Genomic DNA, 50,948 nt, shown 5'->3' with positions numbered 1-50,948 from the left:
AAAAAGGATTTTAAGAATTTCCTTTTTTACTACCTCTTTCATGTGTGTAATAGGAAGTGTGTTAATTCCTTTTATGTCTGCCAAAGACCAACCTATAGCTCTCTTAAATTTTTTTAAAACAGTCAGCAACTGTTCTTCCTCTAACACAGTGAGCAGGTTGGACACTATAACAGGCAATGTGTCTTGTTCTCCTAAGTAAGCATACCTAAGGTGATTAGGCAGAGGCTTGAGCTCTAACACAGGGGGCTCTTCAATTGAGGGTTTGGGAATTTTTAACCCTCTCTTGGCCAATTCTAAGGACTCAAAATTTTTATTTTTCCAAACCACACAAGATCTGGAATTTAACCATTTAACCACTTCCTCTGAATCAGTTTGACTGATTTCAAGACCCTCAAAACCAGAAATTTGTAAAGAGTCCAATGCAGATTCATGCATAAATTTATCTTTGACTACACAGTCAATGATATCTAGCCTAAAACACTCCTCTATGTCTCTTGGGTATTTCATGGCTTTCAAAATATTAAATTTTACTTGCTCACCATTCACATTCATAGCCAACTCACCCTCCTTAACATCTATCACAGCCCCACCAGTGGCTAAGAAAGCCCTTCCTAAAATTATAGGCACCTCTCGGTCTTCCTCATAGTCCAAAATAATAAAGTCAGCAGGTAGAATGAATTTATCTACCTTCACCAAGACATTCTCTACTTTCCCTTCCGGATAAACTAAGGACCTATCAGCCAACTGTAAAGTGACAGTGGTGAGATTAGGCTCTCCTACTTTCAGCTTTTTGTACACACTCAAAGGTATTAAGTTGATACTAGCACCTAAATCACACAATGCTCTGCCTATGTAGTGGTCTCCTATGGTACATGGGATTGTAAAACTTCCTGGGTCTCCTAATTTAGGAGGTATCTTACTAAGCAGATATTGACTGCTCTCTTGTGTAAGAGCAACAGTCTTAAACTCTTCTAGCCTCCTTTTTCTTGAAAGAATTTCTTTCATGAATTTCACATAAGTGGGCATTTGTTCTAATGCATCCACAAATGGAATGTTGACATGCAAATGTTTTAGGAGGTCTAGAAATTTCCTAAATTGAGTGTCTTGCTTCTGTTTTTGTAACCGTTGAGGGAAGGGTGGTGGAGGTCTTTTTGAGGCAGCAGGTGTCTCACTATTTGGCTTAGGGGTCGAACCCCTTGGAGTGGATTTTTCCATGGAATTATTCCGTAAAGGCTCATCTATAGGGGGCTGATTGTCTGGTTCAACTAGAATGAGCAAGGGGACACTATGCGCAGCCCCTTGGGGGCTGTCATGAACAACAGAATTCTGAACAGGTTTAGAATTTGCATCTTTTTCTTTCTGCATGTTCTCCTCTTCTCTTTTTTTTAATGTGGAAGGTCTAACCACAGCTTCTGGCTGATTTACAGATCTGCCATTTCTAAGCTCTATCATATTGCATTGCTCTTTATTTCTCCTAGGCTCTTTAGTGTTACTAGGCAGGTACCAGGGGGTCTGGTATTCATAGTGTTTGCTAAATGGCCTAGTTGGGATTCTATGTTCCTCAAGGATGCTGGAATACTTTGCACAACAGCTTCCAAGCTATTTTGCTTGGTCTCATTTTTAGCCAAATATTCCCTCAACAAAGCTTCTAAGGAAGATGGTGGAGCAATAGGCAGCTCACTAGGCTGAGCAAAAGGTTGCTGCCTTGAAGGTTGTTGGTAATTTTGGGAGGGAAAATGTGGTTTGGTTTGGGCATTTGAAGGGCCAGCTTGCTGCCCTTGCCCTTGGAAAAATTGGGGCTGTTGATTCTGCCTCCATCCTTGATTAAAATTAGTGGAAAAATTATTTTGGTTTCCCACATAAAACACAGATTCTGGGTTGGATGGGCAACTATCATACAAATGGGGCCCACCACAGCAAACACAAGTTACACTTGTGTTTATTGCGTTAACTTGAGGTTGGGTCACAGGTATTTAAGGTGTAGGTACAAGAACTTGGGGTTGGGACAATCTTGCCTCAATGGTTTGTCCTTGGGTTCTCACTAAATTGGACAATGCATCAAACTTGGCTGAAAGGGCTGTTACAGGGTCTATCTCATGTAAATCAGCCACTCTCCTTGGCTGATTTCTCTCTTCAGGCCATTGGGCATAATTTTGAGTCATTTGTTCTAACAACTCATGGGCTTGGTTAAAGGACATAGTCATAAACATGCCATTAGCAGCAGAATCTGCTAAGGCCCTGTTTTAAGTATTCATGCCATTGTAAAGGGTTTATAACACTGCCCAAGAGGGAAAACCATGGTTGGGGCATTGCTTAAGAAGGTTCTTGTACCTGTCCCACACATCCACTAATGTCTCACCATCCCTCTGCATGAAGTTAGCAATATCACCTCTAGTTTGCACTATTGGAGGGGAAAAATTTCATGATGAATTTCTCAGCAAGGGTGTGCCAATTGGTTATGGAGTTGGATGGAAGGGAGTTCAACCACTCTTTGGCTTTGTCAGCCAGTGAATGAGGGAAAAACTTCAATCTTAGCACATCATCCGAGATGTTGGGATTCTTAAAAGTGTTGGCCACTTCTATGAAATTTCTAAGGTGCTTATGTGGGTCTTCCATCAACAACCCATGGAACTGCCCCATGTTTTGGAGCATGTGAACATCACCGGTTCTAGCTTAAAAGGCACTCCATTCACAGGTTGAGCTATGCTTGGATCTAACTCATCCAACACAGGTATGATGAAGTCCATCATGGACCTATCATTGTCATTTATTACAAGCGGGTTTTCTATCCTTGGTATTTCTTCCTCATTCCCATTTCCATTCCCATTTCCATTTCCTACATTCTCCATCTCTTCAAAATTTGGGATTGGGATTTGCCTTTGGGCTCTTCTCCTAACTCTAAAGGTCCTCTCAGGTTCTGGGTCAAATGATTCTATGAACGGGTGTGGAGTTGCACTCATGCACCCTTTTTAACTAAAACAAGTAAACCTGACTTAGCTAAAACACCTAGATTACTAACCAATTTTTATGCAAAACAAGCAAAAAATAAACAAACAAGAACCTGCAAACAGAAAAGTCCCAAGACAGTTCACAGCTTTACAACTTTATAAGGCAGACTCACTAACAGAGTGAGACTGATAATTAAAATAAAACTGTAACTACAAAATTATGAAATAAAATAACAATTATGAACTATTAGACTAAAAAAAATTTAAATGACATAAAAAAAACAGAATATGAACAGAACAAAGTTTTAAGCTATTAATATTCACGAACTACAGTAACACACCTGAAACAGAATTCAAATTAAGCTAAACTAAAAACAGCAAAAATAAGCAATTCAGAAATAGCAATCACACAAAGAAATCTGATCATGTACGCCTCGATCCCAAAAACTTGTTGCCTTGCTAACAGTTATGCAAGTAATGCGCGCAATATACGCGACCACAAGTAATATAGGGCTTTTGTGAGTCCCAGTTATCGTTCCCACAAGGATCTTTGCGTTTTAACTTGAAATAAATGGTAATTGCTAAAAGAACTAAAAATAAAAACAAATAAAATTAAATGCTACTACTATTCTTAAATAATGAACTGAAAATGTTTTTGTGTGGAGATTTTCTCTTTTTAAAACAGTGAACTTAGTTGATGAAAGGATCTTTTGAACTGTTGCCTAGAAAAATGACTAAACTAAAAGACTTGTAAAATATTTTTTTTAATGATTTTCTTTTAAGATTTAAAAGAGAAAAATAATTTTGAAGTTGAACAAAAATAACAAGCGACAAAGATTGGTTTTAAAATCAGTATTTGGAAATGAGTTGGGTTTTCAATTTCCCCTTCACTCAAATGTCATTAGGATGCTTTAATAGAAAACAGAAATTGCTTTCAGCTTAACGAAAATACTAGAGTAATTGTTGTTTCGCAACATCAATTTTCTTCCACTGACAACAGTTGGCATATCCCTATCTCACTGTTGTCTTAGGACTTTGAGACACCATTTTCACAAGTTACATGGGGGTAACTCCATCCCTGAAGCCATACCCATTGAGAGAGATTTTTCTCTCAACTTTCCATGTGCTCACAGTGGGATCTAGTGTGAGTTATTTCCCAATACTCTCACACCACTAAGAGCTGACTATGTGTGATCATCACATAACAAACTCAGAAATAAGCATGCACAGTAAACTAGCTGAAAAACAACCCTGTAAACATTAAACCATCATCTACTAAAAGTGAGTTCTGGGTACTTTATCCAACCCAACTCTCAGAAAAATTAGCTCATCACCACAAGTTGATGAGCTAAAATACAGCAAGTGTTCATAATAAAAATAGAAACTTTAAAAGGTACTGGAAATAAAAAAACTCAGGAACTATCAACAACCGATAGTCCTGACCACAGTGCTCATAAAATTTACAAACCGATTACTAAAATAAAGACAGAAAACAGTAGCATGAAAATAACCTAAAGAGCAAAATAAAAATTATCAACAAAGAGAAGAGAGGTAGGGAGAGATAGCTGCCTACAAAAAGCCCTTCGTCCCTCCTTTATAGCTGCTCCAAAATCATCCCCTCCAACGTACGCTCCTTGCTCCTTTTGATCGTGGGAGTCTCCTTGTACGATTCAGCAACGCACCCCAAAAAGCAGCCCTTTCCACTAACGACCTCCAGCTCATCAACTCTTTTGGATTTTTCTGGATTGAACCAAGAATCGGTTAGGGTTTGTGTGGGATTGGTTCGATTCGAGAAATGAACCGTGATGGAGTCTAAGGTTCTGTGTCTAGGATGAAAATCAAAAGGGGTTTTCGGTTTATTTGTCCGATTCAATGACAAACCGTGATGGAAGGTGAGGGATTGAGATGGCTTTACTCAATGGTGATCTGTGTTAGGGTTTTTTTTTCCTTTTCTCTTTCTCACGATCTGATCTGTTTCTTCTTTCCTTTCTTTTCTTTCTTTTTTGTTTATTTGCTTTGGGCTGCTGCATTTTTTCTATTTCCTCTGGCCCAAGTCTTTTCTTTTCTTCCTTCTTCTAATCTTCATTTAGGTTGCTGCTTGATTTAATTATCTGGCCCATCCTCTTTTTTTTTTATTTTTTTTCTTTCTTTTGCCATTTCGGGCTGATGAACATCAAATGAGTGGCCCAATTTTCTTCATTCTTTTTGCAAGGAAGGATAACACTGTTTGGGCCTGAAACACAATAAAAATCAACCCATTAACTTTTTCAACCAACAAAAGACAATTCACACAAAGTTGGGGTATTTAATTCACAAAATCTATTCATTTCCCTTCATTTGCAATATAAAGCATTTGTTTTAAGTCTTAATTCAGAGACTTATCACCAGCCAAGTGGTATTCAATGCATTCAAAATTATTTTAATAAATAGACATCTAATATTTTCTTAAAATATTCCATACAAAATGTTGATTTTTCATAATTTAATATTTTAATGAAAGAATGTTTGCACACAAATGCCCAAGTGAAATGTAGGCAAAATTTCAATGATTTTCCTTATAATCCTTGAATCTTGACCAGCTGGTTCAATATAAAAAACAATGAATTGTATCCTGCAATAATGATATTTATTATTCAATAATACTTATAATGAAGACTTTTATTATTCAGTAATATTTTCAGTATAGGTGAAATATTTATCGATTTCTTTTTTCATTAAAACTTAGTTAAACAAGACTTTGTATGGTCTCCTATCTACTTTTTTGTTGCAACAAATCAAGTAATGCTGAAATTTCAAATAACTTTTCATAGTTTAATTTTTTTCTATTTTTTTATACTTCTAACTTTTTTAAAAGTATAAAGGGATTAGGTATCTTCATAACTATATAAGATATTATGTATTACTATTATAGATTTTAAGAATTTAGTTATAATTTTATAATTAGTAAATATCTAATTGAAAACATCCTATTTAAATTTAAATTATATGAAACTATTTATAATTTAATTAAATTATAAAAATATAAAAGGGATAAGATATTGTGACACACAAATAATGTTACGCACAATGTTACGACCACATTTTAACCGTTGATTTCCGCCAATCAACGGTTATCATTTATTGCGAATTAATAATTAATTAATAAGTTTGATTTGAAAAATGATAACCGTTGATTGGCGAAAATCAACGGTTAAGATGTGGTCGTAACATTGTGTGTAACATTATTTGTGTGTCAGAATATCCTATCCCAAATATAAAATATAAATTACCTAGTTAATTACAGTTTTAAAAACAAATGTCGAGAGTTTATTGTTTGTTATTTGGCATTTTGACAATATTAATGCATTTAGTAAAAAAAATATTAATGCATTTTTCAAATTATTTTCTCATATAATGCACTTAGCTCGTAAGAAAGAGACGCAAGACTTAATCAGCACAAGAAAGATGCGAGACTCGATTTAGATGGTATTTCCACATAAGTCCCACACGGAAGAGTAGCGGGACTCACTGATTAAAATCAATTTAATTACACACTTGTCTCTTGTTGGTGAAGATTTGGGTAGAGTTCCTAGGTTCAAGTGTTGAATGTCTTCCAATATATTGGGTAAAAAAGAATATAATTTGGTCATTTCCAACTCAAATGGTTGCATGTTATTAAACTCGGCCTAGTTATTGATCCGTTCGACGTATCGAGTCATTGGTTTAACCACATAACTCGGTAAGTATATGTAAATCTATAATTTATATTAAAAAGACTATAATCATACTCAAATGTAAAAAAAATAATACCAATTCTAAATATTTTAATATGAAAAATAATAAATCATACATTATTATCCAATAAATGATCAAATTAACAAACATGTAATGTTTGTGATATTGTGTTTTAGGTTCAGCAGAAGACATCTCTAGCTATAAATTAAATCAAAATTCTTTGCATAGTGCACAATCAAGATAATATTAGTGTTGTACGGACACAATTTATGTAAGTCATAAACAAAAAATCACTCAAATATTTCAAAAGAAAACAAATCATTTGTGAATTTAAAAAATGATATCCTTTATGATTTTTTTTAAACAAATTTTTTTTTAAGAACCAAGTCGGTCAGAGGTAATGAGATAAAGGATCTCTCACCCCCAATACAACTCACTATCATATACTTAGTGGTGGGCTACCTCACTCACAACATAAGGTAATGGGCAAAGCAGTTATTGCTCATAATCTCTCATCATTAGGGAATATTTTTCATTTATATATACTTATCTTTACTTATTGAAGAGGTATCTTACATCCACATTGCATTTATGAGCTGTTACTCTACCAAAATATATAATCATCGTGCCCTCTACATAATCCCTCTCTCTTAGTCATCTATAAGATATTAACATCGAGACTCCTCCAAGAGCACCTCTATAGCAACATACTTCACCCTATAAGTAGTGGCGGAGCCAGGATTGGAGGGGAGGGGGGCGAAAATTAATTATTGTCTTGCATAATATTAGTATTTATTTTACCTATTGACCTCGTAGGAACTCATTTAGATAATTTCCTACCAAAATATTAACATTTAACAACATTTGAAAGATTGAACAAAATGTACTATTGGTCGGGTTCAACAGACATAAAAAATAGTTTAAAGCAATAATAAAAAAAAAGTTCCTTAACTAAAACAATGCTTTTAACTACATTTTTAAAAAAATAAAAAATAAAAGACTGCAACCAAGTTGCCTCCAAAAGTGAACCTTTTAAGTTAGAACAAACACATTTTCTCTATATGAAACCACTACACAAAGAGAAACACAATGCAAATGAAAAGAGAGCAAAAGGTGGCAAAAAGACCAAAGCTTTCATTAACCAAAACATAGGATATGAAAATTAAAAAGAAAATGCAGAAAAAATTACACATAACACACACATTAGGTGAAGTCAAGTGGAGGTAGATTTCAACTTGGATCTCAAATCAAAACTTCCAAAAGAAGAAAATCTAACAATAATAACAGTATTATATTTGGCCTTCAACTGTATTAATTTTTTTTTAATTTTTTTTCGGTAGGGGGAGGGGGGCAACCACCCACCCTAGCCTCCCCTGTCTCCGCCCTTGCCTATAAGGATAGATAGCTAAGCTCTCCAACACTACCAGTTGACTTAGTTTTTTCTTTTTATACAAATAGAAACTTATTACAAATGTTAACAATATCTATGTATGGATGCACTATGTTAGTTGAGCCATCGATTATGTTGAGAAATGCGTTAATCGCCGATATCATGACTTGTAACCCATTCAGTGAGTTAATGAATGTAGTTATTACTTACAATTTACAAACTTGGTCCTCAAAAAAGCAAAAATTGTTTTTGAATCTGCAAAAAAAAAAAATTCCTTAGTTTTCTCTTGTAATTTTTTGGTAAGCTAGTTTCTCTTGTTCTTATTCTCAACAAATTGTCATTACCATTGACTCACAAACGCACTTTTTGGGAAATTATTTCCTTGGTCACTCTCTCTCCCCCCCTCTTCCCCTCTCTCTCTCCTCTTTCCTCTCTCCTCTCTCCTCCCCTCTCTCTCTCACAAAGGGTGCATTGAGCCGGGACCTCTACATGTTTGCTCCACTTTTTGATTCGTTTGATTCCTTCTCGGAGGATTTACCTCGTCCAGACCTTTGTGCGGCCAACTTTCTAGGAAGATTTCATCATCATTGGGGAAGCAGAACCTAGCATTTGTGGACTTGTCTCCAAACAAGGTCAAGGGTGATGCATCAATGCTATTTGTGTCCAAGAAAAGAAAATTCTTTTCAGGAACTTACTAGCTTTTGAAACGAGAAAAGTATAAGGCTTTGTTTTGGAAGTTGGTTTTAGGAGGGGAATGAAAGGAAAATGAGAGTTTTAGTAAGTCTTTCTCTTGTTCGTGAGTTTAAAAAAATGAAGGGAAGAGTTTGAGGATTTTTACTAAACCCTCAAAAACCCTCCTTCTCAAAAGAATTTTGACGGAAAAAATATTCTGTCAAAATTCTTTACATAATCTAAATTTCGTCGAAAGTTTCGAATCAAATATTTCTTTCAAAATTTCTAACAAAACAATTTATGTCGAAATTTTCGTCAGAACACGTTTCCATTGAAATTTTGAATGGAAAACGTTCCGTCAAAATTTTTGACAGAATTCTTTTTCGTTTAAAACATTTGACGGAAACTAAATTTCGTCGAAAATTTCGATAGAAAATTTATTTTTGTAAAAATTTTCATCGGTTGAAAAATTCCGTCGCTTTTTGACGAAAAGTATTTCGACGAAAAAATATTTTTTTTGAAGAAATTTTCATCGTTTACAGCGTAAAAATTTCATCGAAAATATGATCTTTTTTGGTGTTGTGAAAAGTACATACATAATTTTGTTAGAAATTTTAAATTTAATTTAATTTGTAAAATATAATAATTATATTAATTTTAAATAAAGGTTAAAATGGTAAAACTATCTCATTAATCCTCAATTTTCCTCCTTTACTATTTTTTTAACTCCCAAATAAGGGAAGAGAATACCCTTCAATTTCCTTCCCCTCCCTCCCCCTGATCCCATTTCTTCCTCTCCCCTCCAAACTCCCGAACAAAGCCTAAAGAGTATAATGAATTCCATGAGGAATTAGTTGGTGCGAAGAAGTGTAAAAAATGAAGATGTGCGATCATCAAAGAAGGTTCATAGCACAAGATTAAAGCAGAAGTCAATAGACCTTAGAACCATTAAGTGATTTGATTAGTTTGTCTCAGGGTCTTAAATATCTGTCAAGTATCAAACTTTTTAATTCAAAAGATCCAAGTCTTTGCGCGTGATTTTTCAATTGCAAGGACGGTCTAAATTCCTGGTAATTAAATTGAAGCGAACCATTTACAAAAAAAATAAAAAATTGAAGCGAACTATATGACTTAAAGATAGAAAAAAAAAAAGTTTTAAAACGGTTTTAAACCCTACTCATTCCTTAAAATTCTCTTTTGAGGTAAATTCATTGTTCAAAAGTTTGACAAATTTATATTTTGCATAAATTTATTTAAGTGCATTTTGGAGCTTTGAGTATAGACTTGGGAATTTTATCTAACTTCCTCACTTCACATTACTAGTTTATTCTTAAACAATCTTAAAAAATTTCCAGAAAAAAGTCACAAGGAGTTAACTAGTATCATTATCACATTGCATAATATTATATGTTGAAACTTGACACGAGCTGTCAAATTCGGACAAATTAATTAAATAAGATTTATTAAAATTTTGTAGTAAAGTGTCAACCTGAGTGGTCTTTCAAGGAGTTTGCAAAGAACCTAATCGCTCAGTTATAAAAATAAAAATAAAAATAAAATGAAAACGAAATGAAACTGAAAACTAAATAAAAACAAGAATAAAATAAAAATGAAAATCAAATAAAAACGAGAACTAAATAAAAAGAGAAACTAAGGAGAAACATAAACTAAAGAAAAATGGAAACTATAATGGGGTTTTTAATATGATTATAAATTTAAACGAAAATAAAATTTAAATAAAACGAGAATAATCAAATTAAAAGCAACAAACTAAAGAATTATAATCTGAAGGACATCCATCGTTAGTCAAATAATTACCAAATCATGGTTGACCCTAAAATTGAAGGTAAGAAAAGGAAGGGGATTCAAGGGGAAGGGAGGGGAAAGAAGGGAAGGAAATTGAAGGTTATTCTCTTCCCTTATTTGGGAGTTAAAAAAATGGTAAGAAAGAAATTGGAGGGTTAATGAAATATTTTTACAATTTTACCCTTTTTTTAAAAATTAATATAATTATTATATTTTACCAATAAAATTAAATTTAAAATTTTAAACAAAATTATTTATGTATTTTTCATACTACTAAAAAAGATCATATTTTCAACAAAATTTCTACGTTGCAAACAACGAAAATTCTGCCAAAAAAATATTTTTCCGTCTGAATACTTTTTGTCGAAAGGTGACGAAATTTTTATAAGATGAAATTTTGTACAAAAATAAATTTTCTGATGAAATTTTTGGCGAAATCTGTGCCGATGGAAATTTTTTTGTAAAATTTTTTTAGGAAAATGTTTCTGTTGAAACTATCGACAGAATTTAGATTCCATAAAGAATTTTGACGAAATATTTTTTCCGTCAAAATTTTTTACAGAAATGTTTTTCTTCAAAAAATGTTACGAAAATATTTATCGTCAAAAAATTTTGACATAAATATTTTTCGTCAAAAATTTTCAATGAAAATGTATTTCGTTTAAAATTTCGACAGAAATTTTTTTCGTTAAAAAGTGTAACGAAATATTTTTGTCGAAAACTTTTTGCAGAATTTAGATTCTATAAAGAATTTTGACAATTTTTTTCTGTCAAAATTTTTCTCAATGAAAATGTGTTCCGTTGAAAATTTTGAGGGAAATATTCCTCGTCGAAAATTTTGACAAACATGTTTTTTTGTCAAATATTTTGAAGAAATTTAGATTGTATAAATAATTTTGGCAAAAAAAAAATTCGTCAGAATTTTTTACAAAAATATTTTTTTTCACCAATTTTTACGGAAATATTTTTCGTTGAGAATTATCGCTGTAAATGTGTTTCGTTGAAAATTTTGATGGAAATATTTTTCGTAAAAAAATTTGATCGAAATGTTTGTCGACAAAAACATTTTGAAGTAAGTGTTTTCCTTTGAAAATTTTCGATGAAAATATGTTTTGTTAAAATTTTAGTTGAAAATATTTTTCCTTGAAAAGTTTGACGGAAACATTTTCGTTGAAAGTTTCGACGAAATTTAGATTCTATCAAAAATTTTGGTTAAATTTTTTCCCAAAAGAAATTTTTGTCAATGATTATGACCAAATCTTGTTCGGTCTCTAATTTCGTCTTTAGTTTCGACCAAAATGCTTTTTTGTCTCTATTTTTGACGTAATATAATTTTCGTCAAAAATTTCGTCATCATTTTTGATGAAATATTTTTCATTGATAAATTATGTCGATATTTGAGTCTTTTGTAATAGGGTTTAATAAGAGTTATGTTGTAGGAAAAGTGATTGTGTTATGTTATAGAGATTCGTTTTGCGTGCCAGAGTTTTTTTTTTTTTTTTGGTTTCAAAAATTGTGGGTCCCACAAAATATTGTGTGTGTAGGAAAGTTGTTGTGGTCATGTTAAATTATAGATACAAAACCCTTTGTAATAATGTCACATTTAAAAATGATTCATATTTATGTAATTTTCACATTTTAATGTTAAGGGTATAAAAGTAATTTTTAATATTTCCCCCCTTAAATCCTCTAAATTAGGAGAACTTTAATTTTAAGGGTGAGAAGGGTTTTGGAGGATTTTGCAAAAAACCCCCAATTTCCTTCCTTTATTTTTTTAAACTCACAAACAAGGGAAGTAATTAATAAAATCCTCTCCTCCCTTTCTTTTTTCTCCTAAAACTAACTCCCAAACAAAGCCTAAGCAAATCGGAATCCTTGCATTCGCTTAGGAACCCCTCTCAAGAGGATCATCTAGTGTTTGGTTAAATACGACGCATCTACTCCCGGAATCGCAGAATATTAACTCGTTCGACTTGAGTTCATTAGGTTAATTAATCTAACCATTAAATCTAATGATTAATCTCTTTCCCAAGAACGCAATCGCGTATCTGAGATTAAACACTCACAATCGCGCGATGTCAAATCGAGTTGGAAAGAAAAATGAATTGGATTCAAAATGATATGCAGGTCCTTAGGATTCAACCAATGAATCCTCAACCCTTGGGTTGATTAAAGAAAAAAAGAAAGAGAAAAAGGACAAAAATTATATTAATTTCAAAACTATAAAATGCAAATTCAAACGAAAGATAATTCACAAGGTCCCTACACTCACATTTTTAACCCCTAATCAAGCTGGTTTCAGACTCTACAAATCCAACTCAAAATAAAAGAAAACAAAACAGAAATAATAGCTCTAGGCCTCATGTACATTGAGTTCAAAATTATAACTTAAGACCACTTAATTAACTTAAATTCCAAAATCACGTTTCTAACTTGGACTCCAACTTCTACCATCTTCTTGTCAGAATTGGGCTTCCATGTCTTCATAACATTTGTAGCCCTCTGAATTATCTACAAAACAAGACAAGAATGAGATTAATCTGACACTTATAGCAAGAGTTATAATCAAAATACTGCAATAACGTAAATCTAAAAATTTATGATAAAAATGAATTAAATTAAATTAAGAGCCCAACTAATTAATTTAGTCAAAAAGTCCTTTATTCTCACAATAAACAAACCTAAAACTATTAATTAAGAGCACAAATAAGTGTAATAAATATTTATTATTAAAACCTCAGTTAGTGTATTGAAAAAAAAAAAAATTGCCAAAGTATTCGGTGTTTAGATTTGCTGGATAGTACCTCGTTTGGGAATTGTTCAATGTGATTTAGTTTACTCTATATGAGTGTGCGTGGAAAGCTATAGTGATGAAATATTTTATTATTTTTGTATATATAATTTTATCGTAACATTATTATTTAACAGCTTAAATATCATAGGAACAAGGCTTGTATAGAGCATTGTGGAAGGCTCCATGCAACAGGTATTATGGAATAACACTACATCCCGAAACCAATAAAACCAACGCAGCAAAACCAATCAAGCGGCACCACACTAGAACCGCAGTTCAGGAAAAAGTTTCCCTGCACAAATCTGTTTTACAAGATATCTTTTTAGTGATAAAAACTATGAATTTTTATAATAATTTTTCATAAACGCTCATATGATCATACGTTGCTAACTCCATTATACGGATCCTATCGGCTATCATCAACAGAACAAGTTAAAGCACAGCGGAAGTTTTCTTTACTCTTCTGCAGCACTAGCAGCACTTAGATCCACGCTGAGGTCAAGAACCTGATCAAAATCACACCGTTAAGAATATATTAGAATAAGAGATTTGTCCAATTACCCTAAAAGCTATCAAGAGAAACATGACAATCATTTTTCGAGCTTATCTCCGCATGCAGCCATGCCCGTGAGCAGGGATTAAAAAATAGGTTACGAGGAATCTGGATCCTCTCTCTCACGTGAAAATTCACATGACCATGTGAGAAATCATAACCATACAAAGATGGATCAAAGGTAATAAAAGAGGAGAGAGAAAAAATGTTAAAATAAATAATTATGAAATCATAATCGTTGATTTACTTTTGTATGGTTGTTGTAATCTTCCCACATGATCATATCATGTTTTTTTTTTTCACATGAGAAGACTCATTTCCAGTTACCAGTCCCTCTAAACAATAAAAATATTTTCATATTGACAAATCAGAGCGCAAATGCTATTGCAACAATAAAAATCAACTAGAATCTTCAAATATATATAAAAAAATCCGCTAACATTCTCGAGCAAATTATTCATTTATGCATAAGTCAATAATTTAATAAATCATTTAAAATTTACAATAAAAGATAGACAAGAATGACCGTAAAAGATATACATGATTTGGAAAGACAAATTCTATACATAAAGAAAAAGATTGAACAAAAAGCAACAAAGATTTTACAAATAAAACACAAAATAAGTGAAACTGAAAACCATCAAATTTCCCGCCGGATGGCCAGGGTATGAGAAATAAAGAGGATGGAATTTAAAAAACAAATGCAAATGTGGGACTTCCGCTAGATAGGGCTCATGAGGAGTTTCAGTTGGATTTTGCCATGGGGTCGTCTCATCCATGGGAGAGGCACCAGGAAGATTCCGGGAGTTATATGACGGGGTCCTTGAACGGAATCCTGATGTGGATGTTCTTGGATTTGTGCCTAGTTGTTGTGATTTTGTATGTTATGCATTTTACATGATGTTATTGTTGCACATTGAGTGAGCCATGGGGTGGATGATCCTCTAGTACCTTGGTTTACTGAGATATATTTGTATATCTCACCCCGCGTTTGGGGACATCATTTCAGGTGAGGTTGAGCATGGAGGAGTTGAGCACAAGGTGCATTTGGAGGGCATGACATATTGAAGAATTCCATTTGATGCACATAACATAGTGTTTAGTATTTGGACTTAGGTTTTGACATATTACCATGCTTTGTATGTCATGACCATATTTAAGTCTTGAAATTGACGTATATATATTTATATATATATATATATGCCTCTTGTTTATTGTGTATTTTAGTGAGCATGAGACTTGTCCAAGGCCACGTATATGTGTTTGAGGCATTTTGGAGTCTTGTAATGTAAATTGAGCAAATGGTGGATTAGTACATTTGAACCTTGTATAATATTAATGCATGGATATGATGAAAGGGCATTACGCCTATATTAGGATTATGATTATATGTATGTTGAAAATTGCATGCATATGGACCTTGATGATTGAAATGTGTCAAGTATTAATTAAGGAAGCAATATGATGCAAATGGTGTAATTACTATAAACTGAGATGGGTTGTAAGAGCCCCAAGGCACTATTGGACCTTGTGTGTGCCACCCATTGATTATTAGGTACATTTTGAGGTCATAGAACATAAAGCAACTTGGGATTTATTGGAAAAACAAAGGAGGTTCTGCCGAAATTTCTCAAATGTACCTAGGTTGTTGCTAAAATTTCACTCCCTAAATAATAAAATTGGACCCCTTGACCTTCATGGAAGTTGTAGGCCTTCCTATTATCTTTCCAACAAGACCAAGATTGTGTAAATTGAATTAGTATAACTCAAGTTATGGACAAAATACAAAAGTAGGTCAGATTGTCCTGTTTTGGTGCTTCCTCCAGAACTGCGGCGCTCTTAGCGTCAAGTTGACGCTATGAGCGCCAACCATCTGGGGGAGGCCGTAGGTTTGACGCTATGGGCGCCAGTCTCACGCTATGGGCGTCAACCTCCCTGTATTCTCACGCTATGAGTGTGGGGTCTTGGGGTTTTTAGCATCCATTTTCTTAAATTTCATAACTTGGGCTACGGTGCTCTGAATTGAGCGCGGTTTGAAACCACGTGAAGCTAAAGAGAAAATCTAGAACATACTAAGAAATGAGAGTCAAAAGATAAGTTTTAAATTGTTGGAGTAAATAAAATGGTTAAGACATTTAGTGTTAAAAATGAATAGAACGCGTCTTAGCTTTGTTGGTTTATGGGAATCACTTAGCAATCTTAAAACGAAAGAATTGTATGGTATTAGGCTTTGGCATTGATAATTCCGCATAAAGTTTTGAGTTATGATTACATTTAATTCAAAAGTACAAACAATATTAAAAAGGAAAAAAGTTTTCCCGTAATTACAAATAAACGCTGTGATTGTAACTGCGCTTAATATCATATTTGATGATAACACACCGGTCCGGTAACAGGGTGTTACATACAGGAGGCTTGTCACTTCCCCTGAATCTCTTCCAAAGCTGAAGGTATATTATTAAGTTTAAATTACAAAGATAGATCTCAATATACACCGGATTAAAGTTAAAAGAAATATACCTGAACAAGATTGAGTGATGTGGATTCTCCTCCGTAATATTCATTCCTGTCCATATGAAGAACCTGAACAAAGACATATTGAATATTATTTCCTAACTGAAATAAGCAATTACGCCAGAACATCTAATTTGCTACCAATTATATAGTATGCAAATGATACTCCAGTTTAGACTATAGATAATTGAAGAAGGAAAGGACAGAGTAGAAAGAAAGACTGATAACAGTTTACACTAGTGAATGCGGGGAATAGCTTGTATCCTGATTTTTGCGTGATAACCACAAACTTAAAGAGCTCAAAACTATGAAGAAATATAAAAACAAAGGAAATCGCATGTGTCAATTTCGGTCTTAAGCAGATTTAAATATATATCAAGGCATCGCACTGATTTAACACAAATCTGTAAAACAAAGCCCAGGCTTCGGTTAGAAGACCTTAAGGTCATCGACGGAGAAAAGACCACTGAGAATACATTCCTTGAGACCCGTGCCCAATACTATAACATCATACTCTTCATCCATCGTTGAATCAGACACGGATTTGAAGTTATGCTCGAAGGCCAACCGAGAGATATAGAAAGCCAGAGGGAAGTTACCGAGAGAAACAATTAGGGTTCCTGACTCTCCAGTTAATGATTAGATTTAGATATATATATTTATATTTGCAGCTGAACACACTTTGTAATTGATTGCTGACGGAAGAAGAAATGGATCTTCAATTAATTAACAAGTAATTAAGAATATCCGGTGTTCAAGCGTTTAAGACACTCCTTCTTCGGCTGCACAATACTTGCGATTTTTCTCAGCAGTTTATTATTAATTAAAAGGAAATAACATGTGTCATTTTAAATGATATAGACTTATATCATTTTATATCCTAACTGATGATTTCTGTCCATCAACGGTTATAATTTATTAAATTAAAATTATTAATTAATTAATAATAAATTTGGCCAACTAAGTTTGACCCAATAAATTATAACCGTTGATGGAACGAAAATCAACGGGTAGGATCTAAAATGATATAAGTTTCTATCCTTTAAAAGGATAGATGTTTTTTCCTAATTAAAATAAGGAAAAGCTTCAAAAATACTTATAAAACTATATGAGAATCACTTATCCCTCTTTCAAAATTTTAAATTATTTATTCTCTAACTTAAAATTTCTCTATCACTTGTCCCTACATGTTAGAAAAACTTTAAGTTAGGAAATATGTGATAAAAAAATTTAAAATTAAGATATAAATGATTCAAAATTTTAAAGATGAATTAAATAATTATAAAAGAAACTTTCTGAACTTTTTTCTTGTTGATAGTAGGGTAAAAATCTGCGTTGTTAGTTATGGTGATATAAGTAAAAACACAAAATTGCAGGCAATCACGGGAAATCAGAGTGCAATATACAAGCATAAAAAATTACATAAAATCAAACCCAAGCTCTATATTGAATATTGTATTCTTAAGATAATTTTGTTCCCTCGACGGTGCTTAACATGGGTGGACAAATTTCTTCCGGGATATAACAAATTATCTTTGTTTCGACGGTGGCATAACCTGAAGAAACAACACTGACAGACACAACAAATATTGATCAATCGTACAAAATGAAAGTAAATGAATGCAAAAGATTTCAAAAATCATTTTGATAGAATTTCGATACAAAAGAGAAATCAGAAAAGTCTCTGAATTTTTTCTAGTTTGCTTTCATATTTATAAATCATGACTGGTCACGATGAATAGTGTCTATTGACGGTAAAAAATCGTGCATATTTGGCAGTAAAAAATCATGTTTATTCACCCATAAAAAGTCATGTTTATTCGACGGTAAAAAAACATATGTCTTCATACCCAACTTTTTATTCATAAAATTTAAATTCTATAAGAATTACAACAATTTTCTCCTAAAATAATGAAAAAAAGCATTAGTGGTTGGGTTCGCTTTTTCTTCAGTTACTGCAGATAAGTTATCTCCAGTAAGCTCAATATGACGTCGTTTTGGGGCGGAAATCATGATATTTTTGTAATTTTAATTTATTTCAGGGTTATAATAATCTTCATATTTATAATTTTTTAAGATTTCTTTATCAAAATAACGTCGTTTTGAAAATAAATGCAGATAATTTATTTGCATTAATTGCAAAAATATTTTTCCCTTATTCATTTTAAAATATAAAACTTTATATTCACCACACACACACGTTTGACGGCTCACACTTCCCGTGGCTCCCTATCAGCCTATATTAGACACAATGCTACACATTGGAAGGTATATTGACCTTTTTTTTTACTCTGTCAAATTGGTCTCAGATACTCTCACTTGTTACTTACTCTATGTAGGTGTTGCGTGTGAATATAATCTATTATTTTTACGCAAGTGCATTGTCAACCAATAATTTAAGATTGTGATTTCATATCTCGTTTTCGCGAATATGATTTATGCAGTGCAAATTCAAATAAAGTAATAAGAACAACAATTATTTTTGTGGTTTATAATGAAAGATAAAAGGCAACTCAACTAAAATGAACTAACTAAACTAATTAAACAGAAAGCTAAACTCTTGAAAGTATGAATGTGAAACATAGGTTATGATTAATTTCTCCTATTCTGCAATGATGTAACAATGTTATTGTAAAGACTTATCAATTTTTAATTGATAACCAAACGCATGATTTTATGTAGGAAATATCGCAAACCTTACATATATAACTCAACACTTAATCACCATATCTCTATACTATAATTAACTATTGAATTCATTGAAAAACAAGTTCAGTCACTATGTGGTATGAATCATAACTTAATTAAGTTATTTAATCTAATTAATCCACATTATTTAACAAGAGTCTTGATTCGAAAACCTCTCAACCTTAGTCTCTTCCATTCAAGTATATCTATTGGTATGCATATAAAAATAAAATTAAACAAATTCATTAAGTAAATAATTAAAAATTAATAAAAATAATATTTAGGCATCCGTAAAAACATTATAATTTCACATTCAGATTTTACCCAATAATCTAGAGATAGTAGAGTGGTTCAAGTATAAGAAAGAGAATTATAGCAAAAGATTCAAGGAAGCTTGAAGACAAAAAACAAAGTAGTGGCATAGAGTGCTGGAGCAAAGCTTGTGCGCAGAGCCTAGACCAGATTATTGATGAAGCATTGTTTTTCTTGTTTTTAATTTTGTTTATATGGATTATTTCTTCCTAATTTTTTATGTAGCCTTATCTCGATACAACCTGTTTTGGCTGCTGATCCATTTGAGATAAGAGTTTATCCTCCTTAAATATGGGCTTGGAAAGCTATTTTATCTTTGTAATACCTTTATATTGTGACTTTTGGGGGGCGTTTGGTAGATGAGGTATTTTTTTTCATCGGGAAAAAAATTTGTTGGGAACATGATAGAAAAAATTTATTGCTGGGTAAGATAAGAAAAAGTGTTTGATATGCCAAAATTTATTGCCAGGTAAAATAAGAAAATGTGTGTTGGCTGTAGGCAAATTTTTTTACCACATTGGATGGTAATATTTTATAATGAGATCATGTGTAAAACATGTTTCTCAGCCAAAAAATTTTGCTACCCATTTTTTTTTTACTCTTACCAAACATGGCTAAACTATTTTTCTCATCCCACTTTTCTGGGCAATTTTTTTTTCCTCCTACCAAACATCCTCTTGGTGTGTTATCCTAGAAGATTTACCTTCACTCTGAATTCAAGTCGTATCCTTATATTCTTCTATTACGCGCTCTCATCGTCCAAAAATTGCATTCTGTTACTGTGATTGCTATAGAACTCGTGTGACATTTTTCACATGTTGAGATCGGTTAAGTGCTATAACTAGGGGTGTAAATGGGTCAGACAGCCTACAGCTCGATCTACATTGAGCCTGGCCTAGCCCGACCTTTCAGAGAAAGTAGAGTAGACTTAGGCTTATAAGAAAGCTTTTTTAACAAATAGGCCATAGGCCAATTTTGTTAAGCTTGGCTTAAAGCCTTGTAGGCTGGCCTATTTAATTTATTAAAATAAAATAAAATAGTAATATTTATTTTATGTGGCAAAGTACCAATATCAACCCTAATTTTTATGTGCATCACCGCTTCTCGGCTTCGTCTTTTCTTTCCCTTGTCTTGATGGTGGTTTAAAGATTTTTAGATGAATGACATTCTCTTGTAGACTTTATTTCAGCACCCAATAATTGTATTTTTCTTATTTTTCCCATTTCTTTGACTCTGTTTCTCTATGATATACATTCTAAAGCTGAGGTATTATGTTGACTCTTTTTTGTTTGTCATTTTTTTCTTATGAGAAGTACTAGTGCATACATTAATAGAACTTTCTTTGCTCTCTACAATTATTTTCTTTGCTTAGTATCTGCAGTGGGAGGCCTACAAGGCCTGTAGGCCATGACAGACTTTCTTATTTTTAAAAATAGGCCGGACTTGGCCTACAAATATAGCCTTTAATAGGCTAGTAGGCCAGATAGGCTGAATTTTTTTACGTAGGCTTGGACCAGGAAGGCCAAAGCCCAGCTCATTTACATTCTTAACTATAACACTCGTATATTATCTTAGAAATAAACACTCAACCAATTATCTGCTCTAGCTTCAAAATAAAAGATATTTTCTATGTTTTCCATATTTTATTTTTTCATGCATATGAGATGGAGTTTATGCAAATAATTCATCATTATATACCCTAAATTAACTCTCTTTTAGAGAGTTAACAACGCATCACACACCATCCAATTTTTTCCTCCTTCACACCACATATATCATCACATAACACCCACTCCCGACACATATAGAAAAGGGATCCCACGTATATCAACTCCTCTAATTCGCGTAGACATCAGCAGCCTATCCTCTTACTAAGAGCCTTCAAATTTAGTAGATATTAAAAATGATGATCCTTCGTCTTTAAATAATCAGATAATAATGGAACATGTGTTCCTATCCAATTTCATTTAATTATAAATTGTTCCGTTTCATTTTAACACTCGGAAACATACACCTTAGGCTCAGGCGGCCAGTATGATGGGCCGGTGTGTTTTGGGGCCCGCGTCCATGTTCGTCAATCAAAAGTCATCAATCCATCTATGAGACTATAAATAATCCACTGTGGCACCCCGTGAAAAATTGAGAGTTGTTCTCCGCTCGACACCGATTTTAGGGGTGAATATCAATTAACGAATTCCCCTCCTCACTGATAGAAGTTTCTAAACTCGCTACTTCCCAAGTGATCTAAATAGCAGCGGCAGCTGGATCGTCGAACAAGAAACCAGAACGAAAAAACTAAAAGAAAAAAAAACCCCTTCATATCCCGTTGAAAATGGCTCAAGAGTCACTCTCAGAAACCCCAGATGTCTCGCCGTCTTCGTCTACTGCTCAATCGCAGCCAGATCCATCTCTTTCAAGGAACGGTTCTTTTAGCCGGCTCAACGCTCAGGCACCAGAATTTGTACCCACTCGAGCCACCCCGCGGACCGATTTGCAACAACCTAGGCTCGTAGTACCTCCTCCTCCTCCTCCTCCTCCTCCGGCTTCAGGTACGGTGCATGTTTACTCACCGCCCCCAACTTCGCCGTTCCATATACCGATTCAAGGTCATGTCCCGGTCGCTAGTCAAGTCGTCCCGGTCCAGAATCACCATCATCATCTTGCCCACAGGCATCACGTTCCAGTTCACTACCGGTCTCATCATCTCCCGCATCAGTATTATGTTAGCTCTGATTCCGGTGTGCAGCAAGTTCAGCAGTCTCAAGTTGAGCCAGATCATTCTCCTTCTTCTAAAAGCAAGCTGTCCGATGAAGCTAGTCAGAAAATTTTGAATCAGGTGATCCTCACTTCCAAATGAATATGCCAATTTCAGTGCTTATCTTGTGATTCATGTTTCACAGACAGAATGGATGGTTCATAGTTTCAGTTGCTTTTTTCTAAAGTTCTATGGATGAATTATCTAGGTCGACGGAAGTATTCCTTGCTTCCGATTGCCCATCCATAATTTTTCTTAAACCTCAGATGTATCCCCACTCAACCACCTCCGGCCTCTTTGCGCTCATAGTAGGGACCTGGAGCTAACTCCTCATTGGAACAGATGCTGTATTAAACTGCAGGTAGGATGAGACTAACCCCATCGAGACTTCGAACGTGAAGGTTTTGCCATTAGCCCCAAAGAATCTTTCCATGTATTGAACGTGCAACCCTTGAGCCACACTCTGCTAGTGTGCCACTCCCTTGGGTTACCCATCGACAATTTTTAACCAACTTAAATATCAATATCAATCAAATATTTTGGTTAGCCTTGCCATATATACATTTGAGTCTCAGATTTTAGCTTTGTTCCATTCCTATTTCGATGTGGATCACCCAGGATTATGCACTGGCTAAGCCAGGCTTTCTTGCAGAATTGACTCCGTTGATCTAGTTAGGTAATGTTTGGATGGAGGAGTTTGGTGGGGGAGGGGAGGGGTAATTTTTTACTCCTAAATTGAGAGATTTATATCATATATATAAATATGAATAATGGATGATTGGAAGGTTACTTGATAATCTCTCATTTTAAAAAATTCTCAAGTAAGGATTATGGTCAATTATTTATTTAAAATGGAAAGTTATCTCTCCCATCCTTTCCTTCCAAACTCCTCCATCCAAGCCTACCCTTAGGGATCTGTCTGAAAGAGGACTAACTCAGAATGGGGTACATTGATCATCATATAGCCCCCTATTTATAGACATAGGAGAGATCCCCCAGGGTTTATTGGGCTTCTGGTATCTGTATAGTAGTGTAGATTTCAAGTAGCGGATTACACTTACATTTCTTTTTCTTTTTATCTTGGGTCATTGCTGTTGATGTCGAGATTCTTTATTGCTTATGATGGTGAGGTGTGTTGATATATTTTATGGCTTAGAGTAGTGCTATATTGTTCTCCTCACTTTTTTGGATATTGATTGAATGTCCTTTCTATAGTTGCATTCTTTCACAATTAAATTGTGCAAGAAGCTGGAACTTTGAGAGGAGAAGGCTTCTAATACAGTGTCCATATATTACTGTTTTCTTTTCATGGTTGAGGTTCATGATTTGGTTTGCAATTTTCTTTATGTCTTGTTCGACATTGCGGCTTCTGCTGTATGTGATATTGGGGATGGTAAAGTGAAAGAGGCAATGGGAAAATTTGTGAAGATACCCTTAGTTGCATTATAATAATTTAGAAAATGAATAACTCAATGTGAGCTGTTACTGTACTTTTCAGGTGTAGCATAACATTATGTATTTTTAAGATGGATTCCGGAGGCATTTCAGAACATTGATGCTTTTACATATTAATCAAGCGGATTTTATATTTTTGTGACATACATCTATTTATGTTTATCATAACATATTTCTCTAAGTTGCATCTTTTACCCTTTTTTTTCCTTTACTTCACGCATCACAACTTGACTAGGGTTTTGGTTGGGATTGTTTATATAATAATTTGTAGGTGGAATATTATTTCAGTGATTTAAACTTAGCTACTACCGATCATTTGATGAGGTTCATCAACAAAGATCCTGAAGGTTTTGGTAAGATAATATTTTCAGCTTCCTTCTTTTTTACTACTGAATTGCTATGGGACAAGCATTTCATTCTACTTCCTGTTTCACCTTACCCCTTTCCTCCTTTTTAAGGGAGGAACAGGATGATGGGATTTTTATTCAAAGATTATCGTATTAAACAATGCGATGCATTGATTCTTGTTTTTGTAAGATGGTAGATGGTTTCAGATTTGACATGAGTATGACCTACTTTTCTATATTCTTTCTGATGCTTTTCTATAATTATATAGTGCCAATATCTGTTGTTGCATCTTTCAAGAAGATTAAGGCCCTCATAACTAGTCACTCTCAACTTGCAACTGTTTTGAGGAACTCATCAAAGCTTGTAAGTTTGTTCACTTTTTTTCTTCATGAACTAATGTTATTCTTGACCTTATCCTTTGCTCTTTGTCTTGATCTTTTCATAATTTTATTCTTTGTTGCTTTTGAATAAACATAATTGCTGAATTCTCCAGGTAGTTAGTGAAGATGGAAAGAAAATCAAGCGTCAGTATCCCCTGACCGAGTCTGATATAGAAGAGCTACAAGTAATTTTTACTGCAATCTTGTGACTGACTTTAGGTTGTGTGAGAAAGTTTATTGATGCTGCATGTGGTTTCTTCAACAAGCAATACTTTTGATGGGTTGTATTTTGGTTACCTGCATGTCATGTATTCTTTTCCAAAATTTTTATTCATGATGTATTATTGTTAATAGTGGCAGCTCTCAATTCTGCTTCTTTCCTCTCTCTCTCTCTCTCTCTCTCTCTCATAACTAGCAATTTTTATTTTTTATTTTGGTAGTCTCGCATTGTTGTAGCTGAAAACCTACCTGAGGATCATTGCCATCAGAATCTTATGAAGGTTTTCTCTGCTGTTGGGAGGTACTATTGTAGCTTCCAATGAATGTTGTTTGTCTTGGAATCTTTTCCTTTATCTTTTTAACTTAATTACTGGCAGTAAAACTTGAATTGTAGTTATATTTTATGTGGCAGTGTGAAGACTATCCGTACATGTCCACCTCAAACCTCCAATAGCGGGGCTTCTTCTGCTTCTAGATTGGGAAAAGTTGATGGCATGTCTTTATCTAACAAGGTAAACATACTGGATGCATGAATTCGTCTGCTATAAGTCCATCATCGTCCTTTGCTTTTGTCTTCATCAATTTTTTTAGCATGCAGGTAGTAGTTTATCAAATATATATAAATGAATTTCAGTTCTGGTGATGAAATTGACCATTTACTTGAACTCTATATGATCATGGTATCCAAATTTTTCTTGATATTGTTTGAGGTCTTCCAGAGAACAGATCTATTTAAATTTGGTTAGTAGTTTTTGTTTGAGTCATTTAGAGGAAATGTAGTTCCTGCCTGCTGCAATCCCAGTCACTGCCATTGCTGATATAAGATAGGGTTATGTAGCATTTGACTCAATATTCACCTGAGGGATGTTAATTGTATGTTCAGTTTTGGTCCCATGAGCTTGGCTGCACATCAATAATTAGTTTTCAGACCTTTTTTGCTGCTTTGACCTTCCCAGTGTAAATATTTGTTTTTCACAAATTTTTAATGATGTAAAAACTCTTTATTTCAACTGGTAGTCTTATGATGTGAAGTATAGACATGCCCCACCTGTGTTGCATGCTACCATTTTGGGTTGCTGGCAGATTTAATTTCAGGACATGAACTTATGCTAGTCAAACATGCAAGTGATGAGATTCCTGTCTCTATTTTCTTTTAGTATTAATGGAGAGAAGGTAATTTAATGAATCTAATATAACTTTTTGTTCCAGTTGCATGCATTTGTTGAATACGAATCTGTTGAGCTGGCTGAGAGAGCAGTAAGTACCAATGCCTTCCCTGAATTGGCATGGAATTATTTCAGGTTACTTTTCAATTGAGATGACATTTTAGGCCATATAATGATAAGATCGAGAACTATTGGCAGGTTGTTGAGCTGAATGACGAGGGAAACTGGAGGAGTGGCCTCCGGGTTCGTCTAATGCTTAGACGCATGGTATACATTAAAAATTTCTTTTACTCCATCTCATGTATGCATGTGTTTCCCTATTTTTTTGTTCATATAACTGGTTCCTTATTTGAAGAAGGGTTCTTTTTTAAATATTTTTTTTTTAAAACAATCATATCTCTTTTGGCTTCATCAAAAGGTACATATCCTGATTTTTTCGAAACTTACTTGAATGAAATAAGAAAAAACCCTCACTAGTCTGGCATGATGGTCTCTTGAGTCGTTCATGTTTTGAGGGGAATTCCACAAGCTGTTAAGCCTGCTTTTTTGTGTGTGTGTGGGTGTGTTTGGAGAACCAAAAATATTAGGTAGGTATTGATTTTTGTGGTTTAGATATAGATATATTATGTTATTATTTTATTTCCAGTCGAAACCTGCTCAAGGAAGGGGGAAGAAAGGACTTGATGTTGAAATTAGCTGTGAGGAGGATTATACTTTCGTGCCTGAGCCGCAGCCAAATGAGAAACAATTAGAAGATGCTTCCTTTCCAGATATTCAGCTGCATGAACATGTGGTAAGTGCTTGCTTATTTTTATTGACTGATTGTAGCAAATAATTATAAGAATCATATTTCAATCTCAAGTTAATTGGAATGGTTTAACTAAAGGATAATACTTTTGTAGCACGGTCTTTTTGGGTAAATAGTATGCAATTTTTAGCATTCTTTGCTCCCTTTGTTATCCCTTTTAAATCCTCGAGAAAAATCATACAGGTTCTAGTACATGTCTTTGGGATTGTGTTCTTGGGAACTGTTCCCCCATATGTTCAGGAGTCCTTCCAAACGTGTTTGGGCTTTTAAAAGAAAAGTATACTTTGGCTCATTTTGGCAATTTAGCTTTGTTGAATGAATTCCGATATGCTGTGATAATGGGGTTTCATTGCATCATTCACGGCATATGTCAATGTCCTCTTCAGTTGTCATGTTAATATTTCTGAAGAGTAGTTTGAGGACAGCATAGCACATACGCTGTCTATATCCTTTTTAATTTAGGCCGTAATTCTTTTTATTTTTACTTGGCAGGGAGAAGAATATGGTTATGACAAAGAGAGTGGGCAGAGGAAAGGCCGTAGCCGGGGCCGGGGTAAGGGACGTGGCCGGGCTCACTGTCATCAAAATAATCGGGTGAATCACTTGGGAATACCCTCCTCCAATAATTCAATTTTAACTGAGCAAGTCGTTGCCAAGCAACCTCCCGGGCCCCGTATGCCAGATGGAACAAGAGGATTTTCTATGGGTCGGGGAAAGCAGGTCGCTGTTAATATAGCATAATATTGTTTAATCAATAGATTAACCAAGTTTGTTGTTGTGCTTGTAGTGAGTATATGTTGGTGCTGGGACAGAAAGATTGTAGCAGTGCTTGTATGTGGACTGTATTGCTGTCGCATATTTAAAGGGTAGACCAGAGTGGGTAGTCAGCACATGAGATAAAAAATCGTGTTAAAATGTAGACGTGATGATATTAGGCTTCTTTGTGTTTTTTAAGAAAAAATGCTTAATTTTCGCAAAGTACATTGAAGCTCATTCTACCTTTTTTCTTTTAGAGAGAATAAGCTACCAACCATTCTCTCCAAGAATGAAATTCCGTATCCAACTAAAAGCTTCTAAGAAGAAAGATAAGCAATTAAATATTATAATTTAAAAACCAAAAATAAGCAATCCTCTCTTCCAACTCCCGCTGATGCAAAGAAATAATGTATGGACAGGCATGAAAGTGTCTCAGTCGAGGTAGAAGAGAGTCACTATCTTCCGCAAATTTTTAGCTTCTTGACAAGTTTCCATGAGCAACCTACTATCATGGAAAGCAAAGCAGATGATTTGCTGTACGTGTGAAATGATGTCCATGTTACATAACCTGCATTCAAAACATTCGAAAAAAAATAAAATAATATCCTAATATTACATCTATGAAAGCATAGCTTGCTAAAATAATTTAAACAAGCTACCAATAGTTGGAAAAGACACCAAGCTCATTCATCAAATTCACATTAGACTACAAGCTCAACCTGTCATGTCAGTGCAACTGTACTTAGCATGAAAAATAAAATTTGCAATATAAGATCCCAAAATCAAAAAGTCTATTTTTTTTTATTTCACCAATTTCTTGATTATCCGACTAATCTGGTTGGATCACAAAAGCAACAGAATTTTCCCTACAAAGTTTATTCAAAAACGTAAAATATGGATAGGCTTACAGATTATAACATTTGAACTCATTAAGAGGGGTGAGAAAGTAGTTTCCCTTAGAGGATGAAGTAAATCAATGTAACAGTGACAAATGAGGCAGCAATATGAATCACAGCTCAAAGAGGGTCACCGTTGAAGTCTCAGGCAAGTTGAGGATCAAGGAGGAGGCGTTTGGGCTCGGTTATAGCTGGTGGATGGTGATTTCAGTAGAGTTTCAAAATAGAGATTCCCCTAGCATGGGAAGTGTGATGCCAAAACCGTTTTCTAGCCTTGTGGCCTCCACTTAGGTGTGAGACTGCGTGACTCCTCACGTGTAAAAATCATTCATGTATGAAAGTGAGGAATAATCAAGTGTAAATTGAGTGAGGTGGCCTTGCCGGATGATCCAAGGGAAAGCTTGGATACTTGGATAGGCCATCTAGCTACTCCATAATATTATTCAACCATACGTGATGCCATAAAATCTTTTAAGTGCTGCTATACCCATATAAGAAAAGCAAGACACACTTAAAACATGGGATAAAGATAATTAGATACTCGTTCATTCCTTCTATGTAAATTATTTTAAAGAATAAATTGTGAAAGACAATAAGAAAAAGCATGTAGTATAAACCTGCTGGCTTCTATTAAGGGTAGATGATCGTTGTGGGGCTTCTCTATCACATTTTTTACCTGCACATTCCATAATCATTGAAATCACAACCAATGATTGAAAAATAATACAAAGCCAGCCAGTCAAACCTGAAAAACTAGGAAGCAGTTCAACAGCCAGTGTGTTCAACACCTAAAAACTATTTTCTGCCAAAACCAGTTAAAAAAAATTCAAAACACTAAGAATCGGTTGAACTGCTCAAATCAGTCACGGATTTCACTGTTGTGGCTTGTCAAACTTCAAACTGGTTTACTTTTGGCCATTTTCTAAAACTTCTTTGCCTAAAATGAGTTCTTTAGAAGGGAGAAAAGAAGGAAATTATAATGCGGGGAAAGTAAGATATCTGCCAAAGCATTAATAACAAAAAACACAAAGGAACAAGAAGTAAACTAAGAAAGTATCAAAGCTACCCAATCTCTCAGTAGATATGACACCTCCCTTGAAAAAGCCATGGGAAGAATACCAAAGATAAGCTACAAACATAATTCTATTTCTTACCAATCTGATAATACGGCATTGAATAACTTTTGAAAGGATCAATATTTCAAACCCGTTCATGGGATTGAAATTTGAAAATAATCATGACGTGTAACTCTGTTTCATGCTCACAAGATTTCACTTTTATCCAAATTTGTTTTCTACTCCATCAATTTATGTTAAAATTAACATATAGTATGCCAAATAAATAAAATTATTAACCAATTGACCACATACTTGTAATTATTTAAATTGTGAAATTTACTGTGCAAGATCAACATGATAATTGATAACTAGGTACAATTAAACAGTTAGATTAATTAAAATAATTTTCGACAAACAATTATTAGATGGTTTACGTGTAGCATGTTAACATATCCAAATCCAATATAAATAAAAGAAATGCCATATATTTTCTTTCTGAAGGACAAAAGAATCAGACAAACCGTGATACAATCACACACAAAGAAACATAAACAGAGGAACAGATGTTCCGTAAACAAACTTATTGTTGGAATTAATGAATGAATTAATGTACAATGATCCATTGGTTATGAATAAGAAGTGGGTTAATAAAGAAAAGAGAAAAGGGAAGATGAAGAGGTGTGTGGGTTTCAACAAGTCCCACATTGGACAATTAGTAAGAAGTGGGAGAGTATATAAGCTCCCACTTCCCTCTCTTAGATTGGCCCTTGGGTCACTACATGTTTTATGTAGGGGGAGGAGCTAGGTGAGCATTGGTTCACCGCGCGCGCCGCCGTCGCCGTCCGTCCGGCCGGCTCAGTTCATAGTGTGTAATAAAAAATAATTTTTTATTAAATTATTTTTTAATATTTTGTCCAAAAACCGTCAGACACGGCGGTTCGCCGCCGGCGACTGTTCATCGTGACCGGTCAGTGTCTATAAATAGACACTGACACCTTCAGAAATTCATCCAGTTTTTCCTGCACTTAAACTCTGCCGGAATTTTTCTCCTTCCGGTTTTGCATACTGTTGTTCATCCTCCGGTGTGATTTCTTCTGGCAATTGTTGTGTTCGTTTGGGCTGTTGATTGGTAGTGCCATCATTCTTCAGACGTAATCCGTTCTATCCTGGGAGACAAGTGTCCATCAACCTTAGGCATCAGTGAGGGGGCAAATTGTCTTAAGGAGACACGTTCTGTGGGCTCAGATTTAATTCCTCTACTTCTGACATATCATTCTATCTGATTTCATCATTCTGCTTGCATCATCATCTGATTTCAAGTAAGTCAGTTCTTTAATTTTAATATTTATAATTGCACAGTGATAATTCTGATCATCTACCTCCTCTGGTTCTATACATGGGTTCAATCTTTTAGTGATATAATATCACCCACTGTCTTCAACAACACTTACTACCAGGTTAAAGAACAATCATAAGGAAAGGGCAAACCCTAGTACACAAAGCTCCCTGATTTTGCAAGGGTAGGGGTAAGGGTTGATTATATGTAGCCTTACCTTTGCTTTTTTGCAAAGAGACATTTATTTAGACTCGAACCATGACTTTCTGGTCACAAAGGAACAATTGTGAATTGTATAAACACTGTCCTTAAACCTTACTTTTGATAATAACTCTTGACTCTCAGGCAACTGTTTTTTTAAACTTTGAGGCAATATCACGGTGAGCAACTCTGGTTTCTCTGCCCTTAAAGCACCTCGAATAACAGCAACATTAGTCCCAGATGCTCCAGATGTATATTTGTGGTTTTTCTACAAAAAAAATAAAAAAATGTCATTAACAAATGGAGGTGAAGTAAGAGACAGATGTGGGAATTTGACAACAAATAATTGAAAGAACTTGTACTTATCACCATATTATATGCTCTACAAGCATGAATAAAAAAACAAAAAACCACTCCCTATTTAACCCCGACTAGCAATGGTAGGGGTGGGGGCAATCCTTATACACAAGCTTACTCTAGCATATTTTTGCAAAGAGACTGTTTCCCGGATTCGAAACCATGACTTTTCAGTCACAAAGAAGCATCTCTACAACTGCTTCTGACTCGCCCTCTTTAGCATGCATGTGATCATATTTTAAGATATGTTGGATTGAAGTCACAACATCTTACAGTTATAACCATAGCATAGCTAAGAATCTCAATTAGTTCCTGGTGCATAAATCCCATGTTTCGTGTCCCAAAAAAGCCAATAGCTCTAGGTCCTTGTTGTTGAATGGCCAATATAATGACCCTAACTGGTAAATCTTAGTTAGAGATTTAATTTAAGGATTTAAATGCCATAATTAGATTCAGTGAGTGATTTCGAGTATTTTGACTGTAATCATGACTAGGTTATGAACAGTGCGTTCTGTCGGAGAATTCGCAGTCTTGTGAATAAACCGGTAGAGCTTAAATAAGCAAAATGATTTTAGAGACATAATTTGACAATTCTGACTCCATATATGAGTTCAGAATGAAAAATTGTATAGTCTGGCACTTTCCGTGAAAATCTCGTGAATAGTGTTTCTACCGGATATTTAGTACTGCTGTTTAAGCAACCGGTAGAGTCCAGAAACAAATAATTGATGAAATAATAATAAGAAAGTCCAATATATGCCAAGCAAGTCAATATAGGCCCAAGAAAATGATGAGTTGATAAGTTTCAAATTTCATAAATAAACAAAGTACAGTTAGTGGTTTCCAGTGCATTTCGTCAAAAACGGTGCAGAAACCACACTGCGAATTTTGAATATTGTTCCTTAGGAAATAAAAATTAATGTAAATGATTTTAGAAAAATAAAAATATGTTCGTAGCTTGAAGTGGGTTCCGGGTCAATTTAAGTAAAATACGCGTTAAAGAAACAACCGGTAAAAAGAGTCACTTATACAAATAGGTCCCCTCCACTTAAAATTACACTATTCACATTAGCTTCATCTTCTTCTCTCTGTTCAAGGCCGACTTGCTCTCATGGGAAGGGGTTAGGGTTTGGCTTTGTTCCTTTTGATTTTCTCCTTCATTATTCAACCAAAACACAAAGATTATAACATGAAATTGATTGGAAACTATCCAACAAATCCATTCCACCTATCAATTTGAGTTTTCGTTGAGAGTTTGGTGAGTTCTTCCTTCCCCCAAATTCGTGTTACTATTCATCACAAGGGAAAAATGGAGCTTTTCATGGAGTTTTGCTTGGAGGATGTCCACTAGGCTTTGGGTAGTTGATTAGAGGTAACAAAACTCTAACCCTATGATTTTAGTCTTGTGATTTGTGTTGTGAAAAATTGTGAGCATATTTTGAGTGAGAAATAAATTAGTTCCCCACTTGAATTGATGGTAGATTATGAATGTGTTGTATATAGGAATGTAAGTAAGTATTTGTATATGTGAAAAATGGAAAAAAATCCATGGTGTGGACTCCCTTATGTTTCGGCTTTCATAGTGTAATGAAGGAAGGATGTGCAAAATTTTAATTTGGGTATTTGGAAGGTGTGAGATGTTGTCATATTTTATTTTAATAAAATATGTGTATTTCAAAGTATGAAAATGATAAGTCATGAAGTGAAATGGTTTGAAAAGAAATCATGGAAAAATATCTTGATTTCCTAAGTGTAGGCCCACGGTCTTTAAAAGTAAAATGGCATGATTTATGTTGGAAATTCTTAAGGGAATACTTGGTTAAATTAAAGAACACCAACGATTATAAAGAGGTCTAGACTTGTGTATTGGCATAGCATTGGCAAAAACATAAAGAAACGAAAAAAAAAGCGATAAAATGTATGCCTTATGTGAAAGCTAGGCATGATGGCATTTTATTAATTGGTATTTGTGGATTCTTGCTCTAGGTGTAGCTAGGGACTAAAAAGGAATCGGAATCTCTTGAAGATATATAAGTAACTTGAGCCACAAGTAAGCATATTGATAAAGCTTCAAGAGGTAAGCTCTACGTTTAAGGAGTCTTTTCCTACTTGAGTGCTCCACCATGGTTAGTGAACTGTGGTTGGATTGTATGACTGTTTTTGGATGCTTTGTATAGATGCATTCATATAGAGTTATTTGATGATATGATATGTTTTGTTCTGATATGACTTCGATAATATGATTTCTGTAATAATCTCTGGCCATTGATTGTATAGTACCCTGATGTCCGCTTTGGGGTCCTCCCTCGGGACTAATGGTGTACGCCTCTGATATGTCTGGTTCCGCTTTGGGGTCCTCCCTCGGGAACACGTGCGTTGATTTCCGCTTGGGGTCATCCTTTGGGAATGACAGCGCACGCCTCTGTTATGATATGAATATATGCTTTGTTCTGTTATAATATCTGTTATATGTGCATTGTATACTCTGTATCTAACTTTCATGCAGGAGTGAGCCAAGGGTATGGAGAATTCTCTATAAACCTGGAGCTTATTGAGATTTGTAATCTCACCCCTCGTTGGGGCCATATTTTCAGGTGCCCAGATCCCCGGTGAGACCTCTCTAGTCAGGGACGCGACCCGTGGCTGAGGATTTTAGACGGATTGGATTTTGAGTAGCTATTTTGGAGTATAGTGCTTTTATTTAGTATTTCAGTATTTTTGTGGATCATGATGTTAGATCCTTTATTTTGTATATGGCCTGTATATGTTTTGTACATGTCTGTCAGTTTGATGCATGTACATTTGAGTATTCAGACACGTTATATGATGATGTAGTATTCAGTTATGATTATGTTGGATTGCATGCTTTTAGATTAGCGGCACTGAGCCAAGTTATGCATGTGCCCATGGATGGGTATCTGATTATATTTGCATGACTGGTACTTCTGAATTGATGTGCTGTATAAACTGTTATCAGGAAATGCTTTTGAGTGGAATTGGAAAATCCCCAGTTGTCCGATTTATAGAGGAAACTCTGCTGGTTTTCGTTTATGCCGAGTAAGAATCAAAGTAGAAAAAGAAAAAGTTAGCTCGTATTTTTCGAAAGTTAAGTCTTCCGCTGTTTCTATTTATATCACATGCATATTAATTGAACCGGCTCGAGACGGGGATGTTACAAGCCAACCGCTCCCGCCAAAAATCATAACTCAATTCAAGATATTGTGCAACTTAAGGTTAAGCAAAAAACGGTTTGCCTTCAATTTGCATCAGAATTCAATATCAAAATCAGAAAAGACGAGTGCCTGTATAAATACTAAACCCACATAGCCTGATCATGATGGTAATAATGTTACGATTTTCCAATTATTAGTTCACACTTCACAGAGTTTATATAAGATTTGCAACAGAATGGTCACATACCTGTAGATAATCAACATCAGAAACAGGTTTGAACTCTGATACCAGAACTGACCCTGATCCTTCCACAACTGACTGGGCCTGCGTTGGTATTTGCATGCCTACTTCTTCATCAAAACCAAAAATGCATAACCCATTCTCGATTTCGTATTCCTGACTATATCTGTTTTGATCTCTCCTCATATGTCCACAAAGCCACTATACCAGTACATAAAAACAGAGTCCCTGGTAGTAAAAATTAGTGAAAAACAACTGCTCACAAGGAGTAGTGGTCATACAAGATAAAGCTCACGTGAGCACTCATCAAATGACCATATAGGCACCAACATAAAGGAATGTCAATTGACCCAAATCCCAATCGATTCACATGAATGTTACGATGTGTCAGAATAAAGATAAGGCTCTGGACTCAGCATAAAATTCTATAAACCAAGAAAACAATCCTACTCACAGCACATGCTTGACAAAAGTCACCAGGTTTATATTTACATTGACACAAAAAACTACTTATCTAAATAATACTAGGAAAAATGATAATAGCGAATGGAACAGGAATTTTAAGTTATTGATTAGAGTAATTTCATTAAAATTCAAAATCTGGCAGAGACAAGGAGCAGTTGCCTTGATATTTGAAAGGTTTCCTTCTCCTAATTTGAAGTACTAAGCTTCATTTACTACAGAGATGCTAGTTAATGCAGGTCAGAAGCCTTGGCTCACAAATTAGCTTGCCATCATATTTTCAGTAACCTCGCGTAATACAGTTCACCGATTAATACTGTTCCTCACTTGGCTCTCTGCTAGGTTCCTACAGAAGTTTCCTAGATTGGAATCGTTGTGCTCAACTGATGGCAGCAAGGGAATCAAACATGAAAGCGGCAATTTACCCCAAAGACAATCACATTGGAAAAAAGGCACACACGCCGACCGACCGTATCTGAAATGCTTAGCCTAAATAACGGATTGAATTACAAGACAAAAGGCTATATTTTGCCTCCGTATCAAAATATTTTATTTATTGATAAATAATTATCTCATGGTATCTCATGCAACAAAAATAAAATATTAGGGTTCACTATTTCCAAAAAAAAAAAAAAGTAGTGGACCTCACAATTTTATCTCTGCTGCATGAGATAATTATCTCATGCAACATTAAATCAATAGATCCTTTATTTATTTATTCAAGTATATAAATCTGCGTAATATACTCGAGTATATAAATCTGTATTCTAATAAATATTCAATATTTGAACTTTTTTAAACATATACTCAAATATATGGATCAGTACTTTAAGTATACTTATTGAGCAAAACTCATAAAAAGACGTGGTAGTTGAACTTGATCCCCATTGCCTGAAACATGATGCTTCCTTTCCATTTTATTTATTTATTTTTTTATTTTGTTTGTATGATTATGATAAATTGTATGATGTTGTATATTAATGAATTTGAAATTTCAGTTGTGTGTTTGCTCATTCTCAAATTCTTTTCATGAGTGATTGACTTGATTGAGGTACTGAATTATTGGTAAGTGGTATCGAATTTCAAAATAATATATAATAACTATTAAAGTTTGAATCTCGTTATTTTTTTTTTTTGAAGGTTACAAGGAATTGAACACAACACCCTACATTACACACACTCCTAATACTGTTCAATTAGGGGAGATTATATCCACATATTAAATAGACCTAATCCGACTCGGTACACACGTGCCAATAACCCCGTTTGGCAGTGGGCTAGGGAGAGCCCAATTAGGAAAAATCACCTTAATCCTGGAAGATTAAAATCTAGGTAAACGTTGTCAATTTTACTCTATGCCGAGGTAATACAATTATTTTCACGTTGTGTTATTCCATACAATCAATTTCACGTTACAATTCCATGGAATAGGTCCAATAGGACGTGTGGTTGAAGGCGCAATAAGGTTGAGGATACCATCCAGGGAGAGCATAAATTGGTTGTGATGTTTAAGAAAAAAATATAATATAATTAGTATCAAACTATAATATGATAATCTCTCATGATTGTAAGACGCTACCTTCTAACAATTGCTTGTTATAAAAAATTAAAGGGGCAGATAAATAGCCTTATTAAAAATGTCGCATCACAAAATCGCCTTATACAGCCTTGCAAATGTTGTTAGTGTAACATTAGTATACTTGTATTATTATTTTGCCTTAGTTATATAAATTTAGATTTAATTAAATTTTTATCTTATAGTTTTACAAGGGTTAAATTTCAATCATAATAATTGTATTCATTACTCTTAAATAATATAATAAAATATCATATCAAGTCTTTAACTGATTTAAGAGGGGATAATCATTTCACTAACATGATACCAAATCTGATAATATAACATCTCTTCTCCCCGCCATTTATTCTTCCTCTCCCTCCTTTTGTCTCGGTTTCAGTAGGCCAGCAATGATCATACCTTCTCTTCGTACAGTCTGATACTGAGTAGAAACTACCATTATCACTTCAAGAAAACGCGGGAGAATATAGGACAGTCCATGCAGATATATATGAACTATCCTAAAGTGCGTACATCCTCTTGTATTCACTGTTTAAAATCTCTTGGTCTGATATATGAGACATGGAAAACGAACGACTCTCGGCCCTCAACTTTGTCTCATCCATCCTATGCAAAATGACACAATAGCACATTGAGCCAATTGTAGAGAGCATTATCAAGCTTCCAATAAATGTAGCATATACAGCAAGCCATCTGGAGTGTGATCCCACCACCACGTATGTGAGAGAAATGAAGGCAATTGAAATGAAAAGGCAAGCCATCCACATGAGCTTGTTAATGACAAAAACAAGCTGCTTCTTTGCCTTTTGTTCAATCACAACTACAGAAGTTTGAACCACCACAACTGCCAGAGAGATGAATAATGCCAGGCTATCGAACACAAAAAAAATTAGGAAAGCTGCGTTTTTCGCAATATTTGCTTGTCCAAGTGAAAAACCCTGTGTTTTTTCTTCAACATATTGACCAGGGACTGTGAAGATAGCTGCAAATGCAACAGTAGCAATGAGAACGGCAACAATAGTAGCAGAGTTTATCGCATTGTTCAGGCCACTAATATGGAGTTTTTTCAGCTTCTTTGCAATTTTCTGGACCCTCACTCCAGTCTGACGTGTTTGTTGGAGTTGGGATTGCACATCATGCTTTATGTCACTGACAGTCTGCTTAAGTTGCTTTGATGCATTTGGAGGCTTCCCTTGGTCAATGGAATTGGCAGCCCCAGCATTCCTCAATATGGAGACAAGTTCTGGACTTCCAAATTTTTCTCCAACGTCAAGAGGAGTCTCTCCAGCCTTGTTCGTAGCATTGATGTTGATACCCTCCATTAATAACAAGCAGCGGACATTCTGCAGTTAATAATGACCATTTTAGAATAGATATTAGAAGCCAAATTCTATACATTATCTCGGTATTAACTTTATCTTACTAATAAAAAAAAATTCAGACGCTTAAACCTTATTCTTGGAATAATACCAATTCATAAGATACCCTTGCATTATTGTGTTCTGTTCTACATAATTCGAAAAATTATTCTGCATACGTTTCCTCTATGAGTTCTCATTCATTCTTTGAGCTTCCAATAGAGTGCGTGCGTGTGCGTGTGTATATATATATATATATATAGGGTCAAGATCATTTTACACCAGTGTAAGTTACACTCTCAATCTTGTCCGTTGATCCCACTTATATCTAAAGGCTCAAATTTTTTAGTAATGTGAGCCATTGAATACAAGTGGATCAATAATCAAGATTGAGTGTAAGACTTCTAACTCTTACACCGGTGTAAGAATATCCTACCCCATATAAGAATAATAAGTCTTACATCAAATCTTTAGCATTGATTTCTGTGTATCTAACGGTTATGACTTATGATTTATTGAAAATTAATAATTAATTAATGACCCAATAAATCACAATTGTTATATTCACGGAAATCATCGTTAAGATTTAGTATAAGACTTATTATTCTTACACTGGTATAAGAATAATAAGTCTTATACCAAATCTTAGTCATTAATCTCCATGGATAGAGATCAATGATTATGATTGAGTGTAAAACTTATTATTCTTATACCGGTATAAATTGATCCTATTCCATATATATATATACACACACACACACACACACACACGAGAAGAGACCTTTTGAATCCAGAGTAAGAATAATAAGTCTTACTCCCCATCTCAGTCATTGATCTCTTTGCATCTGACGATTACAATTTATTAGAGATTAATAATTAATTAATAAATATAATTCAATAAATTACAACCGTTAGATGCATGAAGATCAACAGTTGAGATGTGAAGTAAAACTTATTATTCTTTCACCGGAGTCAAAAGATCTCTCCTATATATATATATTTCAAAGCAGCCAAATTGGGAAGGCAAAACCAGTAACACAAGAATATACAAAATTAACAATACATTTATCCCTAATTAGTTGAGGTCAACACTGGATAAATCATATAAAAACAAGGACAAATTAAGAAAAATAAATAAAAAATAAGAAAAGATAATATATATATATATATATATATATATATATATATATATATATATATAAATATAGAAACATTTTATCTATCCACAATGCTAATAGCTTTCTTTCATTCTATCCTAAGATAAACCACATATCAATCTATTTACTTCATTAAGACTTGTTTTATTACCTTTCTCCAAGTAAATTTTGGCTGACCTCTTCCTTTCTGTATATCATGCTCCATAATAACAAACTTCTTTTCTTACCGGAGGATATAAGGGTCTTTGGAGAACACGTCCTGACTATCTCAATTTATATTCTCTCATCTTTTCTTCCACCATTATTAATCCAGCTTTTTGCCGAATACCTTCATTTCATATCAATTGTTATGACCACACAACTTTTTCACAACATTCTCATTTCTGCTACTTCATTCTATGCTCATGTTTTTGTGTTGACCAACATTCAGCTCCTTATAGCATTGTAGCCTTTCTAGATGTTATATTAAATCTTCTTTTTAACCTAAGAGGGATTTTATGATCACATATAAATCTTAATGCACTCGCCATTTCGTCCAACCTACTATGATTCTATGGTTTATATCCTCATCATAAAAATGCATATTTCATAGGTACCTCATTTTCTAGCATATTCATGAATTCTTATCTCTTCCTCTTGGCTGTGGCAAACTCACTCTATGTATTCAGTCTTACTCTAACTTGATGTAAATCCTTTGGACTCCAACGTGCTTCTCCATAATTCAAGTTCAGTTTTAAAACCAACCGTAGTGATGCCGAGACTGCATAGAAAAAGTGGCTAACCAGAAAGTTGGGATTTAATAAATAGAAACCCTTGAGTTCTCAACTTCAATAACTAAAAATAAAATAAAATTCAACTCCTTCAATAAAGGTCTTAAGCATCCTTTAATAGACTAATTAGACATCAATTCAAAATCATAAAAATAAATATAACAATAAGTGCTTCTAAAAATAAATAAATACAATTAAATTATCCAAAATATGTCTCAAATCTTATATCTCAAATCAAGCCAAATTTGTTGCTTTCTTATTTTGCCAAATAAATCACAATGAAATATGCAGCTTCATTTGGACTTGGATTTTATCATATTTCAAATTGTTGCTTCTTTGAATGTGCGAGTCATGCTTAATGAGAAGGGTTTATATAAATTTATGTAAATTGTGACGAACAATTTTTTTTTTTTGGTAAACATCGTGATGAACAATTTATTATAGGGAACAACTGTCAACAATAGTTTTGAAAATGGATAATTGAAAATTATCCTTAAATGGAGATAATAAAGAAATTCATTTCTTTCGATTCCGTACGGCTGGATCACCTCCTTTTCAGGGAGATCTTATGCTTGTTGGGTAGAATTCAAAAAGAACATATCCTATTATATAGTTTATATATAATATAACGCTATAAAATAATAAACATATACTATTACATATAGAATATGGGATAAGTTATTCTACCTACCTTTTTTTTTGCCTACCTTTGCTTACCATTCTAAAAGATCATTGGATCAGAATCTTAATTAACATTTATCTTTCTCTCTCCTCTTTAGATTCTGATTTAACGGTATTGGAGAGTGGTAGACAAAGGTAGGAAGAAAAAATGGTAGGTAGAATAACCTATCTCATAGAATATATATAAAATAGACATATAGAATTCAATAAAATTTGTTCTCTCTATCGCGAGATAGAGCAACTTGGTAGCTCACAAGGTTCATAATCTTGAGGTCACGGGTGCTCCTTTTTTCGCCCTCGTGTGGCGACATGGGGGAAAAGAAAAGGAAAGAGAGGGATGAAATTTCTCTCGCTTTTGGCATAGCGGGCCTCGGCGGGAGGCCCGCACGACAGGCTATTTTTTTCTTTAGGAGAATATTACCATGATAATGAATTGTTGGTTTGACCTTGAACAAAAGGCCCACGTTGAAGACTAGGGAGAAACACTGCACCACCGTCAATGAAGTGAAAGGAAGTATGTTGCATTATTTGAAATATGAGTCTAGTATGGTATTTGAAATATGTCATGAACCAATTCTTTTAAAAGCTTAAGCTTTTAGGTGAAGGCATGTGAATATTTCTATCACGCCCCCATGTAATAGCCTTTGGGCTTTAGACATTGACAATACATAAGTATACTCTACGTTATGTTAAAATTCAACTTTTATTTAGAATGGGGTCCGATGGGAGCAAGACTACGAGGGTGTATGGGAGGAAGCGTCATAGGGGATCTAAACCACACACCAGTACTGAGGTGGCATAATCGACCAAGGGATATTTCAAATGGCATATGGGGTCAAGGAGGTGGTTATGCACGTATTTGGTGAACGAAATGGTTGCTAGGAGGATTATTCTGAGAATTTTGGCTTGGAATTGGGACTGGGAGAGTCCAGAAGCCTCTCTAACGCTCTAGGTTACCTTTTGTTCTTTTTTTTTACTCATTGTACACTGAAACACCATGGCTGGAAGCTATTATACCAGTACTTTGTATTTCCATTTACATGTATATCAGTAAAAGTGCAATATGCTTCTGTGACAATTCTTCGAATTTATTCTCTGTTGATCCTCAAACCCACCAACTTGTATCAAAGCTCCCGATCCGAGAGCCCCGAATGGTTGTGACAAGAAGGATGGAAGCTTGATTTGAAACGCTGAAAGACCAAATCAAAACATCGGAGGAGAATCAAGAGGGGATACCAAGGCTCCTATGTGGAAAAAGGCAAAATAAAGAACAAAAGGTAACCCAGAGCATTACAGAGGCTTCTGGACTCTCCCAATCCCAATTCCCAGAATAATCCTCCTAGAAACCATTCTCTTCACCAAATACCCACATAAACACCTCCCTATACCTGCACGGCTTCACCATCTCCCTAACCCCACATGCTATATAGAATATCCCTTTAGTCAATTATGCCACCTCATTATTGGTGTGTGGTTTAGATCCCCTACGACGCTTCCCTCCATACACCCTCATAGTATTGCTCCCATTAGGGTGTCACGGATTGAACTCTAGACACTTGGTTATAGAGGCCCAAAATTATAAACTTACCAGTTACCACTAATATGCACCGGAGGGCTTAAAATTTTAATTTCGGTAAATATGTAATGATAATCAATCATCCAGACCTTCACCCTGCCTCTTATTTAAACAGATACACTTTATAGATCTTGGGCCTTTTCATATTTTTGCTATATCTAGGCCTAATGCATATTTTTTCAATAAGGAAAATCTAACACCTTTTAGAGGCCCACCTTAGCCTCCTTATTGTTTCCATTTGTTTCTGCAGGCCCCAAATCTTCTGAAGTTCCCAAATTTCCTATTGTTTCTTAGTCATTCAACGTACTAGAGGTTGACCTAGATGATATATATGTCGGCTCTCCAATTCCTCCTTTTCACCACTACTTTGGGAAATTGAAGGACTGTTTTGGTTCAGATGCAACATCGACCCAGAGGATGATTTTCATTAGTTAGATTCAGTCACATTGGCTCTTTCTATGTCTTTTTACTCTTCAGAGGAGAGTTCTTCTCAATTGGGGGGAATTCTGCATATTAGGCTATTATTTTACTATTTAACTTAGGGATTTCATTGATTTGGGATTATTTATTGTTATCTTTTATTAAGGATTTTATTATATTCTAGATTATCCAATTCTAGCTTAGAACAATAACAACTTATTAGGGTGTTTGGCTATATTGGGTCTATAGATTCATCATGGTTATCTAATATTTGAGTCTGAGGAGCACCATACCCTTAAGGAGTACTCCTTGCTTATTAGGGGAGTACCAAGCCAAGAAGAGTACTCTTGGATTGTTCTGCATCATAGAGGCAACAAAAACTCTTATTTAAAAGCAACCTCGAGTTTATCAAAAGATCAGGATAAGAAACAACAACCTAATTGGCTTCCCAAACCTGAATTATGTGCATTTATTAATCTCTTTATAAATTTCAATAACGGTCTCAACCCCAAAGCCTCGACACCCTACTTTAGAGATTTTTTAGATTTTTAACTTTAAATTCATGGCTCTGCCCCTGTGACTGATATTGCTACATGGATCCCAGTACACCATAGTGCAAACAAGAAGAAAATAAAATTAACAAGTAAGTCGACGATCATTTTGTTTAATGGCCAATATGGCCACCAACAACCATGGTAGTAGCCATAATGCGGCAAACAACTGTAATTTCTCTTTATGGTAGCATGCTTATTTTTGTGCTTATCTATTTTCTGTCAATTTCTAATCCACAAGAACAACTAATAGACATGGAAGCACATTCATCCCTAAAAAGAAATAAAGAACAACTGTCTATATAATTAGTTTATCAAGGCTAATAAGTATATAAAATGAATTAGAAAAGAATAAGGATGAACCTGCGCACGGCCTTTCTTTGTGGCAATATGCAATGCTGTATTTCCTTTATTATCCTCTAGACTTAAAACTGCAGGGTCAGGTTTTACCAATTCCAGCAAAATCTCTTCATTTTGCCCTTTCACAGCCATGTGCAGTGCTGTTTGACCTTTCTTATCAGTCCTAAATCCAGTGCTTGAATCCTTGTTTACTAAGGCTTTCACAACTTCCAAATGTCCCATTCTAGCCGCAGAGTGAAGGACAGTCTTACCATTATTCCTGGCTATTTTTGCAAGGTTTGAATCTGACTCCAAAAGGAGATTAACCACATCAATATGACCTTGAGTTGCAGCTGTGTGTAAAGCTGTTGAATTGGACAAATCTGTGGTCATGGCCAAGTTGGGGAAGGTTTGTAGCAGTTCTCTCAGCACCTCTGCAAGATTCTTTTTTCTCAGTCAGAGCTATAGTGAGAGACATGTAATAACAGACATGCTATATTTGTGAAAAATATCTTTGTTACTCCTTGCTTGGGCTTCTCACCCAAGATAGTGTATCTGAAACTTAAATTACACAACGATCTGAAAGACAAGCAGCATAACCATTGAAGCCAAATATAAGGTTATAAAATTAATAAACTATAATTTTGAGATTAGATCTACATGTCATTTTGAGGGTTCTTTTGCTGGTATCGAACCCAGTTGTTGCATGATATAAGAAAAGCTCTAAACCAATAAGCTACTCGGGAAACCTGCAGATCTACATGTCAATTTACTGACAATCCACAATAATAAACTTCTCTAATTTCATTTTTTCCCCTTCATTTTCAATATGCATAAAGAGAGACGAGTGCATTAGCTGGCAGTGAGGGATGGAGGAATATAGGAAAGAAGAATAGAATAATTCCTGGACAATATTTCTTTAACCAGGAAACACAATTGTCCAACCACTTTCTTAAACAAATCAAAAGTTGACACATCCTAATTGCTGCTTACTCAAGCAAAATATTGGGAAAACACTAAAAGGACAGTATGGATTTTGGGTTTTGGTTTACATCTTCACTATCTAAGAAGCAATAAGTAAGATACACACCCACTCACAATATTTTTAGGATATTAATCATGCATTGACCTAGTAAAACTGTTGACAAAAAAAAAATAAAAAAATTATAGGGATCTGGCCCAAACATAATGCTATATTGTATCTTACCAAGATGACCCTGCTTGGCAGCGACATGGAACGGATCATAGCCATTTCTAGCAGCAATAGAAGCAGTTTGCAGGTCCAAGTACTTCAGTATCTCGCTAACAACCAGAGCATGCCCATTCTCTGAAGCGACATAAAGAGGGGTCTCCCCCTCTACATTCTGCTTAGCCAACAAATCCTTCGATTCATAATTAGCATAGTTTTGAATTATCTCTTTCACTTTACTCAAGTTCCCTGACCGAGCTGCTAAATGAATTGGTAAGTCACCTCTTTTCCCAGGTGATTCCTTGCTCTTCTTCCTCTCGCTTCCCATGAAGCTGAGCTGCTTCTCCATCACAATGCGAAAACTTTTCTGTTTTTCCATAAATCCGCGAAAACTCTTCTGTTTTTCCATTGTAGATGAGCGAAAACTGCTCTGTTTTTCCATAATCACTTCAAAAATCTTCCTGTGGCACCAACGGAATTTTCTCTCTCTGCATGAGCCAACGAAAAAATGACAAGACCATCAATTTAAATCCGCAAGTTAAACTTAAACAATCCTATAATCTGGTTCGTACGTATTAAACCCACTTAATTAATTAATTGAATAAATTAATAAAGTCATCAAGAGTCCAAATGGTACCAAGAAGAAAACCAAAAGGCAAAAACTACTTTATCTAATCATCTTCTTCACCATCCGCGACTTGGTAATCAAAGAAACACCAAAGACTGGAAAGGCAAACTAATATAATATCATCAATTACCGGCAATTAATTCATAATACCTTGATGCTGAGGTCTATGAAGTTGGATAGATAAACAGATCGAAACCCACGGCAAATCGGGAAGCCCAGAAACCGATTTCCACAAGCTTCAGACTTTAAACTGTTCATAAGCTAAAAAACAAAGGATCACTTGAGACCCGTATGCATCTAAAATTTCATCCAAATACGAAACAAATAATTTTTTTGGAACGAAGTCCCAACTGACCCTAATACTGCCATCAACAAGAACAAAGTAATTTGCTTTATCCTATGCAGAACATACGAGGATAATCATCTCCAGACACCGGCCAAGACAACTCAAGAAGGTTTTGCTTTCAAATATGGCAATTTCACGGGAAAAAATAATTTAAATATATTATTTTTTTTGGCTTACTTTTGCTTATCACTCTCTAATACAATTATTTGCTTATCAGTCTCTAATACAGTTATATCATAATCTAAAGAGTTTTAGAGTGATAACAAAAGTAGTCAGAAAAAATAATAAATAGAATAAATATCTCTAAATATTATTATTTAAATAAAAATTTAGTAAAACATAATACTTTATAACCAATTTACGAATTTACGGCCCAAAATTGAGCAGAACATCGAGCTTACTTTTGGGTCGCGACAATTTTGAAGCAACTCACCCGATGACACAAGTGACACAAAATTTTCAATAGATTTGGTGTAAACTTTGAAAGATCATAATTTTTAATTTAGATGTTCAAATTAGATATTTTTTTTATTGAGATCTACGTAATGATATGTGATTGAAGGAGATTTGGTAAAAAATGTTTCAATTTTTTTTCAAATTTGCAAAAATGGTACCACCACAAGAGAATTTTATCATCCAAATTTTTCCAAAAAATGGACAACATAACTTTATTTGCTAGGAATGTTTCTAATCATGGCACTGGTTTTCTCTCCATCCACACGCATAGGCAATAGCTGAATGACTTAATTCAGTCTAGGAGAAAAACAAGTTATCTTGTTTATTATATAGAGATCTAGTAGCACCCCAAATGCATATATTCTTCAATTTTTTGTCTACTCTATCACGTGCCCAAATGTTCTTGTTACACTTGTGATCTGAACCTATTATATGATAAGTAGTGGCCCTATTGCTAAAGGCCAAAAAAGCCTAAAGAACCTTTGTGACATGGCCAGAAAGGCAATCCATCCCGCGTAGGAAGCATGGATCTCACTAACTTGGCCAGCAAGCCAAAACGTGACTTAGCTTAGAAGGAACCGTCATTGTTGGGATCAGCAACTCAGACAAGTTGGCCTCCTTCAGGAGCCAATGGAAGAATGAAAGCTCCTACTTGCCACCATACCTACTGAGTCTACTATAAAACATAGGCTTGCCCATCAAGGAACAGTCTGAGAGAGACCACCCCTCTCCACCAATAAACGTGAACACCGCCTTATAAAGGACGATGATAAACACGGTGCTCGAGCATTATAAATACAGAGGCCATTGTCCAGGTATGATATCTCTCTTTGAATATTAAATGACTTGACCGTCAGAGTGCCTTTGCAAGTACCTCAGTCGCTTTCATACTACCCGGATAAGCAAAAGCGCTGCCCAACCATCTCGCAACTCAATCCACCATCTCGTCGAGCATCTCGCATTCTTAGCATCAACACATCTATCTTTCCTTCTCTTCATCAACATTATCTGCCTAATCTAGTGCACAGGTTACCTGAACCTTGACATCAGTCTGATATACAAGTTACCTGAACCTTGGTACCAATACTTAAGGAATGAACCTTAAGTTTAAAGAAAAGTATAATATACAGGTTACCTAAACCCTGATATCAGTTGAAGAAAAATCTAGTACACAGGTTACCTGAACCTTGGTACCTACGCCTAAAGGTTTGAACCTTAGGTTTCAAAGAAAAGGAAAAAATGATATACAACCTCGTACTAATGCCTAAGGCTTGAACCTTAGGTAAGTACCACACATATCAAATGAAGCGACATCAAATTCAAACACTCAACTATCTCGCCCAAAGCGCATCAAGATTAAAAAAAGGTACACAATGAATATTTGATATGAATTATGCGATAACTATAATGCAGGCCTAAAATGAATACTAGACAAGTATCATATGAAAGGCATGCTTGATTGAACCCGGGGGTAGCCAGGGTGCACCATGGGCTAGCCGTGGTGCACCAGGGACCTACGTGGGGCACCGGGGCCATCCGTGGTGCACCAGGGACCTACGTGGTGCACCTGGGGCTAGCCATGGTGCACCAGGGACCTACATCGTGCACAAGGGTCAATCGTGGTACACTCGGCGCAAGCCGTGGTGCACCCTGGGCTAGCTGTGGTGCACCCGTGGACTAGCCGTGGTGCACCCGGGGCAAGCTGTGGCACCAGGGACCTACGTGGTGCACTGGGGTCAGCCGAGGTGCACCCAGGGCTAGCCGTGGTGCACCAGGGTCACACGTGGTGCACCCGGGGCTAGTCGTGGTGCACCCGGGGATAACCGTGGTACATCCAGGCTAGCCATGGAGAGCCAAGAACCTACGTGGTGCATCAGGTTCAGCCGTGGTGCACCCGGGGACTAGTCGTGGTGCACTAGGGACCTACAAGGTGAACCACGGCTAGCCCCGGGTGCACCACGGCTGACCCCGATGCACGACGTAGGTCCTTGGCTCACCATGGCTAGCCCTGGGTGCTCCACCGCTATCCCCGGGTGCACCACATCTTACCCTGGTGCACCACGACTAGCCAGGGACCTACGTGATGCACTCAGGGCTAGCCGCGGTGCTTCAAGGATCTACATAGTGCACCAGGGCCATCCGTGGTGCACTTGGGGCAAGTCGGGGTGCACCTGGACTTACGAGGTGCACCCGTGGCTAGCCGTAGCACCACGACTAGCCAGGGACCTACGTGATGCACCCAGGGCTAGCTGTGGTGCACCTTGAACCTACATGGGGAACCTAGAGCTAGCCGTGGCCCGGGGCAAGCTGTGGTGCCCCAGGGACAAACATGATGTATCAGGATAAGCCGTGGTGCACTCGGGGCTAGCCGGGGTGCACCAAAGACCTACGTGGTGCACCAGAGTCAACTATAGAGCACCCAGGGCTAGCCGCAGTGCACCTGGGCTAGCCGTGGTGCACCCGGGTCTAGCTGTGTTATACCAGGGGCCGACGTGGTGCACCGGGGTCATTCGTGGTGGACAAGGGACCTACGTGGTGCACCCTTGGCTAGCCGTGGTGCACTAGGGACCTACATGGTACACTGGGATCAGCCGTTGTGCACCAGGGGCTAGCCGCGGTGTACCCGGGACTAGCCGTGGTGCACCCTGGGCTATTTGTCGTGTATGAGGGACCTACGTGGTATCGGCCGTGGTGCACCAGGGACCTACGTGGTGAACCCAGGCTTAGACGTGATGCACCCAGGGCTACCGTGGTTCACCCTTGGCTAGCCGTGGTGAACTAGAGACCTACGTGGTGCACCCGGGGTCAGCCGTGGTGCACCCTTAGCTAGTCGTGGTGCACTAGGGACCTACATGGTGCACCGGGGTCAGCTGTGGTACACCGGGGCTAGCCGTGGTGCACCATTGGCTAGCCTTGGTTCATCAGGGACCTACATGGTGCACCTAGGGCCAGCCGTGGTGCACCCTTGGCTAGCCGTGGTGCACTAGGGACCTACATGGTGCACTAGGGTCAGCCGTGGTGCATCCGGGGCTAGGCGTGGAGCACCTTGGGCTAGTTGTGGTGTATGAGGGACCTATGTGGTACACTTGGGTTAGCCGTGGTGCACTCGAGGCTAGCCGTGGTGCACCCTTGGCGAGCCGTGGTGCATCAGGGACCTACGTGGTGAACCCGGGGTGAGCCATGGTGCACCCAGGACTAGCCGTGATGCACTAGGGACCTACATGGTGCATTGGAGTCAGCCGTGGTGCACCCGGGGCTAGCTGTGGTGCACCCTTGGCTTGCTGTGGTGCACCAGGGACCTACGTGGTTCACCCAGGGCTTGCCGTGGTGCACCAGGGACCGACGTGGTATACCGGGGTCAGCCATGGTGCACCCGGGGCTAGCTGTGGTGCACCAGGGACCTATGTGGTGCACCACAGCTAGGGTTTAGGGGTTATGGGTTAGGATTTAGGGGTTTAGGGTTAGGGTTTGGGGTTTAAGGTTTAGAGGTGAACATTAGACATTTCCTCTCTTTTGGGAGATCTGTGGTTAAGTTTAACCACCCCAAAACCTTGTTCTTGTGAGAGAACAAAGGTAACCACTGAGTTTCCTCCCAGTCAGCGCTTAATTTAATATCTTTAGCTAGACATGTTACTTACCTCTCAGTTCTCTGGAGAAGATGTTGAGGAGACTTCAGTGTCTCCTGGTAGTTTTCCTAGTGTTCTGGTGTTAAGGCTAGCAGCTATTTGTCCCAGATGGGACTCAATATTTCTGACAACAGCATCGTTCCTGGTAACATATTCCTTAACATAATTATCTAAGGTATTGATACGTTGATCTTCTCTAGGGAACAGAGCATAGTTGGGTCTTCTTTGTGGATCATATGCTCCATTTCCTCCATTGCTGCCTTGTTTGTATTGTTGTTGACTGTTATATGGTCTCTAGTTCATGGGTGGTCTCCATTGAGGATTATGGTTCTGATCCTTCAGTATGGTGACTTTAGAATTCTGATTGTCGTTGCATCTTGCATATTGATTATCTCTGGTCTGAGTGAAGTTTCTGTTCTCAAAATTTTCAGTATAACACACCAAGGCTGTGGAGGGACAGTCTGTTGAATCATGATGATCACCATATGTTGAGCACAGTTCACTCTTAGAGGCTGAGTTATAAGACCTCCACTCTTCGTTGTTCTTTTTCAGCCTTTAGAGTCTTCATTTCATTCATTAGTGCAGCCAGTTGGGCTCCCATGGCAGTTTGTAGGGCTGTGCGTAGGTCAGGTCGGGTCAGGTTTTTGTCCAACTCGACCCAAATTGGTTTTTATAGGTCAGGTATTTTGACCCGACCCGCTTTAATTTGATCAAAGTCAGGGTTTAGGGGTTTAGGGGTTTAGGGGTTAGGGGTTAGGGGTTAGGGGTTAGGGCCAGATTCCAGGATTCCAGGATTCCAGGATTCCAGGATTCCAGGATTCCAGGATTCCAGGATTCCAGGATTCCAGGATTCCAGGATTCCAGGATTCCAGGATTCCAGGATTCCAGGATTCCAGGATTCCAGGATTCCAGGATTCCAGGATTCCAGGATTCCAGGATTCCAGGATTCCAGGATTCCAGGATTCCAGGATTCCAGGATTCCAGGATTCCAGGATTCCAGGATTCCAGGATTCCAGGATTCCAGGATTCCAGGATTCCAGGATTCCAGGATTCCAGGATTCCAGGATTCCAGGATTCCAGGATTCCAGGGATTCCAGGATTCCAGGATTCCAGGATTCCAGGATTCCAGGATTCCAGGATTCCAGGATTCCAGGATTCCAGGATTCCAGGATTCCAGGATTCCAGGATTCCAGGATTCCAGGATTCCAGGATTCCAGGATTCCAGGATTCCAGGATTCCAGGATTCCAGGATTCCAGGATTCCAGGATTCCAG

The 50,948-nt window shown here is 36.1% G+C and overlaps 5 protein-coding genes and 1 non-coding gene across 10 annotated transcripts; 2 read left to right on the top strand and 4 right to left on the bottom strand.

The window, feature by feature from the left end:
* Positions 1-33: 33 nt before the first annotated feature.
* LOC133315440 (uncharacterized) lies at positions 34-1,365 on the bottom strand (the record flags this gene model as incomplete). The annotated part of the gene is made up of 1 exon (XM_061517071.1): positions 34-1,365. A coding segment is annotated over exon 1 (1,332 nt), but the record flags the coding sequence as incomplete, so codon positions are not given.
* A 927-nt stretch (positions 1,366-2,292) lies between these two features.
* On the top strand, positions 2,293-2,398 carry LOC133315442 (small nucleolar RNA R71). Its single transcript, XR_009752075.1, has one exon. It is a non-coding gene; the product is annotated as a small nucleolar RNA R71 (small nucleolar RNA).
* Positions 2,399-12,796: 10,398 nt separating this feature from the next.
* On the bottom strand, positions 12,797-17,159 carry LOC133315441 (guanosine nucleotide diphosphate dissociation inhibitor At5g09550-like). Of its 4 annotated transcripts, none has more exons than XR_009752073.1 (4): positions 16,830-17,159; positions 16,398-16,460; positions 13,707-13,830; positions 12,797-13,041 (listed from the first exon to the last, which is right to left on the bottom strand). XR_009752073.1 is itself a non-coding variant. In XM_061517072.1 (3 exons), the coding sequence occupies exons 1-3, from the start codon at positions 16,914-16,916 to the stop codon at positions 16,202-16,204; spliced, it is 270 nt and encodes an 89-aa protein (XP_061373056.1). In that variant the 5' UTR covers positions 16,917-17,159; the 3' UTR covers positions 16,167-16,201. The 4 variants fall into 4 exon arrangements, 1 of the variants encoding a protein (XP_061373056.1); XR_009752074.1 differs by having other exon boundaries at positions 13,784-13,830; XR_009752072.1 differs by lacking the exon at positions 12,797-13,041 and having other exon boundaries at positions 13,192-13,830; positions 16,830-17,157.
* Positions 17,160-21,438: 4,279 nt separating this feature from the next.
* On the top strand, positions 21,439-27,486 carry LOC133315435 (la-related protein 6B). Its single transcript, XM_061517067.1, has 10 exons — positions 21,439-22,227; positions 23,873-23,954; positions 24,218-24,312; positions 24,443-24,514; positions 24,770-24,849; positions 24,961-25,060; positions 25,758-25,805; positions 25,913-25,981; positions 26,361-26,507; positions 27,015-27,486. Exons 1-10 carry the CDS (start codon positions 21,724-21,726, stop codon positions 27,261-27,263), a joined length of 1,446 nt encoding a protein of 481 aa, XP_061373051.1. The 5' UTR covers positions 21,439-21,723; the 3' UTR covers positions 27,264-27,486.
* A 224-nt stretch (positions 27,487-27,710) lies between these two features.
* Positions 27,711-34,847, bottom strand: LOC133315439 (uncharacterized). The gene is made up of 6 exons (XM_061517070.1): positions 34,836-34,847; positions 34,543-34,741; positions 31,400-31,524; positions 30,888-31,037; positions 28,792-28,850; positions 27,711-27,846 (listed from the first exon to the last, which is right to left on the bottom strand). Exons 1-6 carry the CDS (start codon positions 34,845-34,847, stop codon positions 27,711-27,713), a joined length of 681 nt encoding a protein of 226 aa, XP_061373054.1.
* A 1,932-nt stretch (positions 34,848-36,779) lies between these two features.
* Positions 36,780-45,668, bottom strand: LOC133315438 (ankyrin repeat-containing protein At5g02620-like). Of its 2 annotated transcripts, XM_061517069.1 has the most exons (5): positions 45,603-45,666; positions 45,398-45,497; positions 44,638-45,107; positions 43,455-43,864; positions 36,780-37,921 (listed from the first exon to the last, which is right to left on the bottom strand). In XM_061517069.1, the coding sequence occupies exons 3-5, from the start codon at positions 45,059-45,061 to the stop codon at positions 37,079-37,081; spliced, it is 1,677 nt and encodes a 558-aa protein (XP_061373053.1). In that variant the 5' UTR covers positions 45,062-45,107; positions 45,398-45,497; positions 45,603-45,666; the 3' UTR covers positions 36,780-37,078. The 2 variants fall into 2 exon arrangements, with proteins under 2 accessions (XP_061373053.1, XP_061373052.1); XM_061517068.1 differs by having other exon boundaries at positions 45,398-45,668.
* Positions 45,669-50,948: the final 5,280 nt, after the last annotated feature.

The sequence above is a fragment of the Gastrolobium bilobum genome, unplaced genomic scaffold (genome assembly GCF_033153095.1).
Source record: "Gastrolobium bilobum isolate Gb01-03AN ecotype WA unplaced genomic scaffold, APGP_CSIRO_Gbil_v1 utg71447, whole genome shotgun sequence".
Classification (NCBI taxonomy): Eukaryota; Viridiplantae; Streptophyta; class Magnoliopsida; order Fabales; family Fabaceae; genus Gastrolobium; species Gastrolobium bilobum.
The sequence above is the reverse complement of the archived record's forward strand: the minus strand, read 5'-3'. Positions and strand labels throughout refer to the sequence as shown.

Bases quoted from the DNA above. Each gene is read 5' to 3' on its own strand.
- LOC133315441 (XM_061517072.1), bottom strand. From the start codon at position 16,916: ATGGATGAAGAGTATGATGTTATAGTATTGGGCACGGGTCTCAAGGAA. The intron at 16,461-16,829 runs GTCTTCTAACCG...GTCTTTGTTCAG, and splicing joins TCTCCGTCGATGACCTTAAG to GTTCTTCATATGGACAGGAA. The intron at 16,322-16,397 runs GTATATTTCTTT...ATATACCTTCAG, and splicing joins CATCACTCAATCTTGTTCAG to CTTTGGAAGAGATTCAGGGG.
- LOC133315438 (XM_061517068.1), bottom strand. From the start codon at position 45,061: ATGGAAAAACAGAGCAGTTTTCGCTCATCTACAATGGAAAAACAGAAG. The intron at 43,865-44,637 runs GTAAGATACAAT...AGAATCTTGCAG, and splicing joins TGCCAAGCAGGGTCATCTTG to AGGTGCTGAGAGAACTGCTA. The intron at 37,922-43,454 runs GTTCATCCTTAT...TATTAACTGCAG, and splicing joins CAAAGAAAGGCCGTGCGCAG to AATGTCCGCTGCTTGTTATT.
- LOC133315439 (XM_061517070.1), bottom strand. The intron at 31,038-31,399 runs GTAAGATGTTGT...TTTTTTTTGTAG, and splicing joins GCTATGCTATGGTTATAACT to AAAAACCACAAATATACATC. The intron at 28,851-30,887 runs GTAAGGTTTAAG...TGGAATGTGCAG, and splicing joins GTCAAGAGTTATTATCAAAA to GTAAAAAATGTGATAGAGAA.
- LOC133315435 (XM_061517067.1), top strand. From the start codon at position 21,724: ATGGCTCAAGAGTCACTCTCAGAAACCCCAGATGTCTCGCCGTCTTCG. The intron at 24,313-24,442 runs GTAAGTTTGTTC...TGAATTCTCCAG, and splicing joins TGAGGAACTCATCAAAGCTT to GTAGTTAGTGAAGATGGAAA. The intron at 25,806-25,912 runs GTAAGTACCAAT...AACTATTGGCAG, and splicing joins TTGAGCTGGCTGAGAGAGCA to GTTGTTGAGCTGAATGACGA.